Here is a 69862-nt window from a genome sequence, read left to right as displayed (position 1 = left end):
CCATGCCAATGCCCTGACCGTCATGACCAAAGGACCCAGACCTCAGATCGAACGCGTGTTAGAACAAAGAGTCAGTGGTATTTTGGTGGCTGTGATGATTGGTGAGTTGCAAGTCTTTTACCTGAACTTAATAAACACTGTTAGATTAAAATTGACATTTAAAATATATAATAAAATCAACATAATTAATATAACAAAATGTTATTGAACAGTGCACAGAATCATTAAAATTCTTTCCTCACAGGGGTTTCAATTCTCATGGAGCCCATCCTGAAGATGATTCCCATGACCGCTCTGTTTGGCATCTTTCTCTATATGGGTATCACTTCACTGAGTGGAATTCAGCTTTGGGACCGTATGCTTATGCTTATTACACCGAAAAAGCATCACCCAACTGTTCCATTTGTCACCCGTGTAAGATTTAACTACATGCACACATATACCCTACATGGATAAAAAAATATTTGGGGTCTGTTACAATATAGAATGTAATAGTGTTATAAACAATTTCTATTTCATCAAAGAGGGAAAAAGGTATTACAATTTCCACAAAGATATTAATCAACAGTGATAAAATCAAATATTTCAACAGTGATAAAAATTATTTCTTAAGGATCATGTGAAACTGAAGACTGGAGTAACAATGCTGAAAATTCATGTTTGGCAAAATAATAAATTGGAATAAATTGGAATAAGTTCGATTTTAAAACAATTAAACTACCATTATATGCAATTTTAGTAGTATTTTTACTGTATTTCTGATTCAGTTGTGACAGCATTGGTGAAAATTATAGACTTCTTTCAAAATCCTCATTTAAATTACTTATCAAGCACAAACTTTTGAACAGCAGTGTATGGTCATTCCCAAACTCCAAGCAACAATAATTAGAAGGGATACTTTTGATCTGTCAGTTGACTGATCCATCAATCTATGGTAACTAGGTACTGATTTCTCTCTCTCTCTCTGTTACTCTACAGGTGCCCACTATACGTATGCACTTGTACACTTTGATCCAAGTGATTTGTTTGGGGATTCTGTGGGCAGTAAAATCTAGTGCATTTTCACTTGCCCTTCCCTTTGTCCTGATCCTCACAATCCCTCTGAGAATGTTGATGACCGGTCACGTCTTCACTATCATGGAAATGAAATGTGTAAGTATATCCTATATAGGCCTAACACTGCTATTTCTTATTAGAAAACAAAGTTAAAAAGTGCTATGTGAACACTTTTTTTTAGTATATATATATATATATATATATATATATATATATATATATATATATATATATATATATATATATATATATATATATATATATATATATATACAACACTCACACCTATGCATTTGTATTTGTCCATGTTGTGACTGCATTTGTTATGTCATCCTTTTATAGCTGGACGCAGATGATGCAAACATGAAATTTGATGATGAGGATGACTAAAACAACCTCAAAACACCCCTGGACGACTTTCTTGATTTTTGATTCCAACTATAAATTCATCTTACTGTGTGCATTACATGAGAATCTTTTGCTTATGTTTAACTGTTGTACATTCGTATATTAGCTTAACCAATCAATATGTCTTTATATCATTAAAGTTTAGAATGCAATTAATGCACACCTAAAATTCCTAAACTGTTCATATACATTCCATAGTTGTTTATCACAGTCTTTTCTTATTTTTATTTACTTTTTCATGGAACCTTGTGCTTTTTTTTTCTTTTGTGTGTTTGTGTGCCTGATAAGATATTTTTGTTTTGTTTTTTTAATTTGGGATTTATATATCTTGGTGTTTATTTATTTTGTGTATTCAGGGTTTCAGTGTGAAGCATGTCAACCACACACCAGCTTGAATGTAAATTCTATCCTGTTTAAACAGGTGATGCCTATGCAAAATGTGCCTTTATATTCCTTACTAGAATTTTAATGTTTCAGGGACACCATACCTGTAAATATTATAGGCTTACAAATAGTTAACATAAGTTACTATTGCAAAGATTTGATACTTTAGAGTATAGATGAATATTTGGTTTAATGTATGCTTGGTCTGTTATGGTGTGTGACATTGTTTAATGATTAAAATTCTTTAAAACATGACCTACTATAGCCTTCTATTCCTGTCCTACATTTGTCAGGGGAACTTGCAAACACATTCACTTTTCCAGCAGGCTTGACTTGACAAGAGGCCTAATCGTGAGCTTGGCCCATACTGGCAACCACCCAGCACCCGCCTTCCCAAGTGTCCAGCCCATTCTGAGAGTCCTACGACCTTCCTTACATGTTAAAGTTGGACCTGCTTTTCGGTAAAATCAGAAACTTTTCACCAGTGATTTCCAACCAAGAGTTTTTTTGTGTTTTTATTTGTTTTGCAGAAAAACTGAAAGTTTTAATATATAAATGTAGTGTTATAAACAGGTATATATATATATATATATATATATATATATATATATATATATATATATATATATATATGTATATACATATATATATATATATATATACATATATATATATATATATATATATATATATATATATATATATATATATATATATATATATATATATATATATATATATATATATATATATATATATATATATATATATATATATATATATATATATATATATATATATATATATATATATATATATATATATATATATATATATATATATATATATATATATATATATATATATTTTTTTTTTTTTTCATTTATAATTTTCTTTTTATAATATTTCCATTTTTATCAGTGAGTAGTATACATTCAGAGTAGTTAGAAAAGTTAGTAAAAATGGTTTTGAAATAAGTCTCCTATGCTGACCAATGCATGTATGATTAATAAACAGTAAAAACTGCTTTTGTGTAAAATATTATTATATTTTTTTACATTACACATTGTTTGAAATATTATTTTAATGCGTTTTTAGATCATTTCTCACGTAGATGGCAGAAATACTGTCAAGACACTTTCAGCCTTCTAACGTAAGAAATCGCAAATCATTCTAATATGCCGATTTCATGCAACAACAACAACAAAAAATCGAAACATTTAAATATTATTTAGAAATAGGACTGGAACCTGGTCATTTTTATGCATCTCTGCTGAATAAATTAGTTTTATTAAAAAAAAAAACAACAACAACAAAAAACTTTTGTAAGGTATAGGTTTTGTGTATTTGTCACGTGACCTGTGGATGTATTTTATACATCCCATCAAGAATTCATAAATTTCCTTAGAATCAAATTACTACTTTAAAACTTGTAAAAAGACAAGATCATGCTTCGCTCTTGAACTGCAGTGTATATATTATATATTATTACTCTTGAGCCGACAGGGCTGTAGCCGCTCGGGAAGCGCCGGTCCGCCTGTGTGTTGTTTCCGGAGGCAGGCGCGCGCGCTCGCTGCTGGACTGTGGCATTCCAATGAAACGCGCACGTCACCCCTCTGATGTTTAACGAATCAGCGCGCTCATTGGAAAATCATGTTTTCCCCAAATCAGAACGTCTTGATTGGACCTCGCAGGTGACGCCCACAAACAGACAAGGTGGGGTTTAATTATTTAACGTGACAAAAAGATGTAGCTGTCAGACCGAAAATACCGAAAAGATGTTTAAAGAACAGTTTAAAGAACAGTTGTTCACTCCTAACATCAGACGTGCACATTGGGAGTTTGACTAAATTCAAGAAAACCTTTTCTTTTTCTTCATTAAAAAGGGCACGAATCAAAAAAGAAATCACTCTAGACCACGTTCGATCAAATGTACTATTTTATTCAAACTTGACATGGTCGTCACGCGTAAAGCAAACGTGTTCAAAGCATGCCCGAGAGGCTGCGGGCGCTTGCAGGTTTGAGGGCGCATCGGCAGCGCCGCGTTTATAATCCAAATGGAAGCGAAACCCAGGCGACCCATCCGTGATGCGAGCGGCTATAGCAGCGGAGAGATTGAAAATGCGGATGTCTCTCTGGAAAGAGAAATGAGCGGATCGAGAGAGCTGCGCGCTGACTGGAAGGAGAGCGAGAGAGATGGAGGCGGGGGGAAGTCTCTCAGCTCTGCGGGGACTGGAGCGCCCGTGCCCTGGACCGGCGGCGCAGTGCTGGCTAACATTCAACCCTCCCCTTGTTCCAGCACCAGTTCCACACACAAGCAGCGACAGGTAAGAGCTAACCAGCGCCTCATCCTACCCGCCGTCGGGTAAACAAACCTTGAAAGAACAAAACAGAACCTTAGATGCAGCGCACAAATTCTAAACGTTCCGACTTTAGAACGTTCGTGCGCTTTGTTTTTGTAAAGCCGCCTCGTTTAAAATCGCGTTGACTTGGTGCAAGGCACGGTGCATTCCGAGGTCGCCTTACCCGAATTTCCCGTCCTATGACTCGGGGAAAAACATCCCTCGTCTATCTATGTACCAGAGTTTATTTCCGAATACAACTCCGGGAGCCGCTAGCCTCGTTTTTAAGCGCGCTTTATCGTGTTTGGAGCCCTCGCGGGCGCCTTCATTTCCGAGTCAGGACTCCATGAGGCTCGTGGAGGGAAGAATCAGCCGCCTCTGGTTCGCCATCAGGGAGCTCGGTTATCTCACCGTGTGGGCTTGTTTTCGCTCGCGCCTGCCGTGAAAGCAAAGTTGGCGATCGCGTTTGGCAGCGTTTTCGAGATATCTGTGTTTGGGGGAGCGAACCGGGTGAGTTTCGAGCCGCTCGCGCCCGTCTTTCTCTCGGCGGAGAAGGTGAATTAGGCTCGCAGCAGCAGCGCATGGAGGGTAGTATGGCGGCTCTAGAACAGTCGTCACGCCAGTGAAGCGTCCTCTCTCTCGGCTGTTGCGTTTTTCCATTGTGACTGGGAACTAAACGACGCGTTTGGAGACCGAAATGATTCATTTCTAAACGAGCGGATCTCGCTTTTCGTGCTTGCGCCTCAACCGCCGCGTGCTCGGTGAAATTAATCGTGTATTTCCTTCATTTTTGTTTTTCAAGCCTTTGAAGACCCTGCTGCCATACGGCTGCACGCACCGTGCTCTCACCCCGCATTCCTCGTCACTCGAAAGTCGGGGTAAACCACCGGATTTTTTCACGGTAAGAGAACAAATGGTAGCCGATCACGAGCTCCTTTTTAGCAGCGTGTAACGAGGCTCGATTTTTAGCTGCATTTTAGGGTTATTTTTGACGACTGTCGGTTCAGCTTTCACCAGGGCTTTAGGGGGATTCAATGCTAGTTATAGCCGGCTAGCTCCGGTGTAGGTCAAGTCATAGGTCGGTTAAACAGTGTAACATTTTTTCCTTTATTAAACGTGTTTTAGATATCTCGGAGGCTACACTTTGTAGCACTTCCACGCGCGGACACGATGTTGCGGAGTTTATCGTTAAAGTTGGATAAAGAGTTTAAAACATCAAACAGCGGCAATTATGTAATTTTGTGAGGGTTTTTGATATGGGAAACGATCTCGAGTTTAAACGCACATCTTAAATCGACCCTTATAAATACTTAAACACTTCAACTTAGACGTATTCTTTTACGCTGAATATGAGTCCCGTTACAAAGCTTTTGTTCGCAAATGCGCTCGAAATCCACAAAATAGTTTTTCCCCGAGCATTTCTGTCGCAGCAACGCTCTATTCTGCGCAAACGGGGTCTGGTTATCATGCCATCCACTTTATTTAGTAACATTTCATGGTGGTGAAAATGCCCTTCAGCCAGGGTCTATTTTAGAGCTGGACTCGACTGGCTCGCGCGCCGCCATTACACGCTCAGCGCGGCGGCGACGCCTCGCCCTGGAAAAAGAGTCGTGCCATTTTGTGACTAATTCAGTCGGGCGCGCTCGTTCGCTAAACGACATCAGGTTTATAGCTAGACCCCCCGTATTCGAGCGTTTTAAAACGGTCGCTGTGCCTCAAAGCGGGCGACCCAGAACGCGTCCTGGCGGAAGCGGAGCCCCGCGCCCCGTCGGTTTGGAGGCAGACTCTGGTGCTGCATGCTGTAGCAGTCACTCATGATGATCCCTGGCTGCGTTTCCCCCTCTCGACGCAGACCGAAAGCAGATCCCGATCCGTGGTCAGCTGGTCCGTCTACAGGCAGCCGCCTGCCTATCGCCCAAAAGGCTGCTTCCTCCTCCTGTAGTACCTCCCAGTATCCACTCGTCCGCTAAAAATATGCTCCAGTTTCGCGTCGAAAAGCGCGCAGAGAGCAGGAGAAGCCGCCGCGAGTCTTAGTTGTGTGGACAAAATGGAAGATTAGACGGATTGGCTGCTCTTGCTGGTGTCGACTGCAGAGTTATTTGAGATTTGAAACCGTCACAAGCAATGGGCTCTGTCTCACGATGGAGCGTAAACGCTTAGGGGCGGTGTAATGAACATCAACCATTATGTGTCGGGCTGGATTTTAATTCCACTCTTCAGGCGGCGATTCCTGTTTGACATTATCGTACAAAACACCTACGCGTTACTCATTAAACTTTTAAATCACGATACCATCCCCATGTATTCGTTTTTGAGTCATTTTAATGCAAAATAATCGATACTTAATTTTAAACTACTGGAAATAATACGTAGGGTTTAAACAATGAATGTATGATTTTTGAACTGTTGTAGTCATTAATATAATTAAATACATAATATATAATCTTTTTTTTTTTTTTTTTTTTTTTTTTTTTTTTTAAAGAGTGATTCCAGACCATGAATGGAGAAATGGATTCCACTGCTAAAGAACCCGGTAAGAAACATGAATGGATTAGGTCTGTGTTATTTTAAGAATTATTTTACATCTCTATTTCATCAATGGCAATGGATAGAGCTTTAATAGGACACTTTTAAAGAGCATTTTGGTTTCTAAACATCAGTATAACAGTAGAGCAAATGCCAAAATCATTGGTTTGATTTTCAGAAGAATGTTTGCATTTTTTGATCGAATGTATACCTTGCATGCAAAAAAAGTTGCCTTGAAAAATTAGGTTCATACTCCTGGAGGTAAGTGCCTTGTAAAACAAATTGCCCTTGGCATGAAATGGGTTTCTGCTACATGAGAACCTTTGTGTGAAATACAAGTAACTAGTATGCTTTCCTTAATCTGCGTGAAGATGTGTGCATCAATTTGTGCCATTTTATTATTACAGTTTGGGAGCAGAATGACCTGTTGAAGCTGTTGGATGCCATGAAGGGGAACCTGCCGGACAAAGATCTGGCCAAGTACAAGACGTCCGAGTCTCATTTGGACTGGGAGAAAGTGGCTTTCAACTCTTACTCTGGGGACATGTGCAAACAGAAATGGCAGGAAGTTTCAAAAGAGGTATGCTAGTCAGTGATCAATGAGTATGTGTATGCAAGGATTAGAAATATTCGATTTAAAAAAAATAAATGTATGCAACAAGCCACACGACAATGAATATCCAGTTATCACACTAAAATTCCTGTTCCTCGCTCAGATTCGGAAATTCCGGACCCTTACTGAGCTGATCGTGGATGCGCAGGACTACATCAAAAATCCATACAAAGGAAAAAAGCTGAAGGTAGACCGTTTTGTTGCTCCGTTCTGAAGGCTTGGGTTAAATTTAGTGTTTTTCCTGTGTCACTTGCAAATACTAATTTTGAGGATTTGTCCCATCTGCAGAAGCACCCAGACTTCCCCAAAAAGCCATTGACGCCATATTTCCGTTTCTTTATGGAGAAGCGTGCCAAGTATGCTAAACTACATCCAGAGATGAGCAACCTAGATCTCACAAAAATCCTGTCTAAAAAATACAAGGAGCTCCCGGATCGTAAGAAAGTGAGTGCAATAAAATTAATAAGAAATGTCACTAAAAAAGAAAATTTTTCAATGTTCTATGAAATAGGAGCTGATTTTAACACCAATGGGAAGTGATGTGTAAACTGTAATGAAACATTAGCTAAAGGTTTAGGATTCACCTGGAGTTGAGTGGATCTGCTCTTTTTTTTGCCTGTATACCAAATATTTTCTGTTTGGTCTGGGCCATCCTGTTGTTTAGAGTGGTAGCTTTCTAGATTGGTCAACAAAGCAGGCATTGTTTTGACTGACCTGTTTATGACTGAACCTTTTGTCAACAGGAGAAATATGTCAAAGACTTTGTCAAAGAAAAGGAGACTTTCATGCTTAGCATGATGAAATTCAAGTAAGTGACTTATTGACACTTTACCATCATTTTACCAATTTACCACATTTATATTTTTTTTAAAGGAAAAGTTCTCCCAAAAATGATAATTCTGTCATAATTTACTCACCCTGGAGTAGTTCCAAATCTCTGTGTATTCTTTTTGGTTCAAAGAAAGACATTTTGAAGAAAGTTTGTAACCAGGCGGTTTTGGGTCACCATTGACTTCCATTGTTTTTTTTTTCCCTAATATGGAAGTCAATGGTGACCCAAAACTGCCTGGTTACAAACTTTCTTCAAAATGTCTTCCTTCGTGTTCGGGAGGACAAAGAAATTCATACAGGTTTAAATCTATAGATGACAGAATTTTCATTTTTGGGTGAACTATTCCTTAAAGTCATAGCTTATCTTAAAGGGTTTGTTTGTGTTTCTTAATAGGCAAGACCATCCCGACCTTGTGGAGAATGTTAACAAGAAGTCCAATATTCCAGAGAAGCCCAAGACACCCCAGCAACTGTGGTACGGCCACGAGAAGAAGGCTTTCCTCAAAGCACACCCAGATGTACGCCCTACACACACTCATAAATAATGATTCTGACTTCTTCACACACGTGAATGCCGTAAAACATTCATTTGAACCTCTCTAGGCGACTACCAAAGACATAAAGGACAGTCTTGGCAAGCAGTGGCCACAGCTCTCAGACAAGAAGAGGATAAAGTGGATCACAAAGTCTTTGGAGCAGAAGAAATTGTATGAGGTAAACGCATTTTCACTTCACATGGCGTATTTGCCAGCAGTAGCGTGCGTCTGTATAACGTTCGGTCTTTCTCATTGTTGTTTAGGAGAAGATGCGCGAGTTCATACAGCAGCACCCAGAGATGAACTTAACAGAGGAGGACATCGTCAAATCCACTCTGACCAAAGCAGAGAGACAGCTCAAAGACAAGTTTGATGGGCGGCCAGACAAACCGCCTTCGTAAGTTTACCTGATAAATTGTTTTGCTATCTTTCTGCAAAAGATTATAATTTAATATGTATTTATATTTTATTATAGAGTAATTAATGTGCTTTTGTCAACAAATTTATATTTAGTTTTAACTTAATAATAGTTTTAGTTATTTTAGTGTTTTAAATGCTACATTATTGAATTTATTTCAGGTTTTTTTAATAGCTTTAGTAATAGTAACAGCTGGTTGTTGTTGGTTTTTTTTTTTTTGTTTTGTTTTTTTTAAATAATCCCTCATTTTGTCTTTTTTCAGTAATGGTTACTCTATGTTCTGTGCTGAGCTGATGTCCAGTATGAAAGAAGTTCCCAGTACAGAGCGTATGGTCATGTGCAGCCAGCGATGGAAACTCCTCAAACAGAACGAGAAAGATGCCTACCAAAAGCGCTGCGAGCAGGTTTGTAACTCATTGCTTTAATTTTACATCCTTTCCTCTGTTTATAACATAATTATTAGCATAAACCAACATAGATGCATATGAATGTTCGTCCATCTCTTTCATGTTTTATTTCTGCTCTACACAGAAAAAGAAAGAATACGAAGTCGAGATGAATCGTTACTTATTAGTAAGTATACTTTTGACAACAGACCGTTTGCTCTCTGTGCATTTTGCTTGTTTTTGTGCACCGTTTTCTTTTCGGATTGCATTTTAAACTCGTTGTCTGTGAATCCCAGAGTATCTCAAAAGAGGAGCAGCAGAGAATACTATCAGAACAGAAGATGGGCAGCTTTAAAAAGGGAGGTGGAGGCAGTAGTCCTGCTTCCAAAAAGAACTCCAAAGCAAAGGTCCGTTTAACTGGCAGTTATTTTTGGGAAATTTTAAGGGATTAGTATCTGAGCGAGCTTTAGTCATTTAACTTTGCTCCTTTAATTCCCTCTTTCCTGTTTATCACAACAGTCCAGTACAGAGAAACCCAAGCCTCCGGTCTCTGCAATGTTTATTTTCTCTGAGGAGAAGCGCCCAAAACTTCAGCAGGAAAGGCCTGATCTTTCTGACATGGAGCTCACCAGACTACTGGCCCGCATGTGGAATGAGCTTTCTGACAAGAAGAAGGTAGTCATGACAGACCCAGAGAAGTTAAGATCCTTCTGTTACTGGATTAACCAATTCAATTGTATTCAACTTCATTTTTTTTCTTATAGGAAAAGTATAAAAACCTGGAGGTCACACTGAAGGCAGAGTCTGAAAAACAGAGTAAAGAGGACAAAGGGAAACTACCGGAAACGCCCAAAACAGCTCAGGATATCTGGCAACAAAGTGTCATTGGAGACTATCTTGCAAGATTTAAGGTATGAAATTCCAATTGTTTTGTTTGGGGGGGTTTTTTGTTTCTTTTTTTTTTCTCACCAGAGTAGCATTTATTTGGCCACAACTACAGTAGAAACGGTAACATGAACAGCATTTTTTTTGGTTTGGTTGTTTTAGAAATCTTTTGTAACATTGTATGAATATATTGAATTTTTCATTGATGTCAAAAACCGAATAGACAACATGAATCAGTAATATTCTTATTTGCACAGCTTTTAATAACAGTTGAGGTTCTTATTTATTTTTTATTATTATGTTTTGTTTTTTTATTCAAGCTAGTATGAGCTGTTGTACTACCTAGCACTATCTGATGATAGTTTATTGTCAGATAAAAAAAAATTATCCACTGACCTTTCCTTTTCTTTGCTTTCTCAGAATGATCGGGCAAAAGCTCAAAAAGCCATGGAAGCCACCTGGAACACCATGGAGAAGAAAGAAAAGATCATGTGGATCAAGAAGGCAGCAGAGGACCAGAAGAGATATGAAGTGCGTCAACAAAACCAAGCATTTTGTGGCATTAAAGTCAGACTTTAAATAATGTAACTGATCATATATCTACTGCCTGCTGAGTATGTGTAGGATCTCACACCCTTTTTAATCTTCTGTCTTGTGCAGAGAGAGCTGAGCGAGATGCGATCGCCTGCCCCAGTCTTCACCTTAGGGAAGAAAATGAAATTTGATGGTGAACCCAAGAAACCACCCTCGTAAGTTTGTTCTGTGTGTGTTGGTTATCTACAACTCTTAAACCTCTACAAGGAAAAAGACGTTTTTACTCATGCCCTCTTCACCGGTGACCTCAGGAACGGTTATCAGAAGTTCTCTCAGGAGATGCTGTCGAACGGAGAGCTGAATCATCTGCCCATGAAAGAGCGCATGGGTGAAATGGGGGCCGCTGGCAGAGGCTCCTTCAGAAAGAGAAGGACCGTTACAAAAGGCTGGCAGAAGAGAAACAGAGGCAGTACAAAGTGCTGCTCGAGCAGTGGCTTGCGGTACACATCTTTACTCTACTTTAACCTGCTCAACACCAGCAGTCTGCTTAATATGAAGAGCTAATGTTACAACAGTAATATAATATTTCTTCTGCTCCACAGAGTTTATCATCACAAGAGAGAACTGCTTATAAAGAATATCATTCTCTGGTGAGTCATAAATTAAAAGACTTGAATTATATCCGTACCATAAGATTTATTAGTATTTTGTTTTTAGTGTTTCTCAAATCAATCCTTTTTTTTTTTTTTTTTCATTTTCTGCAGAAACGGAGGAGCACAGCAAAACCAGGTGGCACCCCTGCTAAAGCAAAACCCAAGGCCAAACGATCGGTGCGTTTGAACAAAAATAGGCAAAAATCACTGCATTTATTGCCAGCTATGTAGATTTTTAGCATCATGTAGGCCTTACTGACTGATTGTTCGGTATCAATTGTGACTTTGTCCAAAGGATGAGGAAGAGGAGGAGGAGGCGGAGGAGGATGACGAGGACGAAGAAAAGGAATCTGATGACGGGTCCTCTTCCGATGATGACAGCAACGATGACGACGACGACGACGATGATGAAGACGAAGATGATGTAAGATCTATACATCTATAGGTCCAGCTCTTGATTTTTGCGATTTTTATTGATCGGCTTCCAGAAAATACAGTTCACTGTCCCCATAGAGAATTTAATTTTCAAATGAAAGTATTGAAAGCGAATGTTTTCAAATTCACTTCCAGAATGAAGAAGACGTAGAGGACGAAGAGGTTGAGGATAAAGAGAATAAGTCAGAAAGCAGCAGCAGCACTTCCAGCTCTGATGATTCATCGGGCTCGGACTCGGACTGAGCCGGAGCCGATTCAGGCTGAGCCCACAGACTGCCAGAAACGCTGTGAACTGAGCCATGAGCCGGGGGTCTGAGCCCGCTCTGCACTGCGCTCTTCTCACCACAGGAGGGGGCTCACCCCGCCGTCACACATCTGCGCCACCTCTCACACACTCTTCCTTTAGCTTCTCTTCTCTCCTGCACTTCTGCTATTTTATTTGAAACTTCCTCGATAAATTGGCTTGGCAGGTTTTAAGACATTTTAGGCAAAGTGTACGAGGATGTTCGGTCTAAGTTCCTCCCAACACCGAAAAAAAAAAAAAAAAAAAAAGGGTGCAGTGCTCTGCTATTGGCTTGTAGTAGTTATTAGGTGTTTATGTTTTAGAGGACGTAGAGAGCACCAGGTGCCATTTTCTTTTCTGTAAATGAGCCAAAGAGACTCTTAGTTTCACAGATTATTTCGGGAGGTACAGGGGACCAAATAATTGCACTCTGAAGAATGTTTGCTTTCTTTTCTTCTGTCTGTACCTCTCTTGTTCTTCCAAGTAGTGTCGTTCCTCTCCCTTTCCCGCTCCCACCATTTTTGCTTTTTTGTGTTTTGTTTTTGCTTTTTTTTTTTTTTTTTTTTGGTTCAAAACAAATGTGGTATTTTCAGGAACAATGAAGCCATTTTGAATGTCGCCGCATGGACCCCGCCGGTCTCGCTCGCGGTTTTTGTTCAGCAGGCGTTTGTGCGCTGCCCTTACCTGCTCCTGATGAGGGGTTAAAGGTGAAAATGGACTATTTATTTTTGTCCTGTTTTAGGAATGCTGCCCGTAGCTGTTTTGCGACAGCTGACGGGTTTGAGTTCGCTGTTCATTCAGATAATAAAACCGACTGATGTTACATAACGAGGAGGACTAGTTTCTCAGTTAATTGTTTGGCAGCACAAGCAAAGTTCTTTCAGAAATATGCTTGTGTTGATTTGTTTTTGTTGTTTTTTTTATGGGGCATCAACTTGTTTTTCTTCCATTGGTTAATAATGGTTATGTATTGTTTTGAAGCAGATTTTTGTTCCTTTTTCCAACCACTGTTTTACTTGGTGCTCCAAAGAACTGTTTTCTTTTTAAAACGGTATGTTTTAAATATGATGGATGTGAGTTACCCCACAATTCAGTGCACTTATGGACTCCCTTGCTCACAAGCCCTGTGTTTAGTTTTTTTTCAGTATTGCTCTTTCTTCATTTCATTCATCAGCCCATAATGTCAGCCACTTCACAGGTCTTTCATGCACCAGCTCAAGGAATGTAATGGAGATGTTTTATTTAAGAGAGGGGTACCGTTATTTGTCATGTGTTTATGTATATATGAGCAGTTTTGAGGGTGACTGGTATATTCTTTCATTCCAATGCCCTGGCCTGAAATGGCAACTTAGTTTAGTTAAACCCAGCTTCCTCTGCTGAGCTACCACCTTTTACTCAGTATTTTTATGCAGCCCTCACTTCAATAGGGGCACTGTAAAAAACAAACAAAAAAATTCTCCATCCATCTAATTTTTGAGCCTTTGTAATTTGCATATAAAGACAAGGGTATAATTGTGGGGGAGGGATGGGGTGTTGCTGTAAAAACAGAGCTGGATGCTGTATTTGCTGTATTAGACATGTGACCTTTCTTCTAGGCACCCAAAATAATTAAGGCCTGTATCATGCAAAACGTTGTGTTCTTTCAGTTTGAAAAACATAATTTGGTTATAGAAGATTTGAATGATGGGCCGGGATAAGAAACCCAGTGGACCTTTCAAGATTTGTTGATATTTTATAGGATTTTGAGACTTGCAAATAGATTTGGGTTGGGTTCAGTGCTGTTGTAAGGTATTTGTACATATAGATTTTTTTTCTTTCTTTTCTTTGTAATGAGTGAACATTTATTGCGTTTGTATTTTGCGTTGGCTAAGCAATATTCGGCTATAGCCAAAATAAGTTTGTTTGTCAATTGGGGACATGTTTTTAATTTGGTAAGTTTTAGGTTGTTTTTTTTTACCCCTCCCGTGTTTGTTTGTTTATTTGTAGAAATGGTAAAAAAAAAGAGAAATTTGTACTACAGATTTGAAACATTTGGACGTTTTCTATAGCAAGAGATGATATATCCCTGCAATTTACAATTTGAGCAAATAAACCTTCTCTTAATCAGCTTTTCTCTCTCTCTCTCTCTCTCTCTCTCTCTCTCTCTATTTTATATATTTATTAGAAACTAACAATTAAATGAAGTCGCAAATACGTGTTCTTCTAAGTCGCCACATATATTTACCTACATTTATATCTCAATACGAGTGTTAGTATGTGCGTTTGTGTTTACGAGATTAAACGAATTCAGGGCAGCTCAATCGATGTGTCACGTAAGATCGGCAATAGGCTAGTGATGTCTAACCGGAGCCAAAATGGCAGCGCTGTTTTATTTCCAAACATCATCTGTACTCAAACGACTCATTCAGCCAGGCGTCTAATCATTTTTGTAACATAATATTTTGGTTATTTTCACACGTACGTTCGTTTCGAGGATGTTTGTTCTGTGCGGTCGCTGAACAAGAGAGCAGCGGGTCCGTAAATGACAAGACCCGGCCCGTTCAGTCCTGGTAGGTAGAGATACAATTTAATCAAGAGCGCAACAAAAATTCTTTTCTGCGCGCGGCGTCAGTTACTACTTTGTGACACGTGCGTTTTTTAAAAGACGTTTCCCAAATCCGCCCGTGTGTAAAGTTATATCGTAGAGAAGATAGGGTAGTGCCACAGTCGTGCCTGTCAACTATGTTTACAATGAGTATTTGCGTATTCAACAGTTTTACTCGGTTTAAATACGAACTTGTTATTTGTTACTGGAAATTACGTTGTTTTATTTAATAATTGCTTTTCCCGCCCATGTTCACAGCGTTCCCGTTATATATTAGCTTGCTGAAGGTGATGAATAATTTCTAAACCTCACAAGCATGTTATAAAATGGACCTTATAGCCTAGAAAAAAAAGAAAAACCAAACACTGAGTTGATAACAATATAAACAAATGTGATATTCAGTAGTTAGCTAATTATTTTGATACGCTGAATTTCATTATTTAAAAAAAAAAGCATGTTTTTTTTTCTTTAGTTCATAGGATGATGATAATGATATCAAATATGACTATATTTTCCCCGCCTCTTTCAGCGCTGTCGACAATGAGAGCTCTCCTACAATAGTTGTTGCAAATGAAAATGGAGGATATGTCTCTGTCGGGCCTGGATAACACCAAGCTGGAGGTAAAGGGTTGCGGATAACCAGTCTGATTTATAAAACATACAGTGAAGTATGCATCTGCCTTATTGTTCCTGTAAGTTTTTGTTTACAAAAGAATTGTTGGGCAGGCTCAAAAAATGAATAGGCGGACCTCCTTGTAGTCTGGCCTGTATCATAGACAAAAAGAATACATTACGCTCAGCTGAACTTCTTTGCCTTTGTTGTAGGCCTTGGCTCATGACGTTTACTCTGACTTAGTGGAAGATGCCTGTTTAGGGCTGTGCTTTGAGGTGCACAGGGCAGTCAAACAGGGCTATTTCTTCCTGGATGAAACGGACCAAGAAAGTATGAAGGATTTTGGTGAGCCAGTCGTAAAAAATAAGCAAGTACATATTCATTTGTAAAGCCTTGCATGCTTTTAAAACGTGTTTTTACTTTATGTTGCCTGTGATGTAGAAATAGTGGACCAGCCTGGTGTGGACATCTTTGGACAGGTGTACAACCAGTGGAAGAATAAGGAGTGTGTGTGTCCCAACTGCAGCCGAAGCATTGCGGCCTCTCGCTTCGCTCCTCATCTGGAGAAGTGTCTCGGCATGGGCCGCAACAGCAGCCGAATAGCCAACCGCAGGTCAGCGCACTGGGAGCTCCCACCGTTTAGCTCATCATTCAGTGAAGTGAATCCTTAAAGCGATAGATGACCAAAATGATTTACTCATCCTAATCCGTGAACCTTGTTTTTTTTATTCTGTTGCCGTGTACTTTGGGGGAAATGTGTTGGGGTTGACACATTTCTAACAATTATATTGCACTTTCTGCAGGATAGAGAGTTTTTATTGATCCCTGAGGTAAAATTCTAGCACCGTTTCAAAGCATTGATTGTTCTGCTCTTTCTACAGAATAGCCAGCAGCAACAACACAAGCAAGTCAGAAAGTGATCAGGAAGACAATGATGATATCAATGACAACGACTGGTCCTATGGTTCAGAAAAGAAAGGTGAGCTGATCCAGTCCGTCTCTTTTTCTGTTCCTTTTACTTCCTACACTACTATTTGTCTCTAAGTATTGCACTTTTTTTTTATCTATTGTAGGCCTAATTTTAATAATTAGTGATAACAGTTAATCTCTTTATTTTCACAGCCAAGAAGAGAAAGTCAGAGAAGGTATAAAACTTTAATCTGACATAAAAACAGTTGAAAATGTGATTCATTTGAATATTCTAAATGTAATTTAATTGAAAATAATATTTAAAATAAATCTGTGTTTTAGAATCCAAACTCTCCCAGGAGATCCAAATCCCTGAAGCACAAGAATGGTGGGTTCGGAGTGAATCTAGCTTTCAGGAATGTGTTAAAGGTAGTGCAGTGCCTGACAGAGACGTTACTTCAATGTGTTTGAGTCTTTTTGTGTCTTGTCGCTCTGCAGGAGAGCTCAGCAGTAATGTAAATGCAGACCTATACAAGGTGAGATGAATAATTATTTGAATAAGCATAGCACTGGTTCTTGCTTTCACTTTTGCGTTTGTTGCTGTTGTATTATGGTGATTATTGTTTCACTCTCACGCTCATTGACTCTTGCAGTATAACTACAGCTCCGGCATCAGTTATGAGACTTTGGGACCCGAGGAGCTACGCTCCATACTGACTACGGTGAATTATTATAAAATATATATTATTACTTTAAGAATATATATTGTTAAGTATATGTATTATTTATTATTTAAAAATATATATTATTATATAAACAGTCTTTTTTACAAAAAATAATGACCACCTCAAATTATTGTATGTGCATTCAGTGATGAATTTAATATCAAATATTTCACTGTGTTAGACAAGATGAAGAGGTCAGATAATATTTTGAACATTAGCATCATTTTAGGGTAGTTCCCTCTTCTTTTTGTTAGAAAATCTACCAAGATCAAATTTCAGATATGTCTATTTTTTTCCCCCACGTATAATTCTTTGTAAATGTGTAATAAGTGTTGTTTTTCATTTCAGCTGTTTTGCCATTAAACAGTATTATTGGCCTTATAGAATCTCATTCACTGGAGCTTAGCTCTTGCTAACAGGCTCTCTCTTTCCTCAGCAATGTGGGGTGGTATCGGAGCACACAAAGAAGATGTGTACTCGGTAAGAATTCTGTCCATATTTGTGAACGTGAAACCATAAAAATAAACGTGATGATTTATTCTTAAAATTGCACACTGTGGTATACTCACTGATATTTAGAGTTTCTTTCCATTACCTTATTAACTGTGAAAGTCACCAAGTTTCCTGCCAGCAAAGAGTAAGTATTTTTCCACAGCAGGCGCACATTACAAGGAATAAGAGCTTACTGAAGGCTGACACATCTGTGAAACCAGTCTATGAGATTTAAGGGCTTTGCACATTTTAAGCCTGGCCAAAACATCTTTTTTATAACTATATGTAAAGGCTATTTATAGCCCTGCATTAAGGACCATTGACATGTAGAAACGTTTGTGGATTTGAACTGTTCAGCACATTTTCATAAGAAAAAGAAGAGATGCTCTTATAATTGGTTAAAACAAATCACTAATATGTTACGACCACATGAAGATGAATAAATGATTAAAATGCTGTGGCTCAGAAGTGCGATGAACTGCGACAGGCAAGGGGATGTAGTTTTTCACTGTTCTGAGTGTTGGGGATGTGTACGTATTAGTGTGTGCTGCCGCTGCTTTAGAGCCAGAGATTGATTGTGCATGCGATGTGTGAACGCATGATCTTTTTCATTCGTGGAAATGGAAATGATCATGTTATGTTGGGACTGATTTTACGGAACACAACTGGCAACTCCATATAAACCCCACATTTATGATTGGTGTTCACTTTTTCAGTTTTCTTTCTTGTGTCATTTCATTTGGCCTCACGTCTTTTAAAACTGTTTATTTGGAAATAGTCTTATCTCCATCCCAATTGGACATAAAAGTGCACCATCATTTCCCAATTGGACGGTCATAGGTTGTTTTAAAGCACTGCCTGTTTTAGGCAGCAAGAGACTTCTTGAACATCAGCCAGCACTGAAAGCCCCTCCCTTAAAAGCTAATATCTAACCCTAGAGCCCCCTTTCCGGTCGTGCTGGTGATGTTCACTCAGTCTCTTGCCTGTCATTGTCTCTGGTGCAGTGCGTAATGCCACGTTGTGTCCTGGCAGGTCCCAGCGGTGTCCCCAGCACACGGACGAACAGAGGAGGGCAGTCAGGGTCTTCCTCCTTGGGCCGTCCGCGTGAGTTTCACCCCTTCTCCCAACCCTGACCTCTCCCTGTCAGAAAACAACTAGTGTACCCACCTGCTTTCCTCTCCTCATGTCTCTCTCTCTCATAATGTACCTCTTTTTCATCAAGCTTGTGTTCATTTGTAGCATCAGCCTAATCATAAAGGTGAAAAACTAATAGGTCCTAGTACTGAGACTTGAGGCACACCATCAGTGTACAGCTCAGTCTGCGGTGATTTTATTTATTTTATTTATAAATATAAATATATAATTACACAAAATGAGCTTTTATCTGTTCACACTAGCAACAAACAATACACGCATTTATTAAGCTTGGTTGTTGTAAATTTCATAATATACTAATACTCATGACTCATGTCAAAATATGCATCTATTGTTAATATTAGTCAGTGCATTGTGAACTAAAGGCTGGAACACACTACACAATGTTTTCCCAGATTTTTTCCCAATTTGGAGTCTGGAAGAGCCAACATTAGTTGGAGAAAGCCTCGGTCAGTCTTCAGATTCTGGGCAGTCAGAAGCTGACAGAAACTCACGTAGTGTATTGTGTGTGCAGACCTAACTTCATGATTCCATCCAATCACTGGATTTCAAACATGTTTAATATCTTGAGCCAATTTTTGAAAACGCTGTTTTGCATTTAAAGGTGTCTCCTAGCAACAAGACTTGTTACAGTGTGAGTTTGCGCTGTTCTTAATTCCTTTAAACCTGGTTGAAGCACAGTTTTTCTATGTAGCCATTTTAAATGTCAGCAAATGTGTAGTGCTGTAAAATCTGTTCAGATATTAAGTCGTGGAATGTATTCCAGCCCTTCCCTAAACAAACAATGAACAATTGAACTAATATTAACAAAAGTTAATAAATGCTCTAAATACATGTATTGTGCATTGTTCGTTCATGTTAGCTAATACATTAACTAATGGTAACAGATCTTATTTCACAGTGTTACTAGTGATCATTTTGGTCAATTTATATAATTACCTGCTTTTTCTTTTTTTCATGAAGTATAATTTTTCTAGTTTGTTAACTAACATATGTACATAATTTACACTAATATTTTTTTTTTACAAGTTTTTGTAGGCTTATTTACATTTAAGGCACAGCTCAGATGCTGTAATCCAGAGCAAGTACAAAAAAAAGTTTCTTTAGCTTCACAATTTTAATAATATTTATTGAATATTCAATGCTCCAAAATAACCTGTCAGATAAAGGGTGACTGAAGAAAGTATGGCAGTTCATCTGCAAATATCTTTGTTTTTAAATCAGTCGATTGTTTCTTCGAACTGAGGTTCTTGTTAAACGTGTGATTATTCAGCATGTGTCTCCTGTGTAGTCATATTTTACTTCCTGTTTGATAGGTCAACTCTACCTGACTCTGAAACAATGCTGGAAAACGACGGCTATGATGCCCCTGATGGCCAGCTGATCATGTCTCGTCTACAGTGGGACGGCTCCTCTGATATCTCACCATCAGACTCTGCATCTTCAAAAGCCAGTGAGTTTTCCGTTAACACTTTTATAATCGACACACTGTTTTTTTTTTGTTTGTTTTTTTCACGTATCCTCATCTCTTTCTCAGGCACCAATAACTCTGAATCAAAAAGACCTAAGAAAAAGAAAAAGCCCAGCACACTGACTCTAACTACCGCCGGAGGTGGAGGAGAGCGGGACAAGGGGCAGGAACGAGAGAGAGGAGACCGAGAGAGAGTAGTAGTAGGCGGCGGGAGCGGGAGCGGGAGTGGGAGCTCCCAGAATGCACTGGGCCTGTCCAGTAGGAAAAAGCGACCAAAACTGCCCGTTCCCCCAGTGATCTATGATGACCTGAACTGAGGAACATGCAACACAATCACACACACATGACTGACTCGATGAGTCCTTGTGTGGTCTCTGGTTTCCACCACTATTAAATGTGTGTAAGAGAGAAAATATCTGGGGACCATTTCAGACATTTGCACAGTGAAAAGTGAGTGTTTTTGTGATTTAAACGTGGTTTTTGTATGTGGACGTGAGCTGGAGCAAGCATTTTATTTTACTATGCAGTTCACTGTCATTGTGTTATTGCATACTCTTGTGTGTGTGTATACATGAGATTTGGTTTACAGTGACACATGAAAATGTGACATGGTGTGCATGGTGAATGTTGGCCAGATTGTATGAATGTGAATGGGATGTTGCAAATATTTTGTTCCCTGGTGGCTCTTGTTATACTGTAGGTAAATCTGTGCAATGTCCTCTACTGGTTTTAAAGGGTATCTTTCTTTTATTTAGTCTTGCTAATGTTACTGCAACCCGTTGATCTCTTTCTCAGCTGCTTTCTGCAAGCGAAGCTACTACTCATACTCTTGCTAAATATCGGACTTGCATAGTGCTACCGACAGCTTTCTGCCAAATCTGTGGATACACAATCTTTCGCCTTTTGTGTCTCTTTTGAAGTTAATATTCTTGTTTGTTGTCATGGCTAATATTTCTTGTCTGATACTCTATTTATTTAGTTTAGTGTCAACGTTTGTAATTTTTTTTTTATAATCATGGCTTTTTGACTCCTTTACCTGTAACGTATGCATTTTCTCTGATTACAAAGTTTAAATGGCTTAAGAGTTTGGTGAGCCTTAGAGCACTTACTATGTTAGATGTTGACTTGTTTTGTATAAAATGTTTGGTTAAAAAAAAAAATCTGAAATGCAAATAGAAGTTGAAGATGCACTTAAATGGATAAAATCCAGCCCGTGTAGGCGCCTTATTGTTTTTTTCAGTGAAATTTTATTTTTGTCATTGAACTGAACTGTTTGGAAATTTTGTTGCTTGAAGTTTAAATGACCTGAGAGTTTCTCTGCGTGTGAATTGAAATGTCTGCATGATGGAGGGGGAAAAAAAACACAAAAACATGGTACAGCTTAGGATATACCATTGCTATGGGTGGATGTTTCTTATGTGATGCTCAGTTATTGCTCTGGCTCTCGATGAACTGTAATAGCTATGTAATAGTCTGAATAAATTTCTCAGGATTTATTGTTCTCACACTCATACTTAAACCACTCTTAAAAGGTAGGGTTCACCTAAAAAATTGCCATTTTCATTCAAATTTTCAAGCACGTACAACTTTTTCCTATACATATAATAAAAGTGTGTGTGTGTGTGTATGTATAAGAACAAAAAAATCATTTCTGAAAGATGAGCAATTTTATTCTGAATTACTGCATCAAAGCAAAACCAAAAATCGTTTGAATTAAAGAGGCGCTAGTTATAGCGAGAATGAGAAGGTAGACTGGTTTCCCCCTAAAACGTATGCAGATATTGCCGACAATACTGAGAAAAGTGACCCATTCATACAAGAACCACCAAACTTCTTAAGAGAGCTTTAAGGTTCCTCTATGCCCTTTTGATTTATCTACAGTAAATACATTGCTTATATACAGATTTTACACAGGAGAAAAAAATCATTTGCTTTGTTATCAGTGTCACATATGAAATGCCTATTAATGCGGATTTCTACAGCCTCTTTACTCCAGTATGTTTGCAGGTAAAACCTTCATGTATAAAAACTCTTATGTCCTAAATAACTACGACCTATAACTAGCAGCGGACATGCTAAACCAGAATGTTAAGTTGAAATAAATACTGATTTCAGTGACACTGGCAAAAGAAAAAACATAAACAAGTAAAATGATGTCTCAATATTTTTCTAACTAGCACATCACACCTGTTATTTGTGTACTGAGATTTTGAACATGTGACGTTTTCTGCTTCTGCAAAAGATAGTGGCGCTATTACCAGTGAAGATGAGACGCGTAATTGATAAAAACCAATCAGTCGACGATTCCTCTAAATGAAAAGCCCAGCCAGACATGGGCTCCTGACTTCGCTTTACACAGAGAAGCTACACTTTAGGCTGAGATTAAATAATTATAAAGCTATTTTCTCCAAGAAGCTAAATTATATAGCGGTGTTACTTTGTGCTGCTCACAAATGAAGCTGAAAGCACTAGCACACGTCTCAGCACACGCACGACTTCGGTCGTCTAAATGGCACCAGGACCCTCGAGGGCTCCCTGAGAACTTTCTCGGCTACCGCTGATTGATTATTTTCACGTCCTATCGTTTCGTTTTCCTCTTTCCCAAAAGATTGGCATCGTTCCTCCCATTCGTCCGTCTTCTCATCGACTGTGCATGCCAAAGATGAGGAAGCTGAAGAAGACCGTGACCCCGACCAAAGAGATGGTGGCGGGGGCAGTGAACAGCTGACGGTAGTTGATTCGGAAGTACCAGATGACGGCGAGCAGCACCACGAAGACGGGGATCACCAGGCTTCCTGTGCTGAGAGCCACGCCGGCCGAGCGCAGGCCCCCGCTGAGCATGGAGCCCCTGCCGGCTCGAGGGCTCTCTTCTGCGGCCGCCTCGCGCAGGGCCTGGGCTTGAGAGACGTGACAGTGGAGGACGCTGTTGTGGGTGATGTTGAGGGACAGGAGAGAGCGCTGAGGGTCCTGCAGCAGCTGACCCTGGTAGATGAGCTTGATCTGATGTTCACGGCCAGAGAAGTACTTACTGACGGAGAGATAGAGAGAAAACATTAACGAACAATAGATTCATTAATGAAGGGACATTTGTTTATTGACATCGTACTGCTTAGCTTTGCAGCCTCGCATGGTCTCGTGACTTGAAGCTTTATTGCATTAAGGTGTTAATGTTTTAATGGGGTTTAAAGCAAAACGTTGATACAGGCGGTCACGTGGGTCGAAGAACACTGTGTGCAAGAAATGTAATGCTTAAATGCATGTAAAACTGTGAAAAATAAAAATTTAGAAACATTTTTAAATTTGAATAATCATACTACCGTTAAAAATTCAGTAAGATCAAAAGTGAGAGTAAAGATTTTTTTAATGTTCCAGAAAACACAAAAGCAGCACAACCGTTTTAAACACTGATGATAGGAAATGTTTCTTGAGCATCAAATCACTTTATGATACGATTTCTGAAAGATCATGTGCCACCTAAGGCTGGAGTAATGTTGCTGAAAATTCAGCTCTGCATCACAGGAATATATTTAACACTGGACAAATCTGAAATGTAAAATGTTAATATTTCAAAACATTTATCTGTTCCTTGGTGAACATAAGAGACTTTAAAAAATTAAAAAAATAAATAAATTCAGAGCTTGTTTAAAATAAATTATATCCAGAGACAATGCCTTTTTAAAATACCCTACAACAAGGCTGGAAATTTTAGTAATTTCTTTTAGTAATAAGATTTTTTGTTATAGATTTTTTGTTTTTCCCCACAATCCTTGATCTGTCAGATGCTTATCCCGTCTCACTTTAAGCTCCAATTACCATTTAGCCATAAACAGCCAGTATGTTAATATTAGGTATGTTTATTTGTATATTATTCTTTCCATTACCTCTTATTCTTTATATTATCTTATTTCATCACTGTCATTCTGTGACACTGGAGCTTCTGTCACTAAAACAAATTCCTCACATCCCTGGAAATAAAGCTCATTCTGATTCTGATTTAAGGTTAGTCATCTAACTTAGTTTTTAAGACTAATAACTTCAGTTACTACTTGCATAAAAACGAGGACAGTAACGACCTACACCCTTCAAAGCACAGACTCTCTTTGTAATAATTTCATTATATTATATAACAATTCCCTTATGTTTACAGGTCAAATCAGACGTATTCGGAAGTGTTTTTTGATTTCTCCACTTAACAGAGAGAGTTTAGTGTTTGTCTCACCTCTTCAGCAGTCCAACGGTGTCCTGTGGACTGAGCACAGCCAGCTCCTCCGTGTCATTCAGGAACTTCAGTCTCACAGTGATACTGGCGGCCTCATCCTCTGCCTCCTCCTCCTCCGTCCCTTCCTCCTTGCCCTCTTCTCTTTCATCACCCCGAACATAGCTGACTTTCTTTCTCCCACCCTGAATATCCAGCAGCTCCTCTCCAGGCACATCCTCTCCCCCATCCGGCCGGGCCTCTCCCTCTTCCTGCTTCTCCTCCTCGGCGGGTTCTTCGTCCTGCTGCTCGCTGGGCTCGGAGCTGGGCGGGGGGTTGGAGTAGCTGTCGTGACCCCCGAGGCCGATGAGGGAGGCGTGGGCGCCCACGGTGAGAATGGTCCCCAGAATGTGATCTCCGCGGTCGGCCACGTGGGTAGACAGCCAGGCAAGAACCACGGCCAGGAACAGGACGACCACGCCGCCCAAAGCCGTGGCCTCCTCCCCGAGCCCGTCAAGCACAGTTAGAGCACACACCGCCATCCCAGCCCCTCTCGACCTGCGCAGACAAGAAAAAGAAAGATCAGGTCAACCGTTAACACGCAAGTAAAAAGTTACATTACATAAGCAAAATTACATAATATGTTTAGTCTCGTTTCAATAGGGGAAAAAAGTGCATTATGCTAAAAATAAGAAAAATGATCTCCCAGTGGGGTTAGTAAAATAATCTTGGTTTAAGAATATACGAGGCTAAACTATAAACCAGATTAAATGTCATTTGTCACTGCATGCATCTCGTGAATGCATGTTAATTAGAGAATATTTAAATATTCTGACTTGACACTAGGCAAAAATACTAAGTAAGACAAGCCTCTTTTTTTTGCAGTGTTGTCAATATTATCCAGTTGCATAAACGAGGATCAGCGATGTCAAACAGAAAAGAAGGTTGTTTCAAAGTCCGTTTCTGGATGAGACATTTCTCTGAAAACAGGATTTTTCAAGTGAATTAAAAGTAAAACCGTGGAGGGAAACTTATTAAAGCTTAGGTAAATTTATTAAGTTTTCAAATATCAAAAACTATTCATAGTATCTCAATGGATCTATTGATACTCCCCGAGTCTTTCGTAATTAGACCATAGAAGTGCATTAAAAAGAAAATCAATCTGAGTGACCTGCTTGAATCTGGCATTTATCATAGGCAGTTATTGGACTTTAATTGTGGTTTACACGATGTTAGAAAGCACTAATGTCTGGCTGGATCATCTAGCAAAGCATCAGCGTGTTTGTTTGTGTGGCTCGTTAAGAGTGTAAAGATCCGCAACTCTGTTACCTAACGCAAAGTGACACACTTCTTAGCTGCATTAGGCAATAAGCCCGATGACATTAAGCACTCAGTGACATACAGTTCTTTCATTAAAACCATACAGCTCCTCTGTTAAGTTTTATACTAGTTTATGAATAATACACTATTACCAGACAGTTGTACATTTAGATGTTCGCTAGCGATTTCCGCTAAAGCCTTGAAATCTTGAACAAACCTTCATCGTTACTCATTTAATGTTGCCCACGGGGCCTAGAGTCATCTACAGTCGAAATTAAACATTAAATGAGACGAAATACCGAACAGAACAAAAATACATTTGATAAAAAGTATCTGCTTTGTTTTGGTCTGTCTGCAAGGGAACGCAGCTAATCATGTAGCAGCGATATAAGACGATCTTGATTCGCTGGTTTCAACAGAACACATGTCGTATAAACAGATATCACAGCACCTTTACCTTCTCTTACTTCAGATCATTCTGGATCGATGCTGTTTTAATCCCTACACCGGCTGAAAGACGAAACGCTCTGCTCAGAAATAAATAAACACACGTACAACCTCACGCGCACGCGCACGCATACAGCTGACGCTCCGTCAGAGTAGGAAAGATCACGTGGTTTGCAAAAAAAATAAAAAAATTGAACCGCTCACTCAGTCTTTTCGGTCTACATAATAAAACATTCAATGTACAAAATGTATATAACTAAACAAGTCCATCTATTTTGCAAATGTGGTAGTTTGCAAACAAATTAGTTTTTAATGTAGGAAAAAAATAAGCAAGTGTGATAAAAAAAAAAGGAAATGACACCGCAAAAGTGAGAGTGTATAATTGTATACAACATCAAAGTAATAAATATATAAAAATCCATAATGCATTCACTTAGTGCCAAGAGTGCATTATCGTTTCTTTGTTTATTTCACATTGTGAGAACCACCGCCACTGGCACAAATGAACACACTCTCAGTATCAATATTGCATTTTCTGTGCTTTTTGTCTGTATTTTAAGCCATTGTGGTCCTCTCAGTTCAAAGCTTCTGACAGTCCCGCAGGCACTGCCCCATTTGGCAAGGGGCCATAATCCACATTACTAGTACTGGCATCCATAAACCTCTGAACATTGATTTATAGCAACATATATTCATCAGAGATGCTAAATATTGTGAAAATAATTTCACCCCATTGTTTCCAGTCAGCTATTTTTGTTTGTCTAAAAACGAGGCTCAACGGAGCAGGCCATCGTTAAGCAGCAGGAGATAATCTTTTAAAGTGCTGGGAATGTTGAGCCGGACTATTGAGAAGTGACACAGTGACCCCAAGTGGCCTCGGACCACGCAGCGGCAGAGGTGCTGAAGAGAGCGCGGCTGACCGCTCATCCGTCTGACCGCTTCGAAGAAACACTGATGCTCCTGAGAACACAACAAGTGGTTTTCATTGGGATGAGATGACCGTTTCTGAATGAAAATCTTAACAGGTCAACCAAAATGTATGCGCACCACCAACCAAAATGCTAACTAAAATTACTGTATTAAATACAACTAATAGTACTAATACTAGATAGATGGATAGATGGATGGATGGATAGATAGATAGATAGATAGATAGATAGATAGATAGATAGATAGATAGATAGATAGATAGATAGATAGATAGATAGATAGATAGATTTGTATTAGAATTTGATATGTATATAAAACCTAACTGAAAACTATTTTTCCTGAGCAACCATTGAGCATAACATTTTCATTTGAGATGCAATACATTTTTTTTCATATTATAGACCTTCAGTAGTTCCTCTGGTGTGTCCTCTAACCATTCCTCACATGCTGGGATGACCGGATAGCAATTCAGCATTACCTCCAAAGTGGCAGGAGAAGGCAGACAGAGTTTCAGCATCTGGGATAAACACATACAGATATAAAAAAACATAAAGATTCATACCAAAGTGTAGGTAAAGTAGGTAAGGACACATAAGTGCACTTACTCTAGGGGAGGGTGGCTGTGCTCCATAGTTAAGAAGAGATTGAGCCACAACCTCCGGTTGCTGGTCTGGGTAATCTTCTATTACCTGTCAAAATACAGAGAGAAGAATTCAACCATTTGGAATAATTAAGTTTCTTATGTCGCTTATATTCACCAAGACAGCATTTATTTGATCAAGCAGAAACAGGATCATCCCACCTGTAAGAGGCAGTCCATGGGTGTGTATCCAGCACAGTTAGCAGCGTCTGCACGAGCACCGTGTTCCAGCAGCAGTTTAACTATGCGGGGGCAACAGTTCCCACAGGCGTTATGCAGGGCCGTATGCTTCTTCCTCCCAGCAGTCTGAGCATCAGCCCCAGCCGCTAGCAGCTTCTGGACAATACGCAGATACCGTCCTGCATCTGCAGGCCTCTCCGCCCCAGCGCAGGCCGCGTTCAGAGGCGTCTCACCCTCTTGGCTTCGAGCGGTCACGTCCCCTCCGTAGGACAGGAAGAGCTCCACGTGGTCCTCCAGTCCTCTCCTGCAGGCCACGTGAAGGGGGGTGAGACCCGAGTCTCGCTGGGCCACGTTCACCAGCGCACCGCTGGTCACCAAGTGTTCAGCACACCTGAAGAGCAGGTTATTTTTGTGCGCCAAAAAAGAAAGAAAGAAAGATACAAAAAAATTATGTGCATTTCTTGTCAACATTGTGTGAAGTAACGTGGTATGAATCACCTTTTGTCGTATGGAAAAAAGCTTTATACTCATGCCAACATCTCTTTTAGTGCTTCTAAAAAGATAATACAGGTCATGTGAGGGTATAGATGGCATTTTTATTTTTTGCTGAATTAATTTTGGGAATGTGAGATTTTCTAAGCTTACAAAGTCTGCATTTATTTGGTCAAAATACAGTAAACAGTAATACTGTGAATATATATTTTAATATTATTTAAAACATAATTTATTCCTGTGATGCCTAAACTGAATTTTCAGCATCATTATTGCTTTGTTAAATGATCCTTCAGAAATCACTCTAATTTGTTGATTTGGTGATGAAGAATTAAGATTAAAATAAACTAAGTTTAAACTATAGTTTTATTAATGCTGAAAACAGCTGTATCCGGTTTTTGGTATACAGATTTATTTAGAAAGATCTTAACATTATAAACAGGACTATATAAACAACAACTGTTTTCTTGAAATAAAATAACACTTTACTTAATGGCTTTAATGCATTATAAAGGGTTAGAGAGTATAATGCATTATAATTATTCATAATGTGCACTGTAATACATTATCTTAATGAAATACATCTTATCTTATAGCATATAATTATAACAATTTAAAATTCATAGTGTAACAATATATTGATAAGTGCTATAATGTGTCAACTGTGGTTAACTTGTGAGATTGTACAATACATTACAAGGCATATTTATTGCATTCACCACTTTTATAATGCATTATACATAAAGGCTTTAAGTAAGCATTTTCACTTAGTTGCCATTAGTTACATTTTATGTACTAAAATATATAGGTATATTTTTAAAAATAGTATGAAACTGAAAACTGAAACTGTAACTAAAATGACAATAAAAACAAAAATTTAAATAACGCTGATTTAATGCATGCTTGCTGAACAAAGGTATTTATAAAAAAAAAAAAAAAGTTTAACAAAATCCTACTTACCCCTAACCTACTATTTTGACTTTACTTGTGAGATATTTGGACCATTAACTATTCATCTGACCGTGTGAAAAGAGAGAGGCCAACTCACTGATATGTTTCTGCTGCATTACAGAGGTGCAACGGGGCATTGCCGTCTGCGGCCAGCAGGTCTGGATCAGCCCCGTGGTCTAGGAGCAGGCGCACGCAGATGTAATGGCCTCCAGAGCAGGCATCGTGTAAAGCTGTACGGCCGCCTGGGTCTGCATCCACCTCCGCTGCCCTAAACAGCAGCTCCTCGACACAGCCGGAGTGCCCCCTGCCTGCAGCCAGACGCAGCGCAGACGTCTGCTTTACCTTCGAGGTAAGAGTCCACATTCCTGCAAAAGGATGAGAGGAGAGAATTCACCCAAACACACCTAAACGCATATGTTTGCGTGTGTGTGTGTGTGTGTCTATAAGGTTCCTACCCATCTCCGGGGCCCACACCATCTCCTCATGCACCGTCTCCATCAGTGCATTCACCATGCCTGGGTCTTTGAGGACGGCATACACTCTCTTCATATCCCCGCACATGAAGATGTTATGGACGGCTGGGTCTCTGCAGCGTATTTGGGGAGGCGGAGCCCGTACTGTCTGGATCCTCTCGTTTCCATGTCGGAGTCTGGGGGCTGCCGGTAACGGACGTCTTGTCATAGCCCTCCTGTGTGCCAGTGCCCGCCTGGCCTCCTCCCAGTCCTGCAGCTCCTGCTCCAGCCTTAAGGAGCGCAGAGAGGCAGAACTGAAGGCAAAAGTGTCCCGGGACATCCCGACAAGAGCTTCTGAGTTTAGAAGTGTACTAGAGTTGTACGCCTAGAACAAAAAGGTATCGACACAGAAGTTGTGGCCTTGTTAGCAAAGCAGCTTTGCTCAACAGGCATAACCTTTTCCAATCAGCTGTAGGAGCACAGTTGAGTAGGCAAAACTCCTATATTTGGTACCCAGCAAGTTTTGTTATTGGGTTTAAGGCACAGACTTATAAATCACATCAATAACATGCTCGAAAAATAAATGGCATTCTCTAAAGATAAGGTCTTCCTACCTCAAACGCTCTTCAAGGTTCTTCTGTCCAGGCTGCGCTTTAATAATAAATGGTAAACTTGCTTAAAACATTTGTTCGGTATTTCTAACAGGCAACGCTCGAAATATTTGCTATTTCTGTTAATAAAATGTCCCTTCGAGAGCGAAGCTGCCTGTCACAAGATATTGTTGACCTGACACATGGTGGAGCTCTGAGTATTAATAGAAATGAATGTGAGCAAATATGTTCCTGCACTAGCACGACAGCTCCTGTAGATGGCGCGTCAACTGATTGGTTGCCTATCACTTGTCCTGTAAAGTTCAATGTGTACAATTCAAAACAAAACATTAATTAGAGGGCCGGATAAATTTGGGGTGTCATGGTTCTTAAAAATACAATACTTAGTCACTGCAAACTATTTTATGCATTCACCAGAAAAATACTATTACAACTGTGTTACATTTATGCCTGTATAGAATTTTTAAGTTATGTTTTTAAGTTTGGTTTGTTTGTTTGTTTTTTTTTTTCAGAAAAAGCTGTGATAAACTTAAGATTGGTGCCTTGACATGCAAATTATTTTTTAGATATTTTTTATATATATTCGTAAGAAACAACTGAGCTCCGAAAAGTAGTAGCATAAATAATATCTTAAGATATGCAAAAACCTATTTTTATTTTATTAGTTTATGAAAACGACTTTCGATTTTCTTTCTTTTTTATCTAACCACAAACGACTTTAAAGGGCTGAGGGTTTTTAAAGGCAATATTAGACATGACAGTAGACATAATGTATGAAAATAGATTAGAAAATAGAAAATTAATAATGGGGGGGTGGTATACAATAAATAATAAACATAATAAACAACTCATAAAAGTTGCTCAAGTCATAAAAACTCGGAAAAGGCGCAATTTCTATCGTCTGCGTTTTTACTTTCACTTTTATTTCTACTGTAAACGATGCCAGGCACGCAATAACAAAAGTTTTGGGGGGTTTTTTTTTTTTTAGAAAAAACGGGAAATCCTGTATTTTAAAGCAGAACAGGGCGACGAACTGTTTCTATCGAGACACACAGGTAAAAAAAAAAATACATCTTTAATAAAAACGGCAGTGTGACGGCGTCTCTTCTCACGAGCTCTGTTGTTAGTTACACTTCCTGTGTGCTCGAGCTCGACACGCAAGCGACGACTTTTACGTCCTTTTGGTTATTATAATGAGGAAGGTAGTAACTGACAAAACTGGAAAAGACATTTCGACATATATCTGCTCAAATGGCTTGTTTGGTGACGCATTAATAATTATAGCGCCCTTGTCCACACTTGTGTTTCCTCAAAATCAGTGTTTATAGGCGGCAGCGCAGAAGGATGGCAGAAGAAGGTCGTAGGGTGTGCGTTCACGGTTTGCCAACAGACGTGGATCACGAACGGCTCCGGGACAAGCTACTGATTCACTTCCTACGCCAGAGCAACGGAGGAGGAGAGGTCACGTCCGTCATTATCATCGCGCGGACACCTCTGCGTGCCCTCGTCACGTTTGAGGAGAGCGCAGGTGAGGGCAGCTCTCACACAAAAGAGTAAATGCTGCTAATAGATGAATACATGGATCATGGCGGTCAAGCTAGGGCAAAGTGGGCTAAACTGTGCCACTCTGCAACCCAACTTGTCCTTTGAAAATAAATGAATATACAGAAAAGTCCAAAACTCTCAATATTTTCATATATTCATTATTATAATTCAATAGAGCTATTTTCTTTCTTTCAAAAATATTAAAACTTTGCATCTGGCATGCATTACCTTAGTTTTAATGTGTAAATCAATAATTAATGGATATTCATAGGAAAAAGAGTTTTATACTCTTGACAATGTACATCATCGTATAATACTATATATTGTTTTAGTACCTGGATATGTTTGTATTGCCATTTACTTTGACTTTTTGGCATAGCATGTTAATGCATCTTACCCCAATTTTTATATTAAAAATTTAAATGCATTTAAATGTCATTGCCGAAGTAGCTGGTAGTTGGAAAAAATCCAAAATGCACTGATTGGCAGCCAGACGGCTGGAATATACCTAATGAAGTCTCTGGCTCTTGCTAGCCGATTAGTCTGCCAAGGCAACATTTTAGTTGTGCAGTCAGTTTGCTGATAAAGTGTATGTGTGGGGGGTGGCCACGTTGTGACGGGGAGTTCTTTATGTCCTGTCAAGCCTGATTAAAAGTGAGTGAGTTTTCACTGTGCTTGTGTGTGCATCTTAGAGCAAAGCCAGAACTGAGAATCAGTGTCTTTGGTGGTACAGATAGAAAACGACAACTGATACTTTAATTGACCAGACATTATGAAAAATTAACTTGCATCTGTGTGTGCAAGCATTTTCTTTGTTAGTGTGAAAACTGCTGAGCCAGTCTTTGCCTCTCGAATGAGACTGATCCTCTTTTTTGTTTTATTTAGTGGTCCGGAGCGTACTTTGTCATCATCCTCACGTTTTACAGCTGGATGGCAAAAAATATGAACTCTCCCTGAGTCTACCAAGACAAGAGTCCCTGAGTCTAAATAAGGTTTGCTAGTTGTATAGCCTAAGCATTGCATTTGACAGCTTTTAAATTTTTGTTTATTAAATTTCCCAATCATATTTATTATTTAGTTTTGATACATTCATACAGCTGATGTTCTTGCACTCCTTTAAGGTGATCCTTGATATGACTGTGACTATAGATTGCAGTCAGCTTCCTCGCGGTGCAGAGACTCTGAATGTACTTTGCAGTGAGTTTCCGGGTCTACATATGCAGCGTGGCTTATTACAGGACACGTGCACCTTGCAAGGCAACTACTCTGACTTTCAAGGTGCCTTTCCTTATATGCAGACGTTTTTTAAAAATCACCTTTCAAAAGCGGAATATCCTAATTTTAGTGGAGACAGAGGTCAAAGTCTTGAGAAGAGAGAAGACCTGGAAAATGTTAAGAAATGGACTAGCTTTGCATCCCGGTCTTCAGGAGATGTCAGCTCTATATCCATGGCAGGTTTAGGAGATGTGTTCTGCAGCCCGCAAGACAGCAATGAAGCCCTTACTGAACGCATTACTCGGACTAAGAAAAGTAAAATGGATGAGGGGGCAGAGTGCAGGATAGATGAAGCTAATTTGGAAGAGCTTTCGATCATCATGGAAGCTGATGTGTTTGCGTATCTGCAAAGCATTAAGGAGTACAAGCAGATACTACAACTTCATGGAGTGCAAGTGGTTCCAGTTACTTCCGAGGGGGTCACCACTCTGTATCTACAATCAGAAGTCCTGAGCGGGTCAGGGGTTAAACAGAAGATGCGTCAAGCCCATAAGGAGCTCAGGCAGCTTTATCAGCAACTAGAAGTTTGTCTGAGAAAAGACCAGATTAAAAAGGGTGATCTTTATATGCCGGACGATCTGAATTCTGCAATTAAAAATGTGCAGTTAGTACTGCCTAATGTTCTACTTAGCTATGACCAGGACAGCATTTATATAGTTGGAGAGAAAAGCGAGGTGTCTCAGGCCAAACAAATGCTACTGCTCGGAGGGGAGGAAAACTTGATGCAGAACTTGACGGAAATGCCAGCATCCTCTTCCAGTTCTCCTTCAGCATCCTTTGAATCCTTAGAGAGAGAGCAACAGGTTAAGAGAAAAAGCTCAGTACACAATCCAGTGCCTCCTAAACTGATTGGCTCTAGCACTGAACGAAAAGGGGAGGTTGGGAATACCAAAGAATACAAACTAGCTGCTCGGTTTAAGAGCTCTGGGCTAGGAGAGATGGGTGGAGACAAAAAAAATCTTACAACTAAAATGGACATGCTAATGTTAGACCCAACACCACCCATAAGGTCTTTTCTAGGCACTGCAGGCGTACTCACTAATGAACTGGCAGGGGAAGGAACTGAAACATTCAGGATGACAAGTCCAAGCTGTACAGGGGAGGATGTCCTGTTTAAAAACCAAGAACCACTATCTGTGAATGCATTTGGTGGAACCACATTCTACACATCCAAGGCCAGACCAGGTACTGCCACTGGACTTACTTCAACATTGAACACAGGAGACAAAATTTCAGTGAACACAAATGCGAATGCCATATCAGCCAGTAATACTGAAGTGAAGACAGCTGCTCCCTCCTCAGCATCACTCCCCACTTCCAAATTAACATTACGAAGAGCCAATAGTTTCTCAGGTCGGCCACACCCAAAAGATCAAGTGAAAAATAACCAAACTACAGCTAAGCCAATGATTGGTGCAAATACTTATCAAAGAACAAGATCCAATAGCCTCAGTGGTGGAAAAACCAATGAAGACTGTCCAGTTCCTACAGTGGAAGCAGAACTTACAGTGTCTAGTGTAATGTGGAGCTACATGAAGGAGGCCTATGGCAACCAACTAGATGCCATAAAATCAGGCTTAGAATTGACTGAGAAACAAGCAGGCAAAAGTGAGATGAGCGTGACACTGAAGGGCACAGATTCATCAAAAGTTGGAGAAAGTCATCGGCAGCTTCAGAATCTCGTGGCTATGGTAGCCAGCGATTTTTGCATTCAGCATTTAACTTTGACAGAGCTTGGCGTAGTTGAAAAAGATAAACTGTTTGAAACCTGCTGCTTGAATGTGCAGTCACGTTTCCGCAAGGTCATCCTGCACACCACGAGGAACAACATTTACTTGTTTGGCCCAAAATTGCTTTGCTCTCAAGGCAGTGATATATTTAAGGAAGTATACATTGGGCAAAAGTCTCATTCACAGATGAAGAACTTGCAGGAGGGTGTAGATCAAGGATCCATGTCTTCTATGAGTAAACGGTCAACAAAAGTGGATGACTCTAAGTCTAAGCAAAGTCTGAAAGAGTTTTCTTTTCAGGATTCAAGTCAAGTGATTAAGTCTAACAGCAGTGGCAAGAGTGAAGCACAAACAACCAAACTGAAATCGGATGAATTAAGCAAGGCAAACTCAAAAATACAATTTACTTATGCCAGAGAAGATGCAACAAGACAGAAAAATGATGGGCCTACGTCTTTACCACTTGAAGCATTCAAAAAACAAGATATCTCAACTGTGAAACAGACCAACCTGCTGTCATATTTAACTTCAGAACAATGCGTGTGTGGAGCAAGTAATGCAAATATGATACGGACCACCTGTGGTGTCATCCTTTGTCCTGACTGTCTACAACTGCATAAATACTGCAGATTGTGTGGAAAAGAAGAAATGAACTCTGAGAAGAAGGCTCTGGAGGATCCGGTTCAAAGCTGTAGCTCAAAAGATACACAACAGGAACATCAGGCTCAAGAGCAGCATTCAGAACAAGAGGACAGCAAAGAACATAAGGGCATCCAAGGCACTATGACGTGTGTGGAGATGACTTTCAGTCTTCCAGGCCATAGCAAACACACAACAGCCAAGATCACATACTGCATACCTGATGGCATACAAGGGGTATTAGCTTTGTTTGTTATATATCATATTTATTAAATATTGTAGACATGTACAGTACCTTATAATTGTGCAAAATATATTATAATATTATTTATATAATGTAATATTATCTTTCAATTTCTGTGTCGTACATATCTCTTTTAGGATAAGGATCCCTGTCCTGGGTCACCATTCAAGGGTGGTCAATTTGTGGCTTATCTGCCACTCAACCCAAAAGGACATAGTTTACTGCCCTGCCTGGAAAAGGCATTTAATCAAGGCCTAACATTTATTGTTAGCTCCAGCAGTAAGGCTGGTAGTGATGCAAAAGTAACCTGGGGAAGGATCCCCCACAAGACCAAGGTAGACGGAGGAAAGAGTGGGTAAGTCCAGATGCTAACCTGAACAAATGCTAAACTTGCAAAGACAATTATGCCATGGCTGGTGACATGGTTATCATTTATGTTTTACAATTTAATACAATTTTAGCAAGGATGTGTTAGTTCTAGTTATCTTAACCACAGGGGTGCTTGCCCTATCTACACTGTCTACAAATTAGGATCTTTTTTGTAGTAGAAAGCAGCAGTTTTTATTATTAGGTAATAAGCTGTTACAATCCGAATTCCAGAAATGTTGGGACGTTTTTTTAAATTTGAAAGGAAATTAAACCTAAAAGATTTTCAGATCACATGATCCAATATTTTATTCACAATAGAACACAGAGAACATAAGAGATTTTCAAACTGAGACATTTTCCACTTTTTCCACTAAATGAGCTCTTTTCAAATTTGATGTCTGCTACAGGTCTCAAAAAAGTTGGCATGGAGGTAACAAAGTGCTGAAAAAGCAAGACATTTTGAAAAGATTTAGCTGGGAGAACATCTAGCAACTAGATAGGTTAATGTGGTCTGTAACATGATTAGCTATAAAAGCGATGTCTTAGAGAGACAGAGTCTCTCAGAAGTAAAGGCAGTCTGTAAAAGAGTGTGGAAAAAGTTGTGTAATACATAAAAAAAAATTCCTCAACATCAAATTGCAAAGGCTTTGCAAATCTCATCATCTACAGTGCATAACATCATCAAAAGATTTAAAGAAACTTTCTGTGCATAAGGGAAAAGGCTGAAGACCTTTGTTGGATGCCTGTGATACTGCGTCACTTGTTGGCATGATTGTGCCATTATCAAAAGGGCCCAGGAATACTTCCAGAAACCACAGTCAGTAAACACAATCCGCCATGCCATCTGCAGATGCCAACTAAAGCTCTATCGTGCAAAAAGGAAGCCATGTGTGAACATGTCCTACAAAATGCACACAAACATGTCCTTGCTTTTGATATACAGTGAGTTTAATGAACACTGCTTTGGTTTTAATCATTTTAACAAATAAAACTAAATCTAAAAAAAAAAAAAAAAAAAAAAAAAACGAGTGTGGATTTGAACTCGCAGCCTCAGAAATGCTCGAAAAAAGTTCCACCACTAGACAACTTACATTGTATTATTAATATTATTTCTACATATATAATAATATAGTAATAGAGTCGCCGGGACACTCTTGTGATGTAGGCCCTCGCACCGCAGGGGCCCCAGTGTGGCTGCACTGTCTGTAGTTACGCCACTGGTCAGAAGAGTCCAAATCTCACATTCATGCTGGAAATTCAATATTAGAGAACATTTGCAGCATCATAAGATATTAAAATACTGAATCCATGAGTAAAAGCTTCAAAAGGAAATGGAGAACTTAAGTCCAGTGAGAACAGCGAGACCCGGCTGAGGCGGGAGGATCTCTGTGGTTTAAATAATGATGGAGAAGTGAAGTATCGCTGAAAATCAACCCTGTCACGGTAAAGACTATGTCCATCAGTGGGGAAAATCCTCCCATTCACATGGCTCAAGTGTTTTTAAATATTCACGCTCTACGTCTAATTCCTAAACTAATATCCTATAATAGGCTGAACTGGTCAGCTCATCGAGACAGACTAGCATTTGCCGCACAAAAAGAAAAATACATCAAAGATGAGCACAAACTCATGAGCAGCTGGAAACCTATATCAAATGCCAACACCAAAACTCCAGAAACTCGATGAAGATGAGCTGCTACACCATGGTGAACATGCCCCTGTCCTGACCTGTAGCAGGCATCAAATTAGAAATTTCATTTTGTGCATAAAATTTTACATTTCTCATTTTAAACATTTTTTACATTTAAACATTTTTTTAGGTTCTTTTTTTATAATTATTTTAATTCAATTTTAAAAGCACCCCCACATTTCTGGAATTCAGCTTGTACACGACTGGATATCCATGGCATGGTTAATTAAAGTATTTGCTGTCATGCTTTTTAAAATTCCAGTTATGTTTTTTAATTTTAAATTAAAATATATTGCAGTTGTACTTTTACTACTTATGTCTGCTAAATTAAAACAACTAATTATGTACTTAATCCACTTTAATTGTGGTTCAACTAAAGATATACTGATTTTGTATACTTCAGGGACACTTTAATTATCCTAATAGTAATGTTAAAAAATACTTAATAATTATAAATTTTTTATTATAATTTTGTATCAGTAAGTCTTAATGGATTTTTAGTATAGTTAGTATGATTATAATAGTATGTATTTTAAATAAATGTTGGCATAGGATTTTACTAGGGAAAACCTTGTAAGGTTTGAAAGATGAATCAACATTTGGTACATTTATTATATTTAATGAGTGTTGACTGGGAGAAAGAATGATTAATTTCTCAGAATGCATTCATTTGACATTTAAAATATCCAATTTAACTTTTTGTGTGAATGTGAAATATTTGTTTGTGTGCAACAGTGGATATCCAGACTCGACGTACCTTACTCACTTGTGTGAAGCACTGGTGGCTCATGGGATTGAAGGAGTACCTGCAATTAGTCAAGATCAAGTCAAATTCTGACCTTGAGTATAACACAAATCATAAAAACCACACATAATTAGTAAACTGCATACTTTTTATATATTTCCTTCCTAGAAATGTAAATCAAGCAACAATGAATGTCAATAATCCTAAAACATACTAATTGTAAAAGAATACTTAATTTTTGTATTTAAATTTTTTTATGCAGTATTTCTGTTGTTTGTTGTAATTTTTTGTACTTTTATACTCATTTTAGAGTGCCATTTTCATTCTGTAATCATGCTTTTTTTTATCTGCATCAATGTATAGCATCAGTAATGCTCAACATAATGTTCTGTATATTCTGAATCAGTTGAGTATGCTTTTAATTGAACAGTGATCTTGTTTTAGATGTTGTGTTTGTTAGTCACTTTGTAATTAAATTCAACACTCCAGCAAACCTCTGTCCTGTCAAACTGTTTCACCTGCTCAGGCTTTCATAAGTGGTATGAACATTAAATCTTGTGTGTATATATATATATATATATATATATATATATATATATATATATATATATATATATATATATTTATTTATTTATTTATTTATTTTTATTAAGAACTATAAGGAAGGGGCTACAGATTGGCTGTGGGAATTGGATGTGGCTCGTTAGTTTTTTATTTTTATACATTTTCAAAGGTGTTGTGAACATTCGATGGTAAGCTACTCTAAACTGTTAATACTGTTAATATAACCTTCTTAATATTTTAAACAACCCTGCTTAATGATCTGCTCTTATGTCTGTAGGCTGAATAAAATCCATTCCAGTAAAATGAGTTTTTACTGTGCGTTATACCATATACACACAGGTCCTATTTAATATTTTCCTTGTTCCCTCTTTACTCTTTCCCTCAGTACAGCAACATTCCTGTGATTTTTCCTAATGCTTCAAAAAGAGTCTAAGCAACAGGGTCATATTTGGATACTTTTCTGCTCCTTTCTTGAATCTGCTCTAATACAGCAGAGGCTGGAGATTGGCTCAGTCGTTAGCAGCTCAGCTCTGCAGAGCGTCTGGACCTTCTCCAGGATGAACACACTGTACGGCCTGCATCAGGCAGAACTGGCATCAACAAGAAGCGACAGGCTACAGCTGCCCTGAGTGCAGAAAGACCCGCTCTCAACCAAAACACTGACTGCTACAGCCATCAGAAAATCTGAAGAGACAGCTTAAAAAAAAAAAAGGTCACTCAAACAACTACGCTACGTTGACTTCGGCGTCTATGACATGACAAAATCCAACCGGGCAACTGTTGAGCTCTCATCGTGAGAAACTTATGTACCTCATGAAATTTCACTGAAATATTTGCATGAATCGGCTTAAAGCATTAATATTTGTGCTTAGGCAAGACTATAGACAGACAGACAGAGAGAGAGACAGACAGAGGGATGTTATTTTGCCTGCATTTCTACTCAACACCCAGCCAGCGGAGAGCCGACCCCCACAGTCCTCTGCTTTTAGAGCAGAAAACCTGCCTTTGGCAGTATTCCTGGTCTCTCCACTGCATTGTCTTCATCAAAATGGCTGAGCTGAGAGATCTGCTGCTCCGAGAGCAACTCAGCGGTCCTGCAACGATTCCCTGTGGACAGAGTTTCTGCATGGACTGCACCAGCAGCTGCTGGCTCTACAAAACAACCACTTCTCCAAGCCCTGCAGTTATGTGTGGCTAATAGCACGGATGAAGTTGTTGGTCATTTGTAGCATGCTGTTTGACATTGTTACCACAAATTGATGATTTTAATCATTTAAAAAATATGGCTACAACATTTTTCTTGATGTTACGTAAATGTATTCTATGGACTGAGGAAGCTATTGATCTCCGTTTTATTTCTTTTCTAAATGATCTCATGAAGTGGCCAGACCTCTGGATCGTCTAAGAATAAATACAACATGCATATTGTTGCAAAATAATATTTTTTTTTTTTTCAAATGAATGCTGTTTTGAACTTTATATTAATCAAAGGAACACTTTTAGTAAAAAAGAGAAAAGAAAGAAACGTAACTTATGAACATTGCTAAAGATAATGTGACAGACTGGAGTAATGATGCTGATAATTCAGCTTTGCATTACGGTAATAACATTTGAACATTTATTTAAAAAAATAAAATATCTTGTGCTCACTACAGCCACATTTATCTGTCTGTCTATCTATCTCACATCAAGAAAATCAGTTAGTTTAGATTTTTTATTAAAAAAAAAGTTTAAAGTTTTAATGACTTTTCTACTTTAAAATGTGGGTGAGGGAAAAAGGTAATAGGTATGTCAAAGGTTTTGGCTTTTTTTTTTTTTTTTTTTTTTTTTTTTTTTTTTTTAAGTAAAAGCATTTAACAAAAATAGTTTGTTGACAGGGTTGAACCCGTCAAACAGGTTTCAGTACTCTAAACACATACCTGTTCCTTTTTCCTTCTCTTGCGCTCACTTGCTTGCTATGGAACTTGAAGCTTACGGTGTAGAGAGAGAAAACTGAATTTATTACAGTTAATAATTACTGCGTGAAATGGCAGAGTGTTTTGAAGACGATCCGTTTAACTGTCCCATCTGTCTGGACGCACTCCAGGATCCAGTGACGATTCCCTGTGGACACAACTACTGCATGAGCTGTGTTAAAGACTACTGGGATGAAAATGGCAGCAAAGGCACAGGTTACAGTTGCCCTCAGTGCAGGAAGACCTTCTCGCCTCGACCTGTCCTCAACAAAAACACCATGTTTGCAGAAGTGGTGGAGCGGTTTAAAAACACAGGCCTTCGGGATTCTCCACCTACACGTTATGATGGACCCAGACACACGGAGAGAGAGCTCCGCAATGCCAAAAACTTCAAGATGTGTCCAGAAAGTAAGGATTTGTGCTGCAAGGCCCATCTGAGGTATCATAACGATGACTCTCCCAGAGAAAAGCACACAGTTATTGTTGTAAGCGGGGAGCCTAAAGGAAGTACATGTTTGCGGCACAACAGGCTGTTGGAGTTTTCTTGTCAGACGCACCAAATCTGCCCGCTGTGTCTTAATGAAGCCCACCAAGGACATGAAGTGTTTTCGCACGCACCTCTGAAGACGAAAACACTAGAGTGCAGTAGAACTCCAGAGAGACAAGAGCACGGGAGTAAAGACAAAATGACTGGACAATGTAAAAGGAGAACTCGTGGCTCTGGACATAGACATGGACACAGGAGCCGACAGCCCCGGGGCTCACATGCTAAAACAGGGCATCAAACACACCGGCATAAAAGTAGTAAACACAGAGGTAATTCACATGGGCACAGTCATGGTGCTGGACACCGAAAGAGACGACTGGGAGTCCTGGTCATCACAGAACCCGGCACTAGAAGAACCTCTGCGGATCATGTTAAAGCAGACTGAACCTTGATTTGGAGCACAGTGTTACAAGTGCCATGATGTTTAAGGAATGTCGCTGGATTCAGGCATCGACTGAAAGCTCACGTCATTTCATTTGTGAGTCAGCAATCCGTTTTTGGATGCATTTTATGTTCATTCCTGAATAGTATATGTATTGTATATTATATGTATTCCTGAATAGTATTAATTAACACGATTGTTTAGTTTTGTTTGTTGTTCTCAATAATTCAGTATTGGGTGCATCATGTTCAACATCAAGAAACACCTGACAAAAATAACTTGTACATAAAACCTCCTATTAATGTTGAAAACAACTCATTTTTAAGAGTTAAGATGTTTTCTGAATGTTGATCTGCCAGATGTTTTATTTTGTTTGGCTTTTTTTCATATTTAAAGTTTTTGTTTTGCAGCAGCATCTTTTTTTTTTTTTTTTTTTTTTTTACTTTTTATAAATGTGTGCACATAAAAATCTGCATCTTTCAGCGTGAGGGGAAAAGGATTTGAGGACATTCCCATTATGTTGTAAATGACACACACACACACACACACACACAATAATTATATATATATCTTAATTAACTGAATTATTTACTGTGCATTACTTTGGTTTGGATTTTACAACTACTATTTTGCTACTTTTTACTGCTCTCTAAATAAATAAAAAAATAAATCAGTATCTTCGTCTTGTTTCCAGTAGAATGCCTTAAATTATCTCATTCACATGAGAAGGAAAATTGCATAATATATCCATTCTTCTTGTAGCAAAAATTACTTTGGTTTGTTTAAAACAAGTAAAAACACTTGTGATGACAGGTACCTAAAAACAACTTACGACTTGCTTTCCATGTAAATTGAATTCTTACCACATCGGTAAACAGGAGCAAATTACATTTTTAGTTAAGCATGTACCTTGTTCAAAGATTTATCTTAAAGTAAACATATCTTGTTTTAAGCATTTTTCAATATGTATAGTAAAAGTCTATAAGCAAACATATCAAGTCAGAAAAGCAGGTCAGATGTGATTGCGCTATTCTTTCTACATTACCTCAGTTCAGGTTGAAATAAAATCCCCTTTGATATACCTAAATAATCTCTCTATAGGCATGTATGGCTGAAGCATGTTTAATAACGACTCCGTAAACAGCTCTTTTAGTTATGCTCTTTAATTAGTCCTGGAAAACATGTAAGGCAAAATGGTCACATCACACACAGAAGCGTTATGAACTCTACGGTCCTCATGACCACACGCAGTCCAACCAACCCAGAGTCAAGCACAGAAACAGCAGCACTTCAGATTCTCAAAATTATATGAAGAAGTTTTGATGGAGGGCTTCAAGAAACAAACAACAACACAAACAACCCGTGGTGCTTCTCTGACGTGTGTGGAGGAGGAGGAGCATTAATGCTAACAGATAGGGGCGGGTTTGAATTTGGAACCAATCAGTGAACAGGAATGTAAGCTGGTGCCTCTGATTGGCTCTTTAGTCCAAAAGCCAAGCAGGAAAGTTGGAACTGTAATTCACAAGAAGAGTGCAAACGGAACCTTTTGTGACTCGAGATGTTTCCAAAACATGCATCTTCATTAGCGCAAGTGTGCATCCGAATGTACATAAAAAGTGCATTATTAAGACAGCGAGATGTGTGCAGTGTGCATTCGCGAGACAAAGATAGACCTGTTACGCTGAGCTTGTGTGGGAAACGGTCCACAATGACTCACTGTTTCTCATATGTGCCAGACAAAGAGAAGGCAAATACATCTGCCGTATAAATTTAGAGCTAAAAGCCTTCCGAAGCTTCATTTCATTAGTGGTTTCATTAACGCATAAATTAATAAATACATTTCACTGTAGGCACACCGAACCGCACTACGTTTGAGTATCTAACGTCGTAAATAACGTCTAGGCGCGATGCGGTTTAGTTAAGGCTGCCTTTGCAGCGGGAATTCTGCACTCTGCAAACCTGAGGGGCGTTTCCTGTTCTGGGAAAGCTATTGGATTGAGAGACTGAGGAAGGAAGCAGCTTGGCCCGATCCGAGCCTCTCTCTGGCTCCCAGTCGCACAATTCCACATCCACGAGAGACACTCGCACCTGCAGCTGAGCTCATTGTGGAGCAGTTGTGGGCTCCAAAAAAAGGAAGAGGAAGAATACTCCAAACCATCGCGCTATAATAACGTCTAAACCTTCAGAGATTTAAAGCGAGCATTCCCAGGCCAGATGTCATTGTTTTTGGGTGTGGGTCCACCCGAACGGTCTCTGAACGGACCCGGCGGCGCTTAACGCTAGCCAATGCAGACAGAGCCGGGGACGAAACCGAACCGACAGCCGCTCTGATGTCATAAGCAGCCGAGATGAGTTCCAGAACCGGAATGTCGCCGCTGGATCATCTGGAAATGAAAAAGCAGCAGGGTTTGCTTGTGAACGAGCCTCTGAGACTAGATGTTAAAGGCATAGTTCACCCAAAAATGGAAATTGTATGATTGGCCTACCTTCATGTCATTCCAAACCTGCATGACTCTTTCTTTCATGCACACAAGGAAAAAAAAGAGATCTTGAAGAATGTTGGGAACGAAAACATTTCTTTTGGTTACCGTTGACTTTCATTGCGTGGAGAAAAATGCCTTCTTTTATACTTCACATACAAAGAAAGTCTCAGAGGTTTGAAAGGACATGAGGGTGAGTAAATAATGGCGGTTTTCATTTTTAGGTGAACTATCCTTTTGGGATAGCGATTTATTACTGTACATTCACCGAGAAACAAAAAACAACGAATAGCCAGCAAATACAGAAAACTACACAGACATGAATCATTCGTTCGTTCTGACTGCTGCTGGATCTTTTTGTTGGGTTACCTCGGGTCATAGGTTCGAAAATACACCTAATTTCCTACAAACACCCACATGATACACAAAAGTGCATCCGTAAACAACAGTACACCTGATCTGGGGGGGGTTTCAGATCAGTGGGAATGAGATTCCAGCCCTTCAGGACAGCAGAGCTGAGACGGCGTTAGGGACGAACTACTGTCTACGTGCGTGTATATGCATTCGCGTGTAAACATGCGTGGAGGCAATCTGGTGTTGGTCTACGGTTGAGGCACAGTGAGAAACGAGAGGTTTTGCATGGATTCGAACGTTAGCGGAAAACAAAACTATTCGGAAATCGGTCAGCACCAATAATATTTAGGGCGTAGTCGACCACACACGACAGGAGCGAATTCAGAATCTCAAGATCTTTTACTGCAAGGTCATTTTGACAAAAAAAACCACAGACGGTTAGGTATTTTTTTTTTTCTTCATCTTTCATTCTTCGTTTTTTTTTTTCTTCAGTACAGTAAGCACAGTTATAGCGAAGGTCATGCCTTCACGAAAAAGTTTGGCACACTCGGTCAGGACCAACAAAATCACATGATTCATCACATTTTAGAGGAACTGCAGCAAAGCCTTTTGAACTCAAACTACTGAAATGCAGACCACAAAAACAAACAAACATACAAAACAATATTAAATCAAACATAACACAAAGAGGACGGATATTTTTCACTGAAGTGTTAGTTAGGGTCACTTGGTGCTCTGAGTCACCATCCACAGGAACACAGGAAGAGAACCAGCGGAACACAACAAGAAACTGAAACTCAATCCCTTGGATCCAGAACTCAAAACCGGATCGGGATTCGGTGAGTTGGAACACGGTGACTCTTCAGACTAGTATGGCTGGCTCCACACCCACCCCAGTGCATTCTGGGCCTGACCGGTTATCTGCACTCGTAGCGATTATGTAAACACGAGCATGCATCGAACAATGTGGCTTTCTGAGCATCTCCATGCACGTTCAAACGCTTGTTTCTCAGTTTTAGAGGGGCATACAGAGCGAGTGTGTTGGTGGGAGAACGAGAATGTGAAAACCCGGACGGGAATCAGAGATACGGTGGATCGGGTGTGGAACCGCCATTCTCTATAAGTGCAAGCTGAGTGCAAACCAATGCAGGCCGTTCATGGGGGCCGGAATATTCAAGAGTGACGGTGAGAGTTAGAAACTGATGGAGGAGGAGAGAAAGAGACGGTTAAAATGCCAGACGGTAGCATAAGGTAGCATGAGGGAGGTAGAGAGACAGAAAGAAAGAACATTTGAATCTAAATCCGACAACAAACCTGAGGACAGACGGTCAAATACAGAAACACGTACTCGCACGCAACAAACGCACATATAAAAGAAGGGATCTGGTTTTGTTTCACATAAACACTCACTGAAATGAACCAGACTCACGGTGTGAAAAGAAAAAGAGCGGTCAGCAGGTGTCTTCTTGATTACTTGAATGATAGCATTGCAATGCATATAAAATCACCAGCGGAGGCAGTAGATTACTGCTCTCTGAGAAACGGGAGGGGGAGGAGCCAGAGGGGTTGATTGACAGGTCTAAGAGAGGGTGTAGCCACATTCCTAAACGCACGCAAATAAAACCACCAAAGTTTATGGTATAAAAGAAGCTGCGAGTGGTTGTGTGTTTGCGTCTGTCCGCGATGTGGGGGTGAGACCTAACTGTCATCCCTAACTAGCCTAACTGCTGTTGCTATGCCAACCACAATGACGAAATGGAGAGAGCGAGAGAGAGTGGAGTTAGAAAAGCCAGACGGAGGGGAGATCATATTTAAATGCGAGCTGCAGGTCAGCATGATCGTGTGGTAAGCCGTCACGGGAACGAGGGGCGGAAAGCGTCAGGATCCTGAGGAATCCTGGAGGAGGTTCTGGAATGAAAGGCCACTCCTGTCTTTACGAGTCCACATCTGATACAAGTGAAACGATGGGAAAAAAGGCTGGGAGAATGTTCTCTATAATTGGTCCTGCTTGCCAAGCTAGACTCATTAAAACCCTGGCGCTTGCCCTGTTTTAATGACATGGAGCATTGATCAGCTGAAGCCTAAACACCCTTGTTAGTTTTTGGGGTAACGTCTGCGCCGTGCACATGTGTACACATAAAAGAAGCCTGTTGTCCTTCTCGGCCAATCAGAAACCGCCCTGACTCCTCCGGGGGGGCGGGGCTTGAATGCATGTCAGTGAGTCTGGCTCAATGAGGGGAAAACAACATAAACAATGGGAGTGTAGGTGGGTGCTCTTGTTTTTGCACGCCAAGGTGGGCAGAAAAAAAAAAAGAAGCGCTCTCACTTTTGATGACGTGTGGCGAATCACACAAGTGCACCCACCTCAGAACAGAGACGGTAAGGGTACAGAAAAGCCAATCTCACGGTGGATACGCAAACACATGGAGGGGTGTAGAGAGCGAATGAGGTGGTTTTTGGTTTGCGTCTACAAAGAATATTTCAGTGGTATACAATAATTTTATAGTGCATTAGTTTGGCAGGAATAACATTAAGAGGATATGGTAGTACTATTTTAAAGGGAGCAGAGTAAAGTTATTTTGTTATATAATTAAAGACGTTGGTTGAGTAAACACTGCGGTGATAGTTACAAAAAGGATAATACTGCCCTAACACGCCTCAGTGGCATGCAGTCATACGAAATAGTTAGAAAGGACGCAGCAGAACCGGGAATAAATACTACCGGGTTACAACAGAATGATAAAGTGGTGTGTTCCCTTGGTGTATAAAGTGTGTGTGTGTGTGTGTGTGTGTGTGTGTGTGGGTGAACATAAGTGGTGTGTGAATTCTGTTGATTGAATGATTGCAGAAATGCAGGTCTAATGTCAGGAATCAACTGGGGTTAAGCTAATTACACTATACACCCCTCCATACACACACAAACATACATACACACACACACACACAAACATACACACACACTCAGACCACTCCCAAACCGCTGACACAGACACAAAGCACATCCACAATGTTTCTCTCCACTCAGTTCTCCTCTTTCTTGGCTTCTTCCTTCTTTTCTTCCGCTTTCTTGTCATCCTTCTTGGCCTCTTCCTTCTTCTTCTCCTCCTTCTTCTCCTCCTTCTTGACATCGTCTTTCTTCTTGTCTTCCTTCTTCTTGTCATCCTTTTTCTTGTCGTCTTTCTTCTTCTCCTCGTCTTTCTTGACCTCCTCCTTCTTCTCCTCTTCCTTCATGGGCTCGGTGGTAAGGATGATTTTACCGATGTTGTTCCTCTCTTGCATCCTACGCATGGCATCACCAACCTGAGCAGGAGAGAGCGAGAGAGAGAGTGAGAGAGTGAGCGAGAGAGAGAGGGACAGACACATTGGTGAGGGTACGGATGAGAAACGGTAGAGAGAGCAGCTTGACTGGCCATCTGCTGTGGTAAGAATATCTAACAAGCTGTTGACAGTTGATCTAATACTGAACTTCACGCGCACACAAACACCCTTTATGAGATTCTTCATGTCTCCAATTTACTCTTACTCCAGAGAGTAAGGTGGCAGATGACCTCTAGCTACAAGCCTTTGGATTTACATACGTGAGAACTATGAATTGATAAAAGAGCATTTTATTGAACAAAAATTTAGAAATGCCCCTGAGTACCAGAGGTCTAGAGGGTCTTTAAAAAGGCAGGGAAGATGATTTGGTTCAGAAACATTTTGTTATGGTGGCTGAAAGTCTCTTCACCTAACAGGAATTGCCTGCACTTCAGTTCTCATTTCATTCACCATATTTACTGCAATTCACAAAAAAAAAAAAAAAGATTATTTATATCATTTCTGAATATCAGCAAATATTTTTCTATATATTGTCTATCACTGTTCCTCAGTGGCCAGTACTCAAATCTAGATAGCAGTATGGCTTTCAATAATTAGTAATAAAATAATTGTATTTGTTTTGTTATATATTGTTAAAAAATATGCATGGGTACAAATACATTTAAGTAATTATAAAAAATAATATTTTTTTTAATTATGATGTAATCGTAATTTATTTAATACGCATTCAATAGAATATAATATAAATTTCATAATATTATACTAAGATAGATAGAATATCTATCCATCCATCCGCATACACACAACATACATACACATATACACATACACACACACACACATTTTAAAAACAGATAAATTAGCATAGATAATTAGACATATAAACAAAAGTCATACAATGCTAAACTATAGATGATAAATTGGTGTGCTTCCTCTTTCAGTGTTCAGTATATCAGCGAGTCTCTGGTCAGTCTACCTGTCTCCTGCCCCCCCCCAGTTCACCTCTCCTTTACCACTCTACCTAACAACTAGCACCACGGCAACAGCGAGCCATCTCCTAGCAACGGGGAAAAGCAACCTGGCCCTGACGATTGACTTGTGGACAGATTGAGGAAAGAGAATGAGACAGGAAATGAGAGCGAAGGACAGGGAGATCAACATACACAGAGCGCTTCAAACCGCTCTTCTCATCAGCTCAAGTCTTGTGAAATATTCGCTTCAGTTGAATGTGAAAGCACTTCATAATTCCTTTTACGAATCTTCAATAACACCAAAGTCTGACGAAGCTGATAAAAGCCTGGATCGTCATAAAAGCATCAGCTCGTGGTCGCACTCACTTACTGTAAGCAGGAAGAGACGTCTCCATAGCAACAGGAGAGATAAGAAAGGAGAAGAAATAATAGGGAAAGATGGATGAAAGAACAAGTGAGGGACGAGGCAAGAATGACTGATCAAAGGGTGGAAGGAGTACAAGGCATGGGTGGTGGTTGAAGCAACATCCTTGCATATATTTAATCAAATCGATTTCAACTTCCTGGCATAGATACACACCCCCACCCCATACACACAGACACACACACACACACACACACGTTCATTCACCTGTTCTAGGTGGTAGGTGGAGTCAATACGGGGCTTGATCTTGCCCTGTCTGTACAGGTCCATAACAGCTGCCATGGCCTGAGCGATGAGCTCTGTCTCAGAGTCCAGGTAGCCCAGGTGAAATCCACACACTGAGCGGTTTCCCTGGATCAGGCTCAGGGTGTGTACGGAGAACTGCTGGTACCAGGTCTTAGCAACTGCAAACAGGTTCTTCTTCTGACCCGCCAACATGTTAGCAGCGCCTGCAGGGTGCAAACACAAACACCGATATACTTCAGTGCATTTACATTGGGGTTTTGAATCCATTTTCACAATCTGATTCATGGATGGGAGATATAACCGAAGTGTTTTCAAATATAATATATATCTGCTATACTGAGCGCAATATTGCATAGCATCAACATATGACTACAAATGGACCTAAAACGTGATCCATGGGAGATTTTAGGGAGCAATCAACTTAACTCTCCTATTGGTCTGTGACAATATTTACAGAGATTTGATCACCCGAAAAAGTCTAAAATAGTTAAAAGGTTAACTATTAAACAATTGTTGAAATTGTTACTGCCTTGAGTTATTGAAAATATTTATACTTAGCTTTAATAAACAGAATATTGATTACATTACAAAAAGATAAAATAGAATTAAAATACAAATGTTACTAATATTTATATTATTAATGTTTATTAAGATGAGATTATTCAAACAATTATCATTCAAAGTATTCTTATCATCCAAAGTAAAAGTTTTTATTTAAATGTGTGTATAATATAAAATATGGGCATATTTTTGTATTTAAAGAAAAATTATATATTTTAAATATATTTATATATGATATAATTTAAATAAATATAAATAGATACATGTAAATATTTTCAACATATGCTGTATTTGTGTGTATTCATACACATAATAAATATACAGTACACATTCTGTAAAACTTATTTTGAATGCGATTAAGATTGATTGGCAGCACTAATATTAATATGAAATAGTGTTTATTCACCAAAATGTGATTGTGACATGAATTTAAAATATGTGTAATATAAATGAAATTGTTAACATTTATTTTTATTATTTTTATTAAGGATTCATTGATCAAATGTGCCATGAAATGTTTTAAAATATCTAAAATCGAATCTAAATAATTGCTGTTCTTTTGAAGTTTTTTTATGGTTTCTACTAAAATATTAAGTCAAACTTAGTACAGAAAATTATAAACTGTAATAATAACAACATGAATAATAATAATAATAATAATAATAATAATAATTCACAACATTACCATTTTACTGTATATTTGAATAAATGTCTTTGTGAGTTTAACAGAGTTATTTCAAGAATATTATCAACAAAATAAACAAATGGGAATGGTTTTATATTTTATATTGATACTGTTAAGTGCTTTGACAGTCTGTATTGTTAAAAGCATCATATATTGACTTTTAGATGTCTACTTTCCAATGCCTGTTTTGGATAAATAAGTGAATTAAATACTAAAGAGAGATTTTGTTTTCCAATTCAGAACTATATATATATATATATATATATATATATATATATATATATATATATATATATATATATATATATATATATATATATATATATATATATATATATATATATATATATATATATATATATATATATTTTATTTATAACAAAATAATGATGAGTTTTACTGCCCTCACATATAAACAACATAAAACAGTCAACCATTCAGAAAACTCTCAACACATTCCATCATATTCTACCATCACACCACCAGTCCTACGTCCTATAGCATGTAAAAATGTCTTTGTGAGCATGTGTGCGAGGCGTTTGAACTGTGAGCATGTTCCTCGAGCATGAATAGGTATTTGTGTGAGTTTTCTGCATGTAAAATGTGTGTGCGGTTGACCGACGGGTGAATTACTGCTTAATGGCTCTCACAGTGAGCGTTCTTCATTTACAGAGGAATGACATGCCTCTCTGGCCCTCCTTCTCGCTCGCTCGCTCCCGTTTCCAACACTGCACTCTTTGACCCATCTTCATTCGCTCACTGTCCGCACATCCTCTCGCGTCGCTTCCCATGTCTGTCACTCCCTCGCTTGTTTTCTCTCTCGTTTTAGTGTCTCTCCACGCGATTATCCCCTTCATTTCGCGCATCTTCTCTTTCATTTCCTAACGGTCTAACCATCGTTCTGCCGGTTCACTTCAAAGGTGGCTTATTAGCATGAAATGAGATCAAAACGCCACATATTGGGATGACAAAGAATATTAGAGTAAATTACACTCTATCGTACCATTAGCGAGGGGGAAATGTACACATAAAGCAATGACAACCCTCTCTGTCTCTCTCTCTGCTTCTCTTTCTCACACACACAAATTCACACAAAGCGAGCTCTGAGTTGGCCTGTGATTTGGACCTGACCCAGTCTGCTACATTCGGACACATTCTGGGTTCTGTGTCAGATAGAGGAGCCATTGTTCTGATAAAGCAGGATAGAGGAAGAGAGTGAGCGAGAGAAAGAGTCGGAGGGACAAAGACAGTTGGGTGGGACTTCAGGACGCCATGTTGTTTAAGGGGTCTTGTTCCGGGTATTGTGTTTCTGAAGTTGATTTACTGTAAACGTCACCGTCAAGCTACTCCGATTGTCTGCTAGGATTTCTTCTATTTAACCAGCGAAACCTCGGCACTACAGATCGAACCCGCAGCATTTATTTGAGGTGACGTGAAAAGGCAGAGTGAATGCGAGCTGATGCTCAGAGTGTCTTTCGAGTCTCACCGTAGCTGATGAGCTTCCCCATTGGTTTCAGCAGGTTGTAGCCCTTATGGGTGTCAGAGCCTCCCAGAGGATCCAGAACAATATCCAAGCCTAAAACACACAGGAAGACAGACACATATTCTGAATGACCAAATTCATCTTAATGCATCTTCTACATGTACCCTGTATCTATAAAACTGATAAATACAGCTTTAATGTGCATGAGAGACTTTTCAACACAATTTTTTCAGTTTTTTACTGACACTAATATATTTTAGGAGATTGGAATGATTTTTTTTTATTACGTGTGTTTACAGCAGCGCATGTCGATTATGTGGTTAGATTATGCACAGTAAAAATGAAAGTTCTTCTTTTTTAACACTCCACCGTAACAGCAAGTTTAGCACGTCGATGCATTGCTGAAGTTCCTTATTCAACAGTTGTTTATGGGTTAGAGCTGCTCTCGTGTTGACCGGACTGGAATGTCATCGATGCGATACTGTGTTTCTACATTTCTAAGACTGTTATGGTCAGAGGAGTACATCGAATAAAATGTTCGGTCATGGAAAAAGCTAAACAAAAGGGAAGTTATTTGTTTTGTACATTTTTGTGATAAGATAAAAAGAGTAAACGATGTTTTATCGGACGGGGTGTTAAGAGTTACAACTGACACGCAACAAAACCTCAATATACAAGTTAGATATACAACCAAAAACATAAATGAGAAACGCAGAGCGGACAGATGGACTTTAAGATCTATTATAAACAAACGATCTGAAACAGAAAAAGCAGAAAGCGTTTCTCATGTTAGTTTCCATTCTATCTTTAATATATATATATATATATATATATATATATATATATATATATATATATATATATATACACATATATATATATATATACACACACACACACACACACACACACAAGGCGTTTTGCACCCAAAGCAAAAACAACAAACTGAAACAAACAATCTAGATAGTTTTTTATGTGTATGTGGTGATTAGTCAGCAAGGAAACATGTTGCATTTAAAATTGTTTAATTATTAACAGGTGGTCTGAAAACGACTTTATTAACCACAAATACACTACTTTTCAAATGTTTGGGGAAGGTTTTTGCTCACTAAGGTTGTATTTATTTGATCAGAAATGCAGTTAGAAATGCTGTAATATTGTGCAATGTTACTATAATTTAAATTTTTAATTTCATCACATTTCATTTATTCCTGTGATGCAAAGCGGAACTTTCAGCATCATAACTTCAGTCTTTAGTGTGAGAAACCACTCCCAGCGTATTACGTTATCAACAGAAAGCCTGAAAATATTACAGTCATTTAAAAAAATACATATAAATACACAGTCAAAAAATATCTTGATACCAAACCTACCAAACCTCTTAAACGGTGGGTTTTGTTCGTGAAAGCTGGTTTACTGAGTGAGCGCTCACCTTTGGGGCTGATTTTACGTATCTCCTCCACATAATCACGCGTCCGATAGTCAATGGGGTGCGTGACTCCGCCCTGGCTGATGACCTCGTGCTTGCTGGCCGAGGCGGTGCCAAACACTGTGACATCATTTACCGTTTTACACAACTGAGTGGCAGCGATGCCCACACCACCTACAGGAGGAAACAAAACAAATTATGAAACGAGAAGTCCCCCGAACGCTACTTATTTTTGTTCTGACCATCTCAAAACAAGAACAGAACCACGCAAGCAAAGGCTACAGCAGGACAAAGCTCAGTGCAGCCGTATGACCTTAAAGACAAGCACCCACCCACACATGTACTAACATTAGGAGCATTGTAACAAAGCCATTACCCTAGTTTAACTTGCAAACGTTTTCAAAGGCAAGTAACCTTGATCAATGTATTTATGTATTTTCTAATGTTTTTCTACAGTCATGCATTTGTTTTTCTGTTGAGGAACACAAATTCATCAGAAAGAAACTCGGACTCGAAGATAAAAGCTTAAGGTTTGAATGCGGTGGTTTATGGTGAAAGTTTTATGAGAACCGTTTACTGCATACAAAGTCTAATACCGTTACTACTGAAAAACAGCAACAGCTAACATCTTTAAGTCATTTCGAAGCATAGTATTTTTAAGCTTTAACCTCAAGACTGAGAGAGGCTCCGGGACAGCAGGTCACCAATCATGAGCTCTGTCTGGGGTCTAATGTCTTAAAGATGCCATTTACATCAGACATGGATTGCGAGCAGATCCATTTAATCTCAGTTTTTACTGCGTGTCTTGTGTGTGTTTCAAAGAGAGATGCAGAGCTGTGTCTTTAAAAGGTCACCAGTGCATGAACCTATAAAGGGTAAAGCATATCTAATGACAAAATTAATAGAGCGCGCATACAGTACGTACAGTGATATTCATAAAATGTGATCATCAAGTGCTCTAACAGTCTAAAATAAAAATCTATACATGATAAAAAAAAAAACCTGATGCTCTTAATTCATAAGTCAAAAAAAACTGCATGTATCAACCTCAACTATGCAGTTGCTATTAGTCAAATGTTACAATTTGCGTAACAATTGTATTGATTATTTACAATATACAATGATTATTTACCACAGCACACAGCTAAATACAACCATGTATCCATACACACTGCAAGTCTATTAGCCTTTACTCTGCCAGAATAAACCAGTTGAGAGTTCAGTAAGGGGCGACACTGAATCTCTGTGCTCATATACAGTATCTTTTTCAGTTCCATCACTTCATTAAACTGGCCCTCTCTTCCTCTCCCTCATTCACTCGCTAGTGAATGAAGTTTGTGTTGCCATGGCGACTCAGGAAGAGTTGGTTTCTCTGAAAGCAGCGGGGCCGCCATTTTCTCTGTCAGAGGGCTCACAATGCATGAGAACACATCATGCTTTTAACCTGCTGTCTCTCCCGTCTCGTCTCGTCCCCTGGACCTCGTGTGTGGGGGGGGGTGCGGTGCCAGGCTGCCCCATGACCACTGAGCTCCGATCACAAGACCTGTGCTCGAGCTGCCAAGAGATCCCCTAAACCTCGCACGCTCTAAATGAACCTCTTTCATGTGTGCTCATATCTGCTAATCTCCAAAAATATGTGCACTTTACTCTCCTCACTCGGTCGCAAGCAATTGCTAACTGTGTGAATTTTACTATTTCTGCACCGGTAGTAAAGCCACACTAGGTTTCGGCCATGGGACATTATGTTGAATTAGACACAAGGCTTAATAGCTGTCTGTCTGTGTGTGTATGAAAAAAAAACACAATAACATATTTTCCCTAACAGTAATATGTTTGCCTTACTAACTGTGTTAACAAGGCAAGGTAAGGAAGTTCATTTAATGTTTGGTAACAACTTGCATATTATTGTGTTGCGTTTCACATAAATACGCCTCTAAATAGCATGCTAAATAAAAAGCTGTAGCTGTCACTTCAGGAGGTCTCTTTCTGTCTAAGTGGGCAGTTCTTGGCCAGAATAAGCTGCAGTGAGGACCAGACCATATGTCATTTAGTCAAAGGTCTGGCTAGAAGCAAGACTTCTTAGGCTGCACTGTAATTGAAAAGCAATCCTAGCAAAGTGTTTCTGAATAAAATATAAGTGCGCTGATCAAACTGGTTTGTGGGGAGCAAGAGAACGTAAAGAATCTGGAGCTACACAAGCAGATTCTTGCATTTAATATGTTGTGCTTAGGATCGCGTGGCATTTTATTTAAGAAAATTAAGTGCAATGTTCATCTAATCAGATGGTTTTACACAAGGGCATACGAGGGCGAAACGCATGCACAGTGAACTCTTTATGCTTCCTTCTATCCACACATTCATACACGCACACACAGGCTTGGCATCCAAAGATCTCGGCCACAACAATATTACTCTCCCAATATCACCCTCCTCTAGCGAGAGGGAATTTTCCCCCAAAACGCTGAGGAATTCTGCAGATTCCCAACATACGAGCGCTCAGCCCACACCCTCAGTGCAAACAGAGGACACCGAGAGAAAGAGAGAGACTTGTTTCACTGAGAGTTTTTTTTGACCGCATTCAAAAGCAAGAGGCTGTAAATTTGTGCTAATCTAAACACAGCTTCTCATATCTGATTCTTCAAATTGGATCTCAAATCGGCGCTAAAAGACGAAGGTCCAGCAAACCATATAAAACAGATAGCGACTGGTCAGTCGAATTCAAGCGAGTCACACCAATCAGACAGATAATGGTGTAGTATTTGGCACGAGGTGCTGTCACAATGAAGAGGCTGTACTCTGCTCTGATTTGTTCTGGCCGTTTATAAAAATCAACTATAAGCTACTGGATCACATTTCCACATGTCCAAACGTATAAAGGGAGCGAGTTTATGCTGAGAAACTGGAATTCAAGAGATGTAACGTAGTATATGAGTTAAAAAAAATAAAATAAAATAAAAAGTGTCAGTTGCAACACCTGCAAATAAAACTTGACACCTCCGCAGTGCTGTCGTTGTGAACTTTGTTATATAAAATAAAGAGCATAAACAAGTTCAATTAAGTTTAAAGAAAAACTAAAAGAGTCTAAAATTTAAATGAAAACTGAAAATATAAAAATGAAAGCCATTTCAAAACAATTAATAACGATTTGTTTGAGGGGAAGACTTTTAGCATAAAAAGCTATTGCACTTTAGAAGACTAGAAGAATGTAAGTCATACAGTGTATTTTAACAAAACATCTTTTGTTCCGTACAAGAAACCCCGGCCTGAAATTAATTCATTTTCGGATTAACTAATCTTTTTGAAAAATTACAGGGGAAGAAGACAGTAAAATATTATTAGAAATCAATTTCATAAACCGTGGCAGACGACGATTGCTCTTCCTGGATGTTGTAATGCTGAAATGCTGTTTTTGGTTTGAATGTGATGTTTGTTTTATTTTACGAGCGAAGCGCCCATTGACATCCATGCCTTTTCCTTTAAGGCTTTCCAGATAAAACAAACTATTATAACAAGTAGGCGGCTCTTACTTTCTTTAAGCGTTTACACTACAAATGCACTGTGATCATACGCGCTTTCAAACACCTTTGATTGATCCGGTCACAAAATATTTTGGACCGTGTTCACACCTGTATTTATCGAGGTCTGTTTGTGAGCGGACACTTTCATGCAGCCTTAAAGCCAGATAGCTTCAGTTCCCTTGCACTGCTGCTGAATGGAAAGCTTTAACTAAAAACTATTTTAATTATTTATAAGAAAATGATTTATAATTATAAATACATCAGTATTTGCCTAAAATTGTGCATGTTCCATAAGTAGGTGCAGTGCCATTCCTGACTCTCAGGGAAACTTAGAGGAAACATTTCCATTTTTACAGCGAATTCAAAAAACATCCTGTGCACTGAGATACCAAGGGCTTCCTGAGCGTGCACACACACACACACACACAAACATTCATAGACACACACATACAATCTCAAGAACAAGAAAACATACAAGCTGAAACAAAGACTGATGGTTATAATTACGAGAAACGCGACGTGCTACATAACTACAGACTACTCATCTGTGATTGACGCCCTCACTCCAGAAATGACAGACCAGAGACCTCTATTTATTATGGGGGTTTCTGGTTTGATTTCTCTGCAAATACTTGTGACTTCTACTAAGTTTTGTCTTAAAACATTCTCTCTTTTCTCTTTCAGGGTGTGGTGGCGGTTCCAGAAGACGTTTTCGAGATTGTTTGAGAATTCTGGTTTCTGCAGCACTCCAGTTGGATGAGAGCGTTTCCTTCCAGCCCGAGCCAAAGCTTCATCCACACCCACACGGTCTGATGCATATGTCCATAAGCATTCACGGGGGATATCAGACACATATCAGACCCCAGAGAGGGAATATGAGAATATTTCAGTCCGTTCGTTGGGCCTCATTCACTGAAAGCAAGCAGAATTGATTCCTGTGTACATAATTCGTAAATCCATTCTTGCGTAAATTGTCCTACTAAAATGAATACTGCAATTCATTCAAGAATGGTTTTATGTAAGATTTACACAAATATGCCGTTTGTTTTAGTTTTTTTATGCTCATTGATATCTTGATATGCTCACAAATGAGCATAAAACAGTGATTATACAAACGCATACCACTAAGGAGAGAAACATTAGTTTACTACGAGTGCACAGAAGCCCGTGAAACATGGACACCATCTCATATGCTTTTTCAATGATGTGCAATGACTTCCCAAGCAGTTAGACAGAAGTCCTCCAGGCGCTTCTCAGGATAAGTCAATCAGCTAATGTAAAAGTGCTGCATACAAAACACAGCAATACCTCCATCAGGTTATTTCACTTTGAAAAAAAAAAAAATGAATAAATAAATAAAATGCTTTTTGTAAAAACTGGCCTATACTACTAAAAGCCCACTTCAGAATTTGGGAGGCTCCATTAAATTAAATTTTATTTAGGAGTAAATAAACTGAGCAAAATATATATATATATATATATATATATATATATATATATAAAACACAGATTACATTACCTAAAATGTGTAATAACAGATTACATTACCAACTACAATTTGTTGTGTAACTTGGAATCAATAATGAACTACAATTTCAAAATCTACCCAGCTCTGCATGTAACATCAAGCCAGACATTGTAAGCTAAAATGACAATTTAGCGATTTTTTTTGACCAGTAATTAGTGCTGAGGCCAATGCGGTGCTTGGCTCTAATTACACTTACAATAAACGGCTTTAACCGTCATCTTGCAATGAATCTCTTTAGCTTGTTTAAACAATAACAAACAAATACTTAGACATCAAATACTTCAATTATGAACAAAGTTTGTTCATAACACAATTTCCATGTTTAAAATTGAACGAATCTGAATTGGCTGTATAAGCAGAGCTGTCAGCCAGGAAACAGCTGCGTGTTATGCCTACTTTTCATTATGATGTTGGCATTTTAAATTCTGGTATTTCTTGAGTATGTGGAGGGCGTACCAAACCAGAGCAGTTTGTTCAAAGTTTTCAGATTTTATCAGCAATTCTGATGCATTTAGCTACTCCCCTCTGTCTGATTCCAGCTATTTTACTAGCGTCCCCAACATTTTCCTTCACAGGCAGATGTAATATTTTAAAACACCCTTCACCCCCCCCCCTTCCTCATACTGACAGCAAATAGTTTTTCCCCTCACTTTGGCCATTAAATATAACTAAAAAGATCCTCATGAACAAAAGTGCATACTTAAAGACCAAACACGCTCACAAACTGAATCATCAATACACTCGCACTAACAACCACATACCCGTACAACATTCGAATAGAAAACCCTTAATCACTTTAAATGTCGCATAATTAAATAAATAAATGTGTAATCACAGTTTAACCAAATAACTATCATCCCAAAAATCTGTCACTGCTTTCTAATTCGGCCAGAGAATGGTCTTCACTTTGCCTAAACGTTTATAAACTAAACAGCTGCAGAGGGACTTGCTCGTATGAATTTATCGATGAGAGATTTTTTTGACACCTACAGAAATATCCCCCGAGAAATAATAAACTATTCAATCCTGCACCTGCACTTGCAGCATCTCCCAAAGTTCATTATTTTAGAGAGCACGGATTCCCAACACGCCCCCACACATACATACACCTGCACGGCGAGCAAGAAATCCCTTTAGGGTCCACACTTGGAAACAGTTAATGGCCGTGAGGGACTCGCTGATGCACTCCCACGAATGACGACAGAAGCGCGTAAGTAAATGTAAACCACTCCTGTGCTCCCTCGATGCTGTAAAAAGCCCCAGGACTCCCCTTTGGCCAGCTGCAAGGACCATGTATAAACAAATACTTACACACACCTGCACATGATGGATGTGTCCGTTGTGCTGCAGCTCGTGGAAATATAACTACATTAGGCTGCATGTAATCCCGTTTGTGAAGCCTCTAATACATTTGCATAATCTCCACACGCTCACGCTTACCTGCAGCCATATGGATGAGCACGCTCTGGGTCGGACGCAGGTGCCCGAAGTCGAAGAGCATCAGGTAGGCGGTGATGTAGTTGACAGGAAGTGCCGCCGCCTCCTCAAAGCTCATGCCCTCAGGCATCAGGAAGGTGTGTGTGGTCGCCACCACTACTACTTCCTGCCACATACCGCTCCGGTTCAGAACCAGGACCTTATCACCCACCTGCAGACAAGAAAACAGAGAAACGTTCAAGGAACATTTGGACAACAGCCATGGAATGTTTCAGCAACAATATGCCTTTCAGTGTTTTGTGCCACAGTCACTATAGCAGCGCTGCAACAATGCTGAATATACATCAATTAACATTAAGAGTGCATTCGAGAAGATGTGATAATGCTCCGCGGGTCTGTATGGTTATTTGTTCATTTGCCGTTTTGCGTAGCGTTGGAGTATTTTTTTTAACAGTTTTTTGGCAGGGCAATCGCCCAGCTGCACAGATCTGGGAGATCTCTTGTGTATGTTTTGTTGTCATTATCCTTCAAGAAAGTTAGCATACCTCAACGAAATATTTAAACCTGTGCTGCTGGCCAGCTGGACTGTTGGTTTCGCTAATCTTTATCTTGGAGCAGATAAATGTGCTCCATTTAGAGTTGTATGATAATATCGGTTGTAACTGAAAATCCTTCAATTACCTTGGCGACCCACACACACACACAGATACAGGAAAACTCATTGAGCAGACTTCCACTACTTCCTTTGGAATGAAGAGAAACAAGGAATGCAAACGCACACACATTTGTAGCGCATAAATCTAAGCCGCCATTAGTGAGTTTGTGCAGTAGAAATTGAGCTACAGCAGTTTGTTGCGATGTTGAACACGTACATGACGAAGCATAATCAAATATTTTGTGAAATGGAAAGAAACCATTTCCTGCATGCCATTATGAGGGAATCATCCATGCTTATTACTTTTTTTTTCGTTGACTCTGTGAATTTTAATTAAAATTGACTTTCAAAACCTGACTTCTGAGCGAAAGGATAGATTTCTTTCTGGTTGACGATGCTGGACTTCTTCAATCATCTGGGTTTTTCAACATTAGTAAAATAATAAAAACCATTGCTTTTACCGTTTATCGACAAAAACATTCCTTAAAATATCACAAAAGAAAATTCCAGGTTCGCAACTTCATGAAGTTGAGCAAATGACCATTTAAATTTTTGGCTCAACTATCCCTTTAAAAACAGAATGAGCAATAGGAGGTACCACTAATAAACCTCTAAATGAATTGCCCAGGCTAATATCTGCACCACTAATGGTCCATGTTTTCAAATCAATGGTTGAGCCAGTGTTGTTATATCCAACCCAGCCGAGCCGCTCAGAAAAAAGAAAGAAAGAAAGACTGTCATTCTGTTTGAAGTCACTGGCGCCAACAAATGGCACACTTCACCTTTAAGCTGTTTGCAAAATTCATAAAAGCAGTGACACTGACTGGCCCGACCTTTGTAACGTGCACAAAAACACTCAACACTTATGTCCCGTCCTCCACTTGTGTATTTTCTCAATCACTAGCATCACAAACATCCGACTTCCTCCAACCACTCTTGATCCATCTATCGCTCCTTTTCATCTCTCATCTCCCCCTCTACCTCCGTCTTTCTTTATTTCTAAAGATCAGTTCCTCTCATTGGGGGGCAGGCAGATCCTTCAGCCTCAATGAGCTTGAGAGAAGACAACACAGACACACACACAGAGAGAGAGAGAGAGAGAGAGAGAGAGAGAGAGAGAGAGAGAGAGAGAGAGAGAGAGAGAGAACCACCTCTCTCTTTATTTTTCCATCTAAGGACACACAAAATTGGCACAAATGTTCAACGGAGCTTCAGGAACCACGCACAAGCTTTTCTCAAAAAGCAAAATGCAAACACTAATACACCCAGCGCTTCCCTCACAGACAGGAAGACACGCACACACACACACAGTCTAATAGGCCCAAGGGACACATGGGCATCTTTGTCTATACAGTCCAATTAGAGAGCAGGACTACTCCCAAGCCGATACATCTGTGCCCCAGTTCATCTCTCCTCACGGTTTGCAGTCTTTCCTGTCTCTCTCTCTTCTCGTCTTCCACGTCTCAGTCTTGCTTTCTGCCATTCCTCTTCTTCTTTCTCCTTTAATTGGACTTTCTGCACATCACAGATCAATGGACATTTAAGTCTCGGCCAGGAACTGTGATCATGACTCACCATACGGGGAAATCTGCCCTCTTCCCCCACCTTTCTTCTCTCTTTCTTTCTTCGTCAGACTTGCAAAACAGTCACACTTGTGTCACTAACTCATCATACTTTGTATTCCGTGCTTGCGCTGAACAAACATACTTTTCAGCTGAGATTGCAAAGATCAAGGCCAGCTGTAGGTCTTGTGAGATGTCTGTCACTGACTGTGATCCTCTCCCGTGTCTCTCCAGTCTCTTCCTGTCCTGCATGCATGCATACACACTTAAACACACATACGTGCTCACACAGACTTTGAAGAGTGAAGTGGCCCTCACTAATGCATTTGGCTCGTGCAATACATCTGTCGGCGAACTTCTAATCTTGTTGCCGTGGAAATGAGCGGGATTGTGCTCCATAAAGCTTTTCTGTCTCCCGGCACTGGTTTTGTCTATTTTATCTGTTTGTTTGTTTTGTATGTGGTGGCAGCAGTCCTGCGGTTGAGGCTCTGGGCTGCAAACACAAAGGACGGTGGCTCAAAATCCCACGTGGGGCGAAGAGATATTGAGATCACAATCCTGTTTTATCACCACTGTGCCTCTGAGCTAGACGTTTAACCCCCACATGCTCCAAGTGGGGTGCAGTCCATGCAAAAACAGCAGTCCATACACTGTTGATTTAAACAGGAAGCACCAATGTAACTAACTACTATATATTTCTGCTATATTTTATCTACTTACTGAAATATTCAATAAGTAATAAGACTATTTATGCAGCTTAATGACTTCCCATTAACTGACAGGTTACATGGAATATTTACATTTTTCTTCATTTTTTACATTTTATTTTTTCAGACCTGCAGAGGTCCTAACCCTAATTATGCAACGAAGTATCAAGAATTGTGACCAGTACAAGACTTAAGATAATGAGCCCATCATATCTTCCTATAAACTACCAACATGCCATTCGGCAGCAATGTTATCGTCTCTTACTCAGAAATAAAAAGGCGCTTTTTTGGAACTTTTTCCCTTACTATAAAAGTATTAAATGTTTGAAAAAAAAAAACAAACAAAAAAAAAGTTAAGTTAAATTGTTAAAAGTTAAAGCACTTAAAACGCACACAGAGGTACCGCAGACTTGTCGACATCCATTTATTATTGTTTGTTTTTACACTGCACCTGATAAAACTAGGCTTAGAGAGTCGTTTTGTCCTCATCCGCGTTGTTTATACCCTACAATTGTCAAATTAGGTCATACTTCCATCACAGCACCACTACTGTTTCCACTTCTGTAACCACTCTCTGCACATTGTGAAACACTGTTACCCCTCTTGTTGTATCGTGACCTTACACCTCAGTAAATGCTTTTATTATTTTTCCACATTGATGCAGTTCTAACATGTCCATCACTCTTATATTACCACTAACTGAAGAAATCTCAGACTACGACTCATAAACCCATAACTCTTCTTTTATGGTGCCGTTAAACTGCTCTTAAATGAGAGTACTTGAAACCATGTCAGGTTTCCATGTCAAAAACCTTACGGTAAAAAAACGGTTTCTCGATCAGAAATGTTACACGGCACCAACACATTCAGCTAGTGGCTCGTGTCCCTGCTGTTCACTTACTGATATTCACTGCATTGCTGTTTATCATCGACCTGTCAAATCACACACACACACACACACACACACACACACACAGAAAGAGAGGGAGGGAGAGAGAGGAAATTCCAGGCTGACAATGTGGTCCAGAGGAAGATAATTGTGAACAGATGCATCTGATCCTCGCAGCAGAACTCTGATAAATATTGTGTGTGTGCACAAGCAACAAGTTACATGAATTATTCATGACAAAAATGCTAATATAAACAGAGAGTGGGCACGAGAGAGCAGTTTGAAAAAAATAACATCTGTCGGGTCATGTGAGAGGATGTCACAGTCTTTAGCGTCCACCTCTACAGCGGTGTGCACAGAGACAGCGTCTCCATCTCTTCCTCCGAGGAGAAGAAAAAAAAAAAAAAAAAAAAGAGCGTGTCATTTTCCAGACGCCACAATCAGCAAATTCCTCACCTCACATGCTCACCAAACAATGTCAGCTTTGCCAAGCACTATCAGGTCTTCCAATGTGAGAAGAAGCAATTGTTTGCTTGCTGACATGGTAATACACAGAGAGAAAGAGAGTGGACGGTGACCTTTTAAATTCAATATCGGTGACAGACGAGGCTGAGGAAGGGCTGGACCATTATCTTCCTCCTCCGCATCACCCATCAGCCAACGCCTAGTGCTCGCTCTCCTTCCTCTCTCTCTCTCTCCTCTTTTTTGTTAACACACTCTCAGGCTTTAATCTGAATTTCGCACAATTCCTCAACAACTTACCTCCACTGCTTCTCATCAAACGCGTTTATTCTTGGTAATACAAATATCAAACCCTTTCAACCAACTCTCACACTGAGAGCCGGTGCATGACGTTGCCATGATACGTTGCCATGGAGACGAGCTCAGCGACCACCAGGCATGACTCATCGATTTGTTCATATGGAGCACATAGAAAGTCAATTAGTCCACGTCACACCACGTTTTCTATGGAGCTGAAAAAGTAACCCGAGAATTAGATTTATTTGTCCCATTTAATCGCATGGATATCCGCCGGCCAACTGCATCAAACATGGTAATAAGAAATTGTATTGCAATGGCGTTATGCCTGCAGAAACAGGCGTCGGCGTTTATATAAAGGGAAGAAAAACTTTAGTTATTGTTTAAAGAGGCCAAATTGAGGATAGAGAGAGAGAAAAAAATCTGGCAGGAAAGATGAATGATGTCAGAGTGTATGTCGGTGTCACAATGCGCGAGGCAGATGACAAAGGGCGCGTGCGATTAGCATTTTCCCCCCTCTCGCGCCTCGCCCTTTTTTTTCCGCGCGTGGGGAGAGTCTTCCACGCGCCCGCTTGACGCCGCTGTCGCTCGCGCAAACCGCCAAAAGTGCATTAAACCCGCCGAGAGCTTAATTTCGCCACTTTTCAGAACGTCTGGAATTAAACGCGCACGTGCGCGGATGCGGCGCGTCTCAGGTGAGACTTCGCGAGCGCTGAGAGAAAAAGGGGCGGTGGTTCATCCACACGGGGACGCGATAAACTCAACGCTCATCTTCCATTACAGGAGACGGTGGAAGCTGGGAACGCCGTGTTTGCGTAACTGTGTACAAAAAGTATCGGCAGGCGGTTTGCTACTTTCAACTCGCCGCGCGCACAAGCAAAGCTCGCTCTCCCGTGAACGTTTAGCGTTCCGGCCCATTGCTCGGGTCAGCGCGACAAGAGCTCCGGTGATTCTGAAATGAGGCTATCGGTGCCCCTCCCGCTCCTCTTTTGTCTCCGGTGGCGAGTGAATGTGACAGGAGTTTGAGAACGAGCTGTCTCTTTGAATGACTGACATTATTTTTGCACAGACTATGAACTGTAAACACTGTGGAAACATTTCCATAACAAACGCGTTGAAAGTGCACTAAAATAAACGGCGTTAACGAAAAAAATGGCCGTACAGATGAATTAGGCGAGGAGTTTACTCACTTTTCTGTCGGTCACGTCTTCACCGACAGCCTCGATGATCCCGGAGCACTCCATGCCCGGGGTTACCGGCGGGGACGGGAGCCGGTCGTACAGTCCCTGTCTCGCCATCAGATCAGCGAAGTTCAGCCCGCACATTTTTACGCGCACCATCACCTCGCCGCTCTTGAGAGCCGGCTTCCCCTTCTTCACTTGGAGCTTCACCTTATCGTACCCGCCGTAGCCGGTGAGCACCAGAGCCCGGTAGCTGAACGTGTCCTCCTCTGGGGCTTTCTCCGCGGCGGGCGCCGGGGTGTCGGCGGCGGCGGCGGCGGCCTCGGTGGAGGCGCTGCTGGGCGGTGGGTCTGGTTTGCTCTCGGTTTTTGGGGACTCGGCGGGCGTCTTGGTCTCTTGCTGCTGCTGCTGCTGCTTCTGCTCCTCGGCGTTTTGCTGCTGGGCAGGTGCGTCTTCGCCGGACATGGTCGGGAGTTTGAGTCGAGAACTTTTGAGGAGAAAAGACTTGCGTTTGTTTTCCTGCCTCGGATAAAGAGCTCAGACGACCTGGAGTATACGAGCTGCCTCGCGGTCCGCGGTTTTCTCAGCCTTTGCAAAAAGGATGCTGGAGCCTGAGAAGGTGGAGGACAGGGAGACAGAGAGAGAGAGAAAGAAAGGGAGTGGAAGATGCCTCACGACGACTAGCGAGTGACCCGAGGCTCTGACAACTATTGAGAAAAAACGAGGCGAGGCGTGGCGAGCTGCAAAGCCCGGAGAAATGGATTTAAGGGTGGGGGGAGAGAATAATGGATTGAGGATCCAATGAGGGAGTTTGTGTGCTGACAGGCAGCTGTGCTGACTTCAATTTAGTAAATGCAGTAAAGCTGTTTTTACTATACTCAGCTGAAATTCACACAGGAGAATGAGAGGAATTCTGGCTGAGAGTTAAATACACTTCCACAAATTAATCTTTTTCTTCTTTAGGATTGCGTGGCGTTGAAATGGATTATATAAGAAGAAGAAGCAGAGTTGATGTTTTTTTTTTTTTTTTAAATCTATGCTTCGTAATATTTTAGTAGTAAAGTGATAAGTTTGTCGCTTTAGAAATGCGTATGGTTTGTTGCAAAGGTTTATCGTTTAATAATTATTAAAAGAAAACATTGTAACAACGTAAGTAAAAAATGCAGTTAAGTCAACAAGAACTGATGTGGTTTTTTGACGTTTATATAAAATTAATAAATGAACATAAGCAAGAGTTCTGTGATTTGGTGGCAGGCAGAAGCTGCGTGAGTTAGTATAGAGCCGGGGTCAGCTGACTGTCCTGGAGCCTTTATTAAAACCTGAACCAGCTAATGAAGCTCTTACTAGGTGTATTTGAAACTTCCAGAGAGATAAGTTGGAGCAAAACTCAGGCTGATACCTGAAATAAGTTATAAGTTATCATTCATACAACATTTTGTCCAGGTGGTTTATTTCTTCCCTGTCAATTTCCAAGAGAAGCCAAGGCACTTGGTTTTCATGATGCCAAGCTACACGCAGACTGGAACAACTTATATGGAAGTCAAAGTGACGAATAATCTGTTACATCTTAAGACAGTACACGACTCAGCATTACAAAAAGAGTTTTTAAAAATGTAAATATGACACTTATGTCTTGATGTAGACACATTGCATGCTTCTCTTCCTCAAAGCATCAGTGCAAACTCTATTTATCCCAACGTTTTTTCCCCCAAACCATTAAAACTGAAACCCAATTTAATGTAAAACCCAAAAAGATTTTTATTGACTAACTCAATCAGCTGCCAACAAATCAGATCAGACTGTGACAAGCGGTGCCGTTATCTTTTAGTTAGGGGCATGCATTTGTTGCAATGTTGTGTGGGCAATCAGCAATGACAGACCAATCAAAATCATAGAAGCAGCAGTGGGGCGGGTTTTTTGCCCTTTTTTTGGTTGGGGGGGGTTCACATTCACATTCGTGTCAATGTGAGGAGAGAATAAAATTGAAATCTAAACGCTGCACAATGCCTGGGTGTTACATGTGCTAAAAACGAGGTGTGCATGTGAAAAGCTGATAGCAGCTACCCCGTCTGAGTTAGAAGTGTTGTTGTTAGCATGAACGGATGTGTGCATCTGCGAGCGTGTGTGCAGAGGCTCGGCGGTGGAGGCGTGCTCATGAGCGTGTTTGTGTGCAACCAGAAGGCCAAGAGGAAATGTCTATTTATTCCTTCTATTCTCCGGGACCGATCTGGAAATCACAGTAAATTCACGAACCATTGTTAAGAGCCGAAGGCGGTGCTTCGCGCCCGTGTGTTTGTGAGGGCTCTGACAGAAAAAAAACCAACTCTGGCCGAAGCAGCCGTGCTTTTTCACTGTAAATCAGCCTCCACGCCCCATCACGCTCACACAAACATGAACGCTGCAATAGTAAAGGTCACTGAAACTGCTCTCTGACTCATCTACGAGCGCAAAGGAAGTGCTTTAAGAGAAACAGGAAGTGAACTGTGGGTCACGGTGCTGAACGAGGTTGGAAGCTATGCGAATCACATATAAGAAAAAGATTAAAGAAGTGCATTTCTGCTTCCTTTTATCACGTCACCGGCGTTATAGAAATGCTGACAAAAGACACGTTGCTTTAGAAATCTGAAAACTATAGTGATCTTGAAAAACACCCAATGCCTTGCTAATTGCGGCTTAGCTGCTTGAGCTCTGGTCCTAAATCTTTGCAAATAATGTCTGGTGTTTGTGTGCCAGTCTTGCCGAACCCGCCAATGGTGACATAAATCCTCTAATGACTAAACAGTCGGGCAAAGTCCTGCTGGCGGGCAAACTCTGCGTGCCAAAGGATATGAAAGTCAGTGGTCTCAATACAAACAACTAATAAATGGATGTCCCCATTGATTTTGTTTTAATAAATTGCTTTTTATCAATATCTGTCTATATTTTAATCATAAATGTAGTAAAAAAAAATGATAATTAAAATTGTATGTATTGAATGCATTCATTAGTGCAAAATAATTGTTCATCCATAAAATCATAATTTGATGATAATTTTATAATTATTTTAACACTCTGCAAAATAATTATTATTCATACATATAACTGTAATTGATTATCATTTTAATTATGCTTATTTTAACAATACCTGTGCAAAACCTGTTTCAATTATAAATATAATCAAAAATGATCATTGCATTTATTAATACTTGTTTTATTAATATTTATGCAAAATATTTGTTTAACCATAAATACAACAAATTATGATTATAATTTTAACTATGCTTATTTTATCTATGCAAAATTGTTGCAAAACTAATTCTAAATGTAATCATAATTTATCACAATTTTATTATTTTGTCAATATTTATCTTTGTAAATAACAGTGATTCAGTCCTAAATATAATTATTGTAATGATTTACTCTAAGTGCCCTCATAAATTAGCATTTTTGTCATGCTCCGATGTTCAGGTTCAGAAATTTTACTCTAATGGCAATGTGGTCATTTTCTATGCAGTCAAAGTGAAATAACTGAACATGAATTTAGGAGCCTGTTT

At 39.6% G+C, this 69862-nt stretch overlaps 8 protein-coding genes across 11 annotated transcripts in view; 5 read left to right on the top strand and 3 right to left on the bottom strand.

Moving 5' to 3' along the window:
- slc4a1a (solute carrier family 4 member 1a (Diego blood group)) overlaps positions 1–2103 on the top strand; it is a 10467-nt gene extending 8364 nt beyond the window's left edge. Inside the window, exons 18-21 of the mRNA XM_043233754.1 lie at positions 1–101; positions 245–414; positions 979–1152; positions 1399–2103. The exon at positions 1–101 is cut by the window's left edge and continues 141 nt beyond it. Of these exons, the coding sequence (XP_043089689.1) occupies positions 1–101; positions 245–414; positions 979–1152; positions 1399–1446 (493 nt within the window). The 3' untranslated portion in view covers positions 1447–2103. The remainder of the gene's footprint in view (positions 102–244; positions 415–978; positions 1153–1398) is intronic.
- A 2849-nt stretch (positions 2104–4952) lies between these two features.
- On the top strand, positions 4953–14396 carry ubtf (upstream binding transcription factor). Its single transcript, XM_043233757.1, is given in 22 exon segments — positions 4953–5091; positions 6673–6723; positions 7124–7296; positions 7433–7516; positions 7618–7773; positions 8073–8137; positions 8555–8678; positions 8764–8874; positions 8960–9093; positions 9377–9518; positions 9646–9687; positions 9797–9907; positions 10020–10175; positions 10265–10411; positions 10806–10916; positions 11046–11134; positions 11231–11310; positions 11313–11419; positions 11522–11569; positions 11684–11749; positions 11868–11996; positions 12143–14396. Coding segments are annotated over 21 exon segments (2220 nt in total). The 5' UTR covers positions 4953–5091; positions 6673–6686; the 3' UTR covers positions 12251–14396.
- Positions 14397–14605: 209 nt separating this feature from the next.
- atxn7l3a (ataxin 7 like 3a) lies at positions 14606–20639 on the top strand. 2 transcript variants are annotated; one of them, XM_043233772.1, is made up of 13 exons: positions 14606–14839; positions 15404–15495; positions 15700–15832; positions 15929–16100; positions 16369–16466; positions 16610–16632; positions 16739–16784; positions 16895–16932; positions 17050–17118; positions 17558–17601; positions 18646–18717; positions 20085–20221; positions 20306–20639. In XM_043233772.1, exons 2-13 carry the CDS (start codon positions 15445–15447, stop codon positions 20554–20556), a joined length of 1134 nt encoding a protein of 377 aa, XP_043089707.1. In that variant the 5' UTR covers positions 14606–14839; positions 15404–15444; the 3' UTR covers positions 20557–20639. The 2 variants fall into 2 exon arrangements, with proteins under 2 accessions (XP_043089707.1, XP_043089708.1); XM_043233773.1 differs by lacking the exon at positions 18646–18717.
- Positions 20640–21884: 1245 nt separating this feature from the next.
- On the bottom strand, positions 21885–26356 carry tmub2 (transmembrane and ubiquitin-like domain containing 2). 2 transcript variants are annotated; one of them, XM_043233782.1, is made up of 3 exons: positions 26212–26356; positions 24459–24992; positions 21885–23267 (listed from the first exon to the last, which is right to left on the bottom strand). In XM_043233782.1, exons 2-3 carry the CDS (start codon positions 24974–24976, stop codon positions 22880–22882), a joined length of 906 nt encoding a protein of 301 aa, XP_043089717.1. In that variant the 5' UTR covers positions 24977–24992; positions 26212–26356; the 3' UTR covers positions 21885–22879. The 2 variants fall into 2 exon arrangements, with proteins under 2 accessions (XP_043089717.1, XP_043089718.1); XM_043233783.1 differs by having other exon boundaries at positions 26222–26340.
- Positions 26357–26500: 144 nt separating this feature from the next.
- On the bottom strand, positions 26501–30674 carry asb16 (ankyrin repeat and SOCS box containing 16). The gene is made up of 7 exons (XM_043233768.1): positions 30461–30674; positions 29850–30231; positions 29492–29759; positions 27934–28342; positions 27737–27820; positions 27535–27648; positions 26501–27161 (listed from the first exon to the last, which is right to left on the bottom strand). The coding sequence occupies exons 2-7, from the start codon at positions 30184–30186 to the stop codon at positions 26976–26978; spliced, it is 1398 nt and encodes a 465-aa protein (XP_043089703.1). The 5' UTR covers positions 30187–30231; positions 30461–30674; the 3' UTR covers positions 26501–26975.
- Positions 30675–31386: 712 nt separating this feature from the next.
- Positions 31387–39187, top strand: si:busm1-163l24.3. 2 transcript variants are annotated; one of them, XM_043233752.1, is made up of 6 exons: positions 31387–31512; positions 31777–31985; positions 32888–32994; positions 33124–35883; positions 36028–36245; positions 38685–39187. In XM_043233752.1, exons 2-6 carry the CDS (start codon positions 31802–31804, stop codon positions 38785–38787), a joined length of 3372 nt encoding a protein of 1123 aa, XP_043089687.1. In that variant the 5' UTR covers positions 31387–31512; positions 31777–31801; the 3' UTR covers positions 38788–39187. The 2 variants fall into 2 exon arrangements, with proteins under 2 accessions (XP_043089687.1, XP_043089686.1); XM_043233751.1 differs by lacking the exon at positions 31387–31512 and adding an exon at positions 31521–31659.
- A 1907-nt stretch (positions 39188–41094) lies between these two features.
- si:busm1-163l24.4 (uncharacterized protein LOC368754 homolog) lies at positions 41095–42789 on the top strand. Its single transcript, XM_043233789.1, has one exon. The coding sequence runs from the start codon at positions 41285–41287 to the stop codon at positions 42143–42145; it is 861 nt and encodes a 286-aa protein (XP_043089724.1). The 5' UTR covers positions 41095–41284; the 3' UTR covers positions 42146–42789.
- A 500-nt stretch (positions 42790–43289) lies between these two features.
- Positions 43290–67101, bottom strand: vat1 (vesicle amine transport 1). The gene is made up of 6 exons (XM_043233766.1): positions 66339–67101; positions 60580–60787; positions 54097–54267; positions 52668–52757; positions 49897–50138; positions 43290–48276 (listed from the first exon to the last, which is right to left on the bottom strand). The coding sequence occupies exons 1-6, from the start codon at positions 66792–66794 to the stop codon at positions 47998–48000; spliced, it is 1446 nt and encodes a 481-aa protein (XP_043089701.1). The 5' UTR covers positions 66795–67101; the 3' UTR covers positions 43290–47997.
- Between the last annotated feature and the right edge of the window lie 2761 nt (positions 67102–69862).

Source organism: Puntigrus tetrazona, chromosome 3, assembly GCF_018831695.1.
Source record: "Puntigrus tetrazona isolate hp1 chromosome 3, ASM1883169v1, whole genome shotgun sequence".
Lineage (NCBI taxonomy): Eukaryota > Metazoa > Chordata > Actinopteri > Cypriniformes > Cyprinidae > Puntigrus > Puntigrus tetrazona.
This window is presented reverse-complemented; position numbering and strand designations above follow the sequence as displayed.

What these genes read in the sequence shown, in the direction of transcription:
- atxn7l3a (XM_043233772.1), top strand. Translation starts at nt 15,445, where the DNA reads ATGAAAATGGAGGATATGTCTCTGTCGGGCCTGGATAACACCAAGCTG. An exon ending in AGCCGAATAGCCAACCGCAG is followed by an intron (nt 16,101 to 16,368) that starts GTCAGCGCACTG and finishes CTCTTTCTACAG; the next exon opens with AATAGCCAGCAGCAACAACA. An exon ending in AGAAGAGAAAGTCAGAGAAG is followed by an intron (nt 16,633 to 16,738) that starts GTATAAAACTTT and finishes TCTGTGTTTTAG; the next exon opens with AATCCAAACTCTCCCAGGAG.
- tmub2 (XM_043233782.1), bottom strand. Translation starts at nt 24,976, where the DNA reads ATGGCGGTGTGTGCTCTAACTGTGCTTGACGGGCTCGGGGAGGAGGCC. An exon ending in ACCGTTGGACTGCTGAAGAG is followed by an intron (nt 23,268 to 24,458) that starts GTGAGACAAACA and finishes TCTCTCCGTCAG; the next exon opens with TAAGTACTTCTCTGGCCGTG.
- asb16 (XM_043233768.1), bottom strand. Translation starts at nt 30,186, where the DNA reads ATGTCCCGGGACACTTTTGCCTTCAGTTCTGCCTCTCTGCGCTCCTTA. An exon ending in AATGCAGCAGAAACATATCA is followed by an intron (nt 28,343 to 29,491) that starts GTGAGTTGGCCT and finishes CCTGCTCTTCAG; the next exon opens with GTGTGCTGAACACTTGGTGA. An exon ending in CACCAGAGGAACTACTGAAG is followed by an intron (nt 27,162 to 27,534) that starts GTCTATAATATG and finishes TTGTGTTCTCAG; the next exon opens with GAGCATCAGTGTTTCTTCGA.
- si:busm1-163l24.3 (XM_043233752.1), top strand. Translation starts at nt 31,802, where the DNA reads ATGGCAGAAGAAGGTCGTAGGGTGTGCGTTCACGGTTTGCCAACAGAC. An exon ending in CACGTTTGAGGAGAGCGCAG is followed by an intron (nt 31,986 to 32,887) that starts GTGAGGGCAGCT and finishes TGTTTTATTTAG; the next exon opens with TGGTCCGGAGCGTACTTTGT. An exon ending in GTAGACGGAGGAAAGAGTGG is followed by an intron (nt 36,246 to 38,684) that starts GTAAGTCCAGAT and finishes TGTGTGCAACAG; the next exon opens with TGGATATCCAGACTCGACGT.
- si:busm1-163l24.4 (XM_043233789.1), top strand. Translation starts at nt 41,285, where the DNA reads ATGGCAGAGTGTTTTGAAGACGATCCGTTTAACTGTCCCATCTGTCTG.
- vat1 (XM_043233766.1), bottom strand. Translation starts at nt 66,794, where the DNA reads ATGTCCGGCGAAGACGCACCTGCCCAGCAGCAAAACGCCGAGGAGCAG. An exon ending in AAGACGTGACCGACAGAAAA is followed by an intron (nt 60,788 to 66,338) that starts GTGAGTAAACTC and finishes TCTTGTCTGCAG; the next exon opens with GTGGGTGATAAGGTCCTGGT. An exon ending in GGGGAAGCTCATCAGCTACG is followed by an intron (nt 50,139 to 52,667) that starts GTGAGACTCGAA and finishes TGCACCCTGCAG; the next exon opens with GCGCTGCTAACATGTTGGCG.